Genomic DNA, 72,089 nt, shown 5'->3' with positions numbered 1-72,089 from the left:
TAGCAAAAAAAATTATTTTACCCACTTGTTGCTTTTGCATTTGGGGCAAAGGGGATGAAATTTTAGGGCTTTTTTGTTCCCAGCCTCCAATCATTGCAACTTTTTAAAAAGCATCATTATTTGAGCATCATTATTTTGCTCCATGTTAGCTATCTCAAACACCAAAAAATGCTGGATCCGTCACTGTCACAGATCTCTTATTTCTAAAGAAATTTACTTCAGAATTCAGCGTTTAAACGCTGCAAATGTGTAATAAATGTTTATATACATATAAATTTTCAGCTTAAGACAAATATCTCAAGAAAATATGTAAGAAAAATAATTTTTAAATGTACTTTTAATGATCAGTGTTTGCAGTTAGATATTGGATCAAAAAGCTAGCTCCTTGAATCCACTCTTCTTTTTTTTAATGGGATTTTACAAGAAATCTTTATTTGAAGTAGCTTCTGAAGCTTCTCCAAGCTCATCACACGCTCTACATTATCTCGAATAAATTTTACTGAAAGCACAGCAAAATTGAATTTTTTATTACGAAATATTTTTCTTAAAACAAGAAATCTATTTTTTATTTTGAGAAATAAATTTCTTAAACTAAGCTTAATAGGTTTACGATTTTGCTGTGAGTTCTGATGAGTTGTTAGCAACTTTGAAAGATTTTAAAAGTTTTGGAATTCATTGTATCCAAAAAGTCTGAAGGAGTCTCATCCGTAGGCTTTTTTTTCAAACTTAGACTTATAAATATCAAAAATTAAGCAGTAGTCTGGTGAAATATACAACTCAAGACCTGGTCTTTATCAACAAAAACTACTTTCAGAAGGGTTTCTGCTTTTATTCTATCCGTTTTTACGTATTTTTGGACCTTCCTTTGTTTTTAAATACAGAACATTTTACCATTTTTATATTGTGATCTCGGTCAGAAGATGCTAACGCTAGCACCAAACACCTCTAAGGTTTTATCATGATTTGCATTTCACCTCTGCAGCAGGCTCAGTATACATCTGCCAATAGTCTTGTTGATCTTAAAAGTGTAAACTAAAAATAATGCAATGTAGAGAAAATAAGGTTTAAGATGACATTGCTAAATACTTATTACATTAATTTTTGACAAGATTATATCAAAGTGATAACTCTATTAATTTCATTTTGATTATTTTCTATTGATTTTAAGAAAAGTCTGTAATTAGAAAAAAAAAATTGGTTTAGAGTTATTTTCCTTGTATATTGCATCTGATTTTAAACCAATTTGCAATCCATTGTTTTTAAACAATTTGTTACTTTATGACACATATTATTCATAAATGATAAGACTACAATATCAAAACTTATGAAGTTAAGTTTTACTTTAAGAATTGTAGAATCAGAAAAGTTGCAGGTCAAAAACCACAATTACCTGGAGAGAGGAATTTAGTCAGCCATTCTATTGATCTCTTTGAGCATTTTATTACTTAAAATAAAAACCTGCCTGATTTTAGAGAAATGCAACTTGAATTTCATGAAATTCAAGGCGTGTGAAACAGCTCCATATTTGTTAATTTTCACCTAATAGTATGATTTTTTTACGCAATATTTTCATTCATAACACGAGTAGATATTTTAAGAAGCTCTGCTTAAGTCTCTATTTTGTTTGCTGACGATACCAATTTATTTTATTCCCATAGTAATATAAAAACTCTATTTAAAACAGTCAACAAAGATCTGTTAAAAGTAACTGAATGGTTTTATACAAATAAGTTGTCATTAAACTTAACCAAAACTAAGTATATTTTTTTTCATCGCCTTTATCAAAAAGACGAAATTCCTCTAAAGGTCTCAAATGTTAGCATTGGGAATCAATTTAAAAAAAGTGAACACTCAATTAAGTTTCAAGGTGTTCTTCTTGACGAAAATATCACATGGATAAACCACTTAAAATTAATCGAAAATTTCGAAAAATTATGGCATACTTTATTAGGTACAACTTTATCTAAATCAAATTTGCTTAAAATATATCTACTTCTCTTTTAATCATTGTTATCTCAGTTATGCTAACATTGCTTGGTGCAGCACCAATAAAAAAAACCAAACAAACTATTTAATAAACAAAAACATGCCATAAAAGTAATATCCGACGCAGATCGTCTCTCGCATTCACAGTGGCTGTGAATGAGAGAGACTTATTAATCTAAAAATTTTAAATGTTTACCAAATAAATATTTAACATCATTTAATTTTTATGTATAAAATCAACAACGATACGATGCCAAATATTTTTAAAACGCTATTTAAAAAAATACAGCACAAATATCTTACTAGACATGCAAACAATAATTATATTCAAGCTAAAACTCACTTTGAAGCAACTAAGTTTTCTATCACAGCTAGAAGCCCCTAACTATGGAGTATAGTAATTAGAAATGACATCAAAACGCTTGCAAACATAAATACTTTTAAATCAAAACTAAAAGAAATAATTCTAATTAATCAAAACATGAAGGACTTCTTCTAGAGCTATATTTAATTGTTGGCCTTAAAAATATTGTATATTATATTTTCATTTTATTTGCAAAGTTCTAAAAATTTAGTTCTTTAAAAACTTATTTTTTATTTTTTATTTTCTTCTTATGAAAAACTAAAAATTTTTCCTTAAAATTTTAAATTCTTTTCATTATATTTTCTAATCAGGAATTCTTAATCGTAATAATTAAAAACTGTTATATATTTGACCAGAATGAAATAAACACAATTATGTCTAAAATTAATACAGAATGAATTGAATGTTGAAAAATGCATACAATAACAAGAGCAAAATTAATGGTATTTATTTTATCGTTGATATGACTGAAGCAGAAAGGTACCTTATGTATCAACTAAGAAATCAAACTAAAGAACTAAATACTTCAATTACTAATGCATCGTCGATATATTATGGTATCAGAGATTACAAAATAGTGAAATTAAAACGTACACAAAATTAGCAATCAATGAGTTTAAATATTAGTTCATTCAAACCAATTTTGTCTAATAATAAATTCAATAAAAAAAACATTGCAACTAACACATCGACTAAATATGTTAAAAAATCTCAGACTCGTGATGTAATTAATTCCGAAAAACATAGTATAGATATAAATAAAAATTGTCTAAGTTGTAGATACACAAATGCTACATTATTAAACAATAAATTTGACTTGTTTCTATTAGATATTGCATCCTTTAAACCTGATATCTATATGATCACAGAAACTTGGTTTAATGAAAACTCAGTTACACATGTAAATAGTTATCATATTATCCAAAAAATAGATCAAATAGTCGTTCATTTAAAACACATGGAGGTGGTGTTGCTATCTATGTAAAAGAAATTTTTTTAGTTTATTCACCCAATGATAGTTTCACTAAAAACAACGACATTTTAAGTATAAAAGATGAACAAATTTTACTTGGTTGTATTTATCGGCCACCTGATGCATCTGAAGAAATAGATAACTGTATCTGTAAAATAATAAAAGCAGCTAAGAATAAAATTGATCATAATAGGTACTCTGGTTTACTTATTTCAGGAGATTTTAATTATCCAAATATAATATGGAAAAAAAACAATGTTCAAAACATGAAAAAATATGATAAATACTCCACCAAATTTGTTGAATATATAAATAACAACTACTAACATCAAGCAGTTATATCACCTACATATAATGCAGATTTAATTAATGGTAATATCTTAGATTTAATTTTAACAGAAACACCTGAACGTATAAATAAAATCCATCATAACCCAACTTTAGGAAACACTAGAAATGGACACCAAATACTATGCTGGAAATATTTTGTCAAAAACACTACTAAAAATGAATTTTGGGAAATCTGGATTTAACTATAAACTTGGTAATTACACAGTCATAAATAAAGCTATTAATGAAAATGATTGGGAAAGTTTTTTTGGAAAAAATAGTATTAATGAGTGCTATGAAATATTCCGAAATATCTATAATGAATTATGCAACAAATACATTCCTAAAAAAATATATATACTTCAATAACAAATTACAGCCCAAACCTTGGATTGATAGAGAAGCAAAAAAAGCAATAAGAAACAAAACAAGTTTATGGCACAAACTATTATCTAATGGTTTTAAATGTGACAAGCTAAAAGTCCAATATTTTTTAATCAACAAAACAATAAAAAATCAAGTTAAATCAAAAAGAATAAATTATGAAAAAAAAAATAGCTGAGTCATCAAAAGAAAGTCTAAAACTATTTTATGCATATGTTAATTCAAACAGAAAAATAAAATTAGGCATTAATATAATAACAGATAAAAATGGTTCTTTACAAACAAATCGTGATAATATTGCTAAAATCCTCAATGAAAACTTTCATTCAGTATTTGTTATAGAAGATCCAACAAATTTTCCTAACATTACAGTAAAAACAAGCAAGATTTTAGAATTAGATATAGACTCAGTAATAACTCAAGACATTGTTAGAATTAAACTAAGTGAACTAAATGTCAATAAAGCATTAGGAGCAGATGGTGTAAGTTCATATGTGTTAAAAATATGTCAAAATAGTTTTTGCAAACCTCTAGAGTTACTTTTCAAAAGATCCTTAAAAGAAGAACAAATTCCACTCATATGGAAAATGGCAAACGTAACACCACTATACAAGAATGGAGATAAAAATGATCCTGCAAACTATAGACCAATTTCATTAACGTCAATACCAAGCAAAATTCTTGAATCAATCTTAGGTGACAAAATAATGGATTACATGTTAACAAACAATTTATTAAATAGTAACCAACATGGTTTTCGAAAGAACAAAAGCTGTACTACTAATCTACTAGAAACACAAGATATTTTATTTGATGCTATTGAGAATGGCTGGTGTGTTGATATGTTGTATACAGATTTCTCAAAAGCTTTTGATAAAGTACCTCATATTGGATTGATGTTAAAGTTAAAATTATATGGTATTTATTGAGTAATTATAAATTGGATAGAAGCCTATTTACATAATAGAAAGCAACGAGTAATTTTAGGGGATTGTGTATCAAAATGGCTAACAGTTGAGTGTGGAGTTCCATAAGGTTCTGTCCTTGGGCCTCTTCTATTTCTTATTTTTATAAACGATCTGCCAGACACATTAAAAAATAATATTAAATTATATGCAGATGATAACAAAATTATAAATATTTTAAAATCAGATATGGATATACGCATAAATAAATTACAACTAGAAATTGATAATATTATGAAATGGTCGTCATTATGGTTAATGAAATTTAAATATGAAAAGTGTAAAATTATGCACATTGGCTTTAAAAATCCATGTATAACTTATTCAATGTTCGACGCTGAAACTCAACAGAATAATATCTTAGCAATATCAAAATTAGAACGAGATTTAGGAGCAACGATGCAATCAAATTTAAAATGGACCAATCATATTGATAAAGCTGTCGGAAAATCAAATCAAATGCTTGCTCTTATTAAACGAACTTTTTAAATATTTTGACTCAAATATGGCAAAAAAATTATATACGACTTTTGTAAGACCCCATCTTGAGTTTGCAATCTTAGTATGGTGTCCTTATCTGAAGCAAGACATTTTAAAGTTAGAAAAAGTACAGAGAACAAAACTCGTACCAGCTTTTAAAAAAATGCCATATGAAAAAAGACTACAGTTATTGAAATTAACAACTCTAGAAGAGCGTCGTTTAAGAGGAGATCTTATTTTTCAAAATAAAATACAGAACGGTTATGAGGAAATAAATTGGATAAACGACTCAATATCTAAAGTTCAATTAAAAACTTACAATTTTCGTAGACTTAACCAAAAGTTAACAAAGGCATACTGTAAGAGTAATGCTAGATATAATTTCTTTTCGTGTAGAGTTGTAAATGCTTGGAATGGTTTACCACCACATATTGTGGAATCAATAACAATTGACCAATTCAAAAATAAACTTGATAAATCAGATTATTGCAAAAATTATTTATTAAATACTAAATAATATTTATATACATTGAAAAGTAAACAATGCTATTTTTAAAACATTTATAGCTGTTTTAGCACACCATCTCCTGTTATTGTGCTCCACAATTGATTTTATCAATTGTCACAGTGTACATTATTATTATTATTATATAGTTTTGAATTTTTTTTTTCGTTTGTTTATTTTTTATTTGTGCTCTGTGTTCAATTATATTTGAAAAATAAATTTTAGAATTTATTATTTTTATTTTCTATATTTTACAACATTTTTAATGACAAGATAGCTATATTATTTACGGATTATTGGGAGCTTGACGATAAGACTATTTTGTTTTCTTTGTCCCCGTCATGTATATATTTTACCAATACGAGAGCTCTAATTATTTTAAATGGCAAATTTATAGTAGGGGAGACCGGGGCTAGTTGGCTCGATTTTTACTCTATGAGCTCTGTAGCCCTAACAGTACATTTTTTTAAAAATGTTAAAGTGTAGTCTTAAAGAGTATGGATTAGGGTATCTTATAAAATTTGCATTCATTTACAAAAAAAAATTCTTGGGGCCTTTCCGGACCCTCAAAAAAAAAAAAAATTTGCGCTAACTTACCCTACCACGGGGTAAGTTGACGCAATTTATAAAAATGATTATTAATGCACTATTAAGTGCAAAATAATAGAAATTTTTTAAAAATTAAATTTTTTGCAACAATTTTATCCCAAAATTTAATATTACTTTTAGCTGGTACCAAATATTAGTCTGTATAAAAGCGAAACAGTAGCCCACCTTTTATCTGTGGAAAAAAAAACTAAAAAATTTTTTTTTAAATTTTTTTGCAAGAATAAATATTTTCAATATTGTTTAAAATTAAAAAAAAATAAATAATAATTATATAAAAATAAATATTTTTTTCCATAGTAAATGCTATGAGCCAACTTACCCCGTGAAAAGTTTGTCAACTTACCCCGAAAGCTTTTTTTTTAATAAACAGTTTATAGATCCTGAAAAACGGCAGCTTTGAAAAAAAAGTCTGACTGGATACAGTAAACCAATTGTGACTGGAACTTTTAAAATAATTTTTTTTTCATACGACTAAATATTTTCTTTGTAAAGTAAAAAGGAAGCGATGTTCTAAAAGTTACGTTTTTGTCCAAAAAACGCATAAATCTCGATATCTCCCATGCGCATGCGCGAATCCTGACAATACTACAGTGAATGATGAAATGGTCAATAAGAAAGTTTCTGAGTAATTTTTGTTACTTTCTGATGAAAGGCTCTAAAGATAAACGCAGTTCGTCAACTTACCCCTGGGGCCAACTAGCCCCATAATAAAAAAAAATTTATTTTTTTATTTTTTTGTTCTTTAATCTATGCAAATTTGTAATATATAATAGAATCGTTTACAGAGTATAAAAAAATAATAAAATACAAAGTGATATACAAAAAACATATGAAATAAAACGGTAGAGTATTAGAAATCACTTTAAAGAGCGCGGAATATCACTTTAAAGAGCGCGAAAATCACTTTAAAGAGTGCGAACTTTAAAGATACGCAAGTATTCTTTAGCCACACAAACATTAGCCTATTATTTAACACTGTTAATCAAGAACTTGAGAACCTGAACGAATGGTTTAAGGCTAACAAACTCTCTTTAAATGTCGAAAAAAGTAAATATATTCTTTTTACAAAATTATCAAAATCTGAAACCCTCCCCTTAAAACTACCTGATTTACTAATTGATAAAACAAAACTTAAACGAGAATAATCAATCAAGTTTTTAGGCGTAATTCTTAATGAACATATTAGCTGGAGTAATCATATCAAAGTAATAGAAAATAAAATATCTAAAATTATTGGTATTATGTATAAAACAAAACATCTCCTGAACGCAAATTGTTTAAAAAATATTTATTTTGCATTTATTCATAGCTACATCAGCTACTGCAACGTTATCTGGGCAAGTACTTATCCTTCAAAGTTAAATACAATCTACAAAATACAAAAACGAGCAAGTCGCTTGATATTAAATGCAAATAAATACGCTAGTGCCAGACCACTACTAAGAGAAATTGGAGTGCCTAATGTCTATGAAATAAATATTCTTAATATACTTATTTTTATGTTCAAGTTTAAAAATGGTATGCTACCAAGCATTTTCCAAACTTACTTTTTTTCTTTAAACCACAAATACGAAACTAAATACTCAATAAATACTAATATAATATAATAAATACTAATATAAAACTAAATACTCAATAAATACTAAATACTCAATTGCAATAATATCTTACGATAAACTAATCGTTCGAGAGTGGATTCGAAAGGAATAGTAATTATTATTTTTTTTATTTTTATTTATATTTGTTATCTTAAATTTATATTTTTAAAATGGAAACTAATCGATTATTTAGGAATAATTTTGATAATAGCGCTCTGATTAATATTGACATAAATAATCTTGAACCTTTCCTAATAAACAAATATATACCGTTAAAAAATCAATCAGATATTAAATTTTATAATGATGAGGAGGGATTATTAAATATAAGTCCTTATTACTATAGTTCAGATATCTCATGTATTACTGCTGACATAAATTCAACTGCATTATCTATCCTACACCTTAATATAAGGAGCCTCCAAAAAAATTTTGAGAAATTTAAGCAATTTTTATTCAGTGTCAAAATTAACTTTCAAATTATATGTCTAACCGAAACATGGTGCCGCGATAAGGAAATTGAAAACAATTCTAATTTTCAACTTAATAATTATAAAGTTTTGCATCAAATTAGAGACTCTGAAAAAACAGGTGGAGGATTATGCATTTTTATCCACAACTCCTTAGATTTCAAACTACGCAAAAATTATTTTGCTGTTACGCATGATTTTGAATTGTTATCAATAGAAGTTGTAAACAAAACTTGCAAGAACGCAGTTGTACATGTCATATACAGACCGCCTTCTGGTAATAAAAAAGCATTTAACAAACAAATTAAAAGCTTAATTATAAGCGAAGAATTATGTGGCAAATGCGTTTACTTCGTAGGCGATCTGAATTTAGATTTACTTGAATACAACAAAAACAAAGACGTCAGAACTTTTTTCAATATTATGTTTCAAAATGGATTTATTCCTACTATAAATAAACCTACTCGAATTACAAAAAATACTGCTACTTCAATTGATCAAATTATAATTAATAATTTCAAAAACGTAAAAATTAAAACTGGAATATTTATTACAGACATATCTGATCATTTTCCGGTTTTTATAACAGCACAAAAATCGTTAAATCAACCTTCTAAAAAAGTAAAAACTAAAAAACGAGTAATTAAGGACGCTTCTCTTGTGACATTTATTAGCCTTTTATCGACAACAAACTGGGAACCCGTTTTGAAAACAAAAAATGTTAATGAAGCTTATGATAAATTTTATCATATATTTGAATGTCACTACAATAAAGCATTCCCAATAACAACTAAATTTATTAAATCAAAAACTCTACAAAATCCCTGGATAACACCCGGAATCATAAAATCTTCGAAAAAAAAGCAACGATTGTATGAGAAGTTCATTAAAAAAAGGACTTTTAAAAATGAAACAAACTATAAAAACTATAATCGCCTTTTTGTGACGATTGTAAAGCGCTCAAAAAAATTTTACTATAGTAGCCAATTGCTAAAATACAAAAATGATATACAAAAAACTTGGAACATAATAAAAGAGGTTATAGGTAAAAAAGATATGAATAATAGTTGTTTACCAAAAAAACTAATTATAAATGACTGTGAAATTATTAACGACGCAATAATTGCTAATTCGTTTAACCATGCATTTGTTAGCACAGGTCCAAGTTTAGCATCAAAAATAAATAAAAGTCAAACTTGCTTCAAATCATACCTAAACTCTAATAATAATATAATGGACAATAATATGCTAACAGAAACAGAATTGCTAGATGCCATGTACTTACTTAAACCAAATAAAGGTAATGGAGTTGATGATGTAAGCAGTAATGTAGTAATTAAATCAATGCCTTATTTAAAAATTCCGCTTTTGCATATATTTACGCTCTCTTTAAACCAAGGAATCTTTCCCGATAAACTTAAAATTGCAAGGGTAATACCTATACTAAAATCAGGAGATGAGACTAGTGTCTCCAATTACAGGCCTATCTCCATACTATCATGCTTTTCAAAGTTATTAGAACACATTATGTATAAAAGATTGTATTACTTTTTAGATGTAAACAATATTCTCTATAGTAAGCAATTTGGGTTTAAAAAGAGCCACTCTACTGATCAGGCTATTGTTCATCTTGTTCATGATATTTTTAAATCATTTGATGAAAATAAATATACATTAGGTGTATTTATTGATCTCAGTAAGGCTTTTGACACTGTCGATCATTACATTTTACTAACAAAATTAGAAAACTATGGTATTAAACATACAAATATTGCGTGGTTTAAAAGCTATTTGTCAAATAGAAAACAATACATTTCTTATAATGAAGGTAAAACAACCAATATGAACATAACATGTGGGGTTCCTCAGGGATCTATATTAGGGCCACTCCTATTTCTCATTTTTATTAATGATTTAAGCAAAGCTTGTACCGAACTAGATACAATATTATTTGCAGATGACACAAATCTATTTTATGCACATAATGATATAAATATTCTGTTTAAGTCAGTAAACAAAGAGCTATTAAATCTTACTGAATGGTTTCATGCAAACAAATTATCGTTAAATGTAACCAAAACAAAATATACTTTTTTCCATCGTTTTCATGACCGAGATAAAATTCCATTGAAACTTCCAAAACTTTGTATTGCCAATCAGGACATAAAAAGAGAAACCACTTTAAAATTTCTCGGCGTGCTTCTTGATGAAAATGTGACGTGGAGAGATCACATACAATATCTCGAAAATACAATCTCAAGGAACATAGGCCTGCTATGCAGAGCTAAGCCTTTTTTAAATCCAACTTGCTTAAAGCTTTTATATTTCTCGTTCATTCATTGCCATCTTAATTATGCAAATATTGCTTGGTGCAGTACAAATAAAAATAAAATAAAAAAACTATTTAATAAACAAAAGCATGCAATCAGAATCATTTCCAATGTGGGCCGTTATACACACTCCCAAGCATTATTTGTTAATTTAAATATAATGAATGTTTATCAATTAAATGTCTATCAAGTTCTTATATTTATGTTCAAAATTAATAAAAATGTATCTCCTAAAATTTTTTACCCATTATTCAAAATAAATCAGAATAGATATCTCACCAGATTTTCAAATAACAGTTATATCCAACCCAAAAGTTATTTTGCGGCGACCGAATTTTCAATTTCTACTAGAGGGCCGAAATTATGGAATAAAATATTAACTAATGAACTTAAAACAATTTCTATGCTAAATGAGTTTAAGAATAAATTAAAGCAAAAACTACAGATGATCGACGTAGCGCTCAACTTTTTCTGAAGTTTTAATGAGGCTTGAAAAAAAATAAAAATATATATATATATATAAAATTATGGTTTATAAGAATTATTCACATATTTAAAGGTATATGCTGGTGTAAAAGGAAAGCTTCAGGATTATGCGTATTTGCTTGCTTGCTTATTAGTAATATAGTTTCTTTGTACAAATTCCTTTTTTTCTTTTTTTAAAATTTTTCTTGACCAACACAAAAACAAAAAGTTAAAGTAGGACTTTAGGACCGATGATTTTTATTCTATTAAGTCTTTATAAAAATGTTTTATATTATATAGTGTTACGTTTTTAAATTTTTGTTGTCTTATATTTACGGTATAGACTAAGGGGCTTGGTGATAAGACCAATTATGTCTTCTTCTTGCCCCTGCTATTTGTATTTATATTATGCTTTACGACTTTAATAAATTTATATAACAAAAAAAAAAAAAAAAAAAAAAAAAAAAAAAAAAAAAATAAATAACTTTTTTATATCTAAAACATTATTAAAACAAGCTGATTTTTCGATATCTTGCCGAGGGCCGCGGTTATGGAACTTGGTTTTAACGAGTAATATAAAAACTTTAACCTCAACTCAACAATTTAAACGTGCAACAAAACAACACTTATTTGATTTTGATACAAAGCAATTACTATCCTTTTATTAAAAATTTTGATAATGTTATTTAATTAATATCTAATAAATTGACGCAACATGTTAATTATATTGTATGGTACTTAAAACATGTTTGATATTATTCTATATTATAATAATAACGCAATTTGTAAATGCAATATTTTATATAACTTACGCCATTTGTAGATGGAATATAAAACAGAATTTATTTGGTTTTGTATGTATATATGAACGGACTTATATTTGCATGTATGTGTGTGTGTGTGTGTGTGCGTGTATAATAAAAATAAAAGTAATTAGAGAATAAAAATAATAATAAATAAAAATAGAGAATTAAAAATAGTAATAACTTTAAAAAATAATTAAATTTTTTTTTTTTTTTCTTCTTTTTTTTCTGCAAATAGTAAATTGGTTGTTAAATCAGTTTTCTCTTTAGTTTCTACTTTCCTTTTTCATTTTTATCGAATTTTTTAGTTATATTAACGGGGCTGGATGATAAGACCATGTCTTCTGTCGGCTCCGGTCGAAACTTTAATGTTATATTTTTATGTTGTAAAAACATTGTAAAAGCTTATTTCTTTTTAATGACGAAATAAATAAATAAATAAATGTTAAAGAGCGCGGAAAACTTGCAGGAGACCGATGGTCTTGTCATCAAGAATCCGCTATGCGTAACTAATATTTTTGGATACTTTAATTTAAAATAAGCTCATATTTAAAAAATGTTTATTCATATTTAAAAAATGTTATAGTTCATTAAAAAATGATATTTAAAAAATGTTCTTGTTTCGACAGAATAAAAATAAAAATGCAAAATGCAAAAAACAAAGAATCCAGACGAAAAGAAGTTTTTAATTTTTTTGTCCTCATCGAATACATCGAAGGCCACTTCGTCGCCCGCAAACTATTCATTACTCATTTTTACAAACTTTGTTACAATTAGCAACTTTTACCTATTTTTTTTTACCTGTTTTAAATTTCTAACAATAGTTAGGTCCTAATAAATAAAATAAAGCTTAATAAAATAAAGGTTATATTATTGAACCTAACAATAAAGTTTATTTTATTGAAAGCTATACCCTAACCAAAACCCTAAGCCAACTCTTAGCTTAACCCTACAGGTAAGAATAAGGGTTTGCTTAATTATGATTTTTACCAATATTTGTTTTCTATAAGACTTTTTTTACAGACTTACTAAAGGGGGAGTCTAAAATATACACCCACCTATTTGTTTGCTATGTTTTGAATCTATTTCGGTGATAAAAGAACCTAACATCAAGAGGCCTTATTAAACTAAGCATTTTACGCTTCACTTATTGACAAGTGAGTTATTAAGGAGTGTATGCTAGAATTTTGGAGTGTTTTGTATCCTGAAAAAAAAAATTAATTTGAAAAAATTAGTTTGTCAAGACAAAATGTTGTCCGATGTATAGAAATGAGGCTTATGATATAAAAACGAAATTGACTAATCGCATCTTTTAAGTCATTTTTCATAGCTCAACTGGCTATATTAATTCGAGGTGTTGATAAAGAGTTTACTGTTACTTACGAATTGTTTGCTTTACAGCAAAAGGAACCACTAGAGAAGAGGACATTTTTAATAAAGTTCAAAGTTTCACAAGTTTTGGCTAGCCATAGTCAAATTTAGTTGAAGTATGCACAGACAGTGCACCTTAGTCGGCTTACGTAAAGATTTCATTGGAATTTTGAATGAAAAAGCAACTGAATTAAATGAAAAAATATAATTTGATAGTCTTTCATTGCATTATCCATATGCAATCTAGCATTTCTGGTTGACCTTACAGGTTATTTGAATAATTTAAATTTGAAACTTAAAAAACAAGGACAGTTAATAAATGACTTGTACAGCTATTTAAAAGCGTTTCTGAACAAAACCCGTTTATGGGAGGCACATATCCTATCTGATAACACTTACCATTTTAATACGCTCTCTGTGTATGAGAATATTGGTTTTGCTCAACATGCTCGAAAATAACTCAAGTTATTATCAAAGTAATTGTCGAATTTAACAGCAATTTCAAAAACATGGAAGACAGTTTCCAATTATTTGCTACTCAACAAACTGTTTTTTTTTAAATTGACTAAGTTGATTAAGATTCAAGAAAATTCACACCTAAAGTTGAAAACGGGGGGTTTCTCGCAGCTTAGAAAATTCGCAAGAAGATTGATGTGTGCGTTTGGCAGTCCTGATAAAAACGAACAGTTCATTTCAATGCTTAAGGTTGATAAATTAATGCATCGTACGTTGACTGACTTCAAGCTCAAGTGTCTCATTTTGTAGTTTGTAATAATTCCAAATTTAACAACTTAATTATGTGGTACCTACTTTTTTCATTTAATTTTTAAGTCTTTAGCTGAAATTTCCCTATATTCCCAATTGAGCCGTGAACCTAGCTCACTCTAACTATTTATGAAACCTTTCCTTTTGAATGTCATAATTGACGAGAAAAGTGGAGATTTAACACTTTTGTACCAGAATGTTATTTCTCGTTAATTTGGAGCTGTGTTGTGTTACTAGGCTCCAGTTGTGTTACTTAGCTCCAGTTGTGTTAGGTGGTGGTGGTGGGGGTGGGGGATAAAAAGCCGTTCTAAAATTTATTATGCACTTAAAAGTATACTCTGGTCTTTGCTGCCACTGCCATTTATGGAGAAAAATTTGCGATGCGTTGAGCTGCTTCAATTAAGATTATATGTTTTTTGGTGGAGCCGGAGCTTCGAAAATCGAGCAGCTTGGCTTGCGTGTTTTTTAAAAGAATATAATGTATGATTTTTGTTTTTTTATTGTAGACAAATCTTATTCATTCATTGTTTAACTAATTTATTGAATGAGTTATTTATTGATTTTCTTTTTTTTTTTAATTTTTTTTTTAACAGTTACAGTCTTGCCAAAAAGTAATAAAAATGAATATTATGAATATTATTTTAACGAATATTATTTTAACGATTACTCAACAAAATCCTTTAATAGCATTTTATAATATGCTTTATTAAGAAGAAGAAAAAAAAGACGTTTAAAAGACGTCTTTTGTACGTCCCGTGCCGACCGGGTTGTATAATTTTTAGCCTTTGATCATTAGGTTGCGCATCAAATATTTAACAGCATAATATCAATATAAAACAGTACATGTAATACTGTAAGAATGTTTTCATATATAATTTACTTGCTTGTGGACATAGTTCACAAAGTGTGGGTTTCATTTTTTTTTCTATTATTTTTTTTTTGCAATAAAAATTTATTAAAGTCGTAAACCATAATATAAATACAAATAGCGGGAGGAAGAAGAAGATATAATTGGTTTTATCACCAAGTCCTTAGCCTATACCATAAACATAAAACAACAAAAATTAAAAAACGTAATACTTTATAATATAAAATGTTTTTCTAAGGACTTAATAAAATAAAAATCATCGGCCCTAAAGTCCTACTTTAACTTTTTGTTTTTGTATCAATTAAGAATTAAATGTAAAAATAAAAAAGCATGAAAGCAAATAAGCATAGTCCTGAAGCTTTCCTTTTACACCAGTATATACGTTGAAATATGTGAATAATTCTTATAAAGCATAATTTTTTATACATATTTAAAAAAAAAAAGAATTTAAGCAATAACAAGTGGCACAATCCTTTTCTGAGATCGTCAAGCCGATAATGACAAACCTCTAATTGTTGGGTAAGTTTAACAGTAGCAATCATTAAAACTTCAGAAAAAGCTAAACGCTACGTCGTTCATCAGTAGTTTTTGGTTCAATTTGTTCTTAAACTCATTAACCGTAGCAATTGTTTTTTAGTTTATTTGTTAATATTTTATTGAAAATTCAGTCGCCGAAAAATAATTTTAAGGTTGAATATAACTGTTATTTGAAAATCTGGTTAGATATCTATTCTGATTTATTTTGAATAATGGGTAAAATATTTTAGGAGATATGTTTTTATTAATTTTGAGCATATATATAAGAATTTGATAGACATTTAATTGATAAACATTTATTATATTTGAATTAACAAATAATGCTTGGGAGTGTGTATAACGGCCCACATTGGAAATGATTTTGATTGCATGCTTTTATTTATTAAATAGTTTTATTTTATTTGTACTGCACCAAGCAATGTTTGCATAATTAATAATTTGCATAATTAAGATGGCAATAAATGAACGAGAAATATGAAATAAGCAAGTTGTATTTAAAAAGTTCCTTGAGATTGTATTTTTGAGTTATTGTATCTGATCTCTCCTCGTCACATTTTCATCAAGAAGCACGCCAAGAATTTTTAAAGTGGTTTCTCTTTTAACGTCCTGATTGGCAATACAAAGTTTTGGAAGTTTCATAGAAATTTTATCACGGTCAGGAAAACAACGGAAAAAAGTATATTTTAATTTGATTATAGTTAGAGATAATTTATTTGCATTAAAGTTTAATGCAAATAAAATTAATAATAAAATTAAAGTTTAATGCAAATAAATTATCTCTAACTATATGCTTGAAAGTTTCAAGCATAAATTAACGTTTGAATCTTTTATTTTAGTACTTATTTTTTTATACCGTTAAAATCATAAGAAACTGTAGAAAGTAGTTAACTAATAACATTATTTAAATTGCGCTACTTAAAAAGCTGTATTTTGGCCGAATTTTAAGTGTTTCTAAATCACTGTGCATCGGTAAAAACTGTACATGCTTTTTCCTTTCCCGTTTTAATGACAAGTTGGCAACTAGTAATTCCTAAATTCTTTTTTAAGTTTATTTGATAGAAATTTTTCTTGATTGATTGCATCTTAATTGCGTTTATTGCTGACTCAATACCACTTAACTGATTCTCATTCTGCTTAGCACTCATTCATATCTTTTAGAACATTGAATCTTGATTAGATGATGGAATCTTGATTAGATGATTAATCATTTAAAAATGGACCCTATCAGGGATGTTGTGAAGATCAAACTCAATTCCGACCACGTTAATTAAAAAATTATTAAATAATTCAATAAAATTTCTTAATTTTTACAGTTGTATAAACTTGGGTTTTATTACAGAAAATAAAAAAACTATTAATACGTAAAAGCAGAACATATTATTGAAAAATTTACATTATGAAAAAGAACTATCATTGGAATTATAGGCAGAATATTTATTTATTAACGCTAAAAAAGTGAATTCAAATGACTTATTAAATTAAAAAAATTAAGTTTAATTTTACTAGCAATGAGGATCGTTAGCATAACTTTGTGTAAGGGACGAAAATAGGATAAGGGACGAAAAGGATAAATGAACTAAGCATATAAAAACTATATTTAAGCTAGCTTTCCGAGATTCGAGAAAGCATATTATAATTTTAATATACTAAATATTTTAACGAATCATCTGAAAAAAAATGAGATCGAGAAAATATATCTAGTATCCGGACTTTTTGGGAATTAATACTAGAAATAATCCAAAATTTTTGAGAGCACTAATACAAAATCATAAAACCCATGATTTGTTATTAAAACCTGAAACGTTTTACTAGCGAATCGCGTAAGAACTGGTATCGAGTTAAATGGTGATTGTTTTATTTGCAAACTCATCTAACGATTGTAAAAATTGTTAAACCAAAAAACGGAGGAAAAAAACAACACATTCACATTTTTTTCTTACACCATTTCATACTTTCTTTACTAAAAAATAAATATATGAAATGGAAAGTTAAGAACAAAATAGTGTTTTAAAATTACGTTCTAAAATCTTACGATAAACGTATGCTACCAAAAAATATATATCACTAAATAAATACATTACAGTTTAGGTTTCCATTGCAACTTGATAGAAATATCACAAAATATATATATATATATATATATATATATATATATATATATATATATATATATATATATATATATATATATATGATTTACATTTGCAAGAAAATCTTTTTACTCTCAATATAATTATTGCGTGTAGAACTATTACATCATTGCGCATAGCATTGCAATGATGTTTCGGACGTTAGCATTAGCAACAAGTGGTTGTTGACTAAAAATACAAAAACAACTATTGACATAAAATCCGAGAATATAAACATATTATTGCAACATTTGGGTATTAGACCTTTTCTTGAAACAAGTATAAATTATTTGTAGCTGCCAAAGCAATAATGTTATCGTTTGGATGCCAAGCCATATGCAAAATTTTCCGACTAAAGTCTAAACATTCTACGCTAATTTCTTCTTTTTTGCGCTTGCCTGTTGTCGTTATTTTTTTTGCTTTTAGAAGTTGCTTTGGCCTCATATTTTCTCTTGTAGCTTCGAGACAAACACCTGATTTTTGCTCTCGGTTAAAAATTCGAAAGAAGTTATTGTATGAGCCTGTCATGATGGATCTTAAATATAAAAATTACTTTAATCTTCATACAATATCTGTGATAAAATGAACTTTATTAACAGCTTTATATAAATATAGTGCAACAGTTACTCTTTTAAATATTTTTAAACTAATAACTTATTTTCAGAAACATAAAGTAAATTTTTCATGTAAACAATTCCAAACATTAACTAATAAAGATAACCAAAAACTTACGTATCATCTCCGCTCCAACAACATTCATACTTGTCAAAAATACAATCATTTTCGTACAGTGCACACAATTTGCTACGTAGGTACTCATGTACCTGGTAAGTTTCAACTGGTTTTCTTTCCATTTGCAAATCCCATACCTTTACGGTGAGATAATCTCTAGTCAACATATAACGACCGTTGTGACTAAACTTGACATCAGCAATAGAAGAAATGAGTTCAGAAAAAAACGAACGATTGCTTGGATCTTCTGGCTCTTCGAATACTAAACAATCAACATAATTTAAACATTAAAAAAAAAGTAAATTAAACATTAAAAAGGTAGATGTAAATAAATTTAAACGATTAGTTATTTATTCAGTTGTTCAATTGTTAATTAGTTTCACATGAAAGAGTTAATTAATAAAGATGTTACGTTTTGAATATTTATCACATAAAGCACTGTCTCTCATGTCGCACAATCGAGCTGTTCCTTTACTGCTGCTGTATACAAATATATTGCAAGAATCTGGATGAAACTCAGCTGATGTAATTACTTCTGTCAATTCTTCCATGTTTGCTGGTTTTATATCAACAATATCTCAAACAGTCAAGGTCAAATCTGAGAAATAAAACTAAAAGTGTAATTACTTTCCCACGCATACAAATAATTGACAACATATTTATAACTGGGTAGAGGTTGTAATATATTATGTCATGAAATGTGTGTGTGCTTGAAACATAATATTGTTTTTAAAACACCTTCTTAAAGCAAAAATAACTTTTAAAGTATTTTGTAATCTTGTTATTTAATTTGTTGAGACATGTATATGTTGGAGAAAAAAGAAGGATGGGGTAGTTAGGGGGAGAAAAATATTTTTCTCTTCCTAACAACCTAACTATAGGGTAGTTATGAAGAGAAAAACAATTTTCTCTTCCTAACTACTCTATTCTAATTTTAAAACAAAAAAACAAAAAAAAATTAACAACCCATTTTTGGTAGTGTAGTCATTTTGGTAGTGTTGTCATGACTGTAGTCATGACTGTCGTCATTTTTGGCCACAGTAAAATTTTATATACTATACTAACACACGTCAACAAGTTTAATTCGCTTTTAATGAATTGTCTACAGAGAATGAAAAAGGTCTCCCATTACGGGATAGAAAAAAGATACTAAAACCAATGAAAAATTTTCTAGCCTTATTGTCAAAACTTCCTTCTGATTTCTGTAGAAAAACCAGAAGCATTTCCTATAATTAAACTTTAATTTAAAATTCAAGCATAGAAAGCATACAATGAATATACACAAGAGACAAGGAAGAAAGTTTTTAAATAAATATAATAAGTTTAATTGAAACCGAGAACCTAAATCTAATCACCAGAAAAAAAAAGCATAGTACTATAGTCAAAAGAAAACCCTATCAAATAAACCTATTGCATCAAATAACAAGAGTTGGCCATAGATAAAAGTAAGTAGGATAAATAAGATACACAAAAAAAGAAAAAAGAAAAAGGAAAAAAAAAGTTATGTTGTATATGTATAAACAAAATGGCTAATTTAAATGCTTGGTTAACTCACCAGTGTGAAGTATTAGAAGCTCAAACTTTATCTTTATAACTTTTTGGTTTACAAAATAGTTTCAAAAAGAGCAACATACCAATAAGAATAAAAGTATGCAAGAAAAAAAAATCGCTAACTTTGCTAGCTCATTTCCCACTAGGTATCCAATATAGATATAATAAAAAAAGATGAATTTAGTGTAATGATTAGATCAGGGCCATCCTGAACAGGAGGAAACTATAGTTGGCAAATTGCAAATATTGAGGACCTTTTTTTTTTTGGTGTCTCTAGTTGGCTAAAAATACATACACCCCCCCCCCATAGAAGACCTCTTCGGGATGGCCCTGGATTAGACGCACATTTGAGTATATAATAAGAAAAAACCTATTAGAATCTCAGGGGTTTGAAGTTGAAAATGTTTTTGAATTTTTTGATTAAAAAAACTTACTGCAGGAATTGCAGTAAGACAATTGAAAAATGTCAAGGATACAACAAAGCAAATATACGAATAATAATGAGTAATATTTACTTTATTGGTCTGCAACAACAACAAAAAACAACAATCAACAAAATTAAGAGTACGTGTATTGGGCTAGCCATAATTTAAATCATTAAGCCATAATTTAAAACAAAATAACAAAAGAATAAGATAAGTAACAAGTTTGTCTGCAACAACTTTTCCAACCTGTGAAGTTTACTTTGTTTTGAAATAAAAGGACAAAAATCTGTAATAATATGACAGGAATATATACCAACATTTAGAAACCTAAATTGTGTGTTAGCTAATGCACTGCTACATCTTACTGTAAAAAGAAATATCCACATTACACAAAAATATTTTACTAACCAATAGACCTTTAACCAAAACCAGCCACAAATAAAGTGTGACAATGTACCATTTTTGATACTAAATTTAAGCATGCAAAATGTATCTTTTTATTCAAATTGTTACTATAACCAAAGAATCAATTATCTGCAAATCAGCAATACTAGATCACATTTTTTTAAAGAACTTTAACATTAAACATCAAACAATAAAACCTAGTAGAAAACCAGGTGATGCTAAAGTAATAAATATATGATCCAGAAGGTATTATTAAATATAAATCAAACTGCACTGACAATTTTAAAGATTTGCAGTAAAATAGCATGATCTTTTTCTAAATCCTATAATCCCTATTTTTGACTACAGTCAAAAACAGAGATTATGAGTTGCCTAAGAGAAATGCATAATCCTGAGATACAATTATTATTATTACAATCCTTTAATCTAATTATAGGATTGTAAAAATAATCGTATCTCAGGATTATGCATTTACTTAATTGTTTAAGAACCCACAAAAATTTCAAGATTTTAACAGCCATTGTATTTATTATAACAGGTAACCAGTCAAAAAAAAAAAAAAAAAAATCTTTGTATTTTATCAAAACAAAAAAAAAACGTGAAAAGATACTGAAACTTTGGTCTGTACGCTGTAAATTCCATAGATTAATTCTTAAGTCATCTGCAGATAAATAAGTTTCATCATCACTATTTATAGATATAGAATTAACGTGATAAGTATGTGCATTAGAATATATTTTACGAGGACTTGCTTCGACCATTAAAGGAGTAGGTTGAAGTTCTGGTATCCTTAACTTCTGAATTTCTCCAGCAGTAAGTTCTTGAGTTCCATCTAAAGTCTTGGTATTTAAAGGTCCATCAATTCTCATATTTCTCTCAGAAATTTTCCATAACTTAACAGTTTTGTCTATAAAAACAATTAAGAACTTAAAAGTTACATTAAAAACAACAAACCAGAAATCATGAACAAACATCATATTTCTATTATATTTTTTATCATTTTGTTATAAATACTATACTTCTGAGAAAAATTAAATAAAACTTTTTCATATATTAAATTACCATTGGTGGAAAGTAAAAAATGTGCCCGATTTCTTCGTTTTAACCATCTAATTCTATTAATTTTTTCGTCTATGTCTAAACTTTTTAAATAATCAAACTCAGGTTCGTGACTTTGAAATGTGCTATATACATTATATTCGCCATAACGAGGAGAACTTTTAGGCTGTAAGATAAATAAGTAACAATTATAATAAAATTAATTTATCAATTTAATCTGTTTCATATACATTCATACTTACCATAAATTATATTATATTTTATGGTGATATATTGTTGTATATTACCATAAATTATATGATTATATAAATTATGTTTGGCTGCAGGTACTGATTGATTAATGAAATTTTTAATATATAAAATTATGAAAAATAAATAAACAGAAAGTTTTGTTACTATAGTAATACTATTAACTTCTTAATATTTAAAATTCTTGTATTTCTTCTGTTCTTGTATTTAAAATAAAAAGCGTAAAACAACAGCTGCGTACAAACTAAATTTTTCTTCATAGAAAAATTTAGTTAGTATGCAGCTTTTATGCTTTATATTTTGAATATATATATATATATATATATAGATCTATAGTTTGTTAGCTTTGGGAAGAGCGGAAGGAAAAAAGTGATTCTTATGCCAACACATACGTCACTTTTAATTACTTTTGACCAACATTTTCGTGTTGGACGAAAGTCAAAACCATTAATTTAATTACAAATTAAATGTTATATAAAAAAACCACAAAAACGCAAATTTAATTGACCAGAATGTTTTTAACAATATAAACAATGTTTTTATTTTTATTTTTTTTAATAAAATGTTTTTGTTTTTATTATTTTTACTGTAAATCATGCGCGGAGTGCTGCTACATCGACTATCTTATAGCCTGACTCGCAAGGGAGTGCTGCTACATCGACTGACAAATAGCCTGACTCGCAAGGGAGTGCTGCTACATCGACTGACAAATAGCCTGACTCGCAAGGGAGTGCTGCTACATCGACTGACAAATAGCCTGACTCGCAAGGGAGTGCTGCTACATCGACTGACAAATAGCCTGACCCGCAAGGGAGTGCTGCTACATCGACTGAGGGTTTGGTTGGGGCAGGCAGTCTATCATTATTAAAAAAAAAAATTCCGGTCTTGCATTTTAATTTTTACTTTTTGTCAACAAAATATGGAAAAAACTTTCGGACAACATCTAAGGGTTCTATATATATATATATATATATATATATATATATATATATATATATATATATATATATATATATATATATATATATATATATATATAGATCTATAGTTTGTTGTCTTTGGGAAGAGCAGAAGGAAAAAAGTGATTCTTACGCCAACACATACGTCACTTTTAATTCGTCCAACATTTGCGTGTTGGACGAAAGTAAAAACCATTAATTTAATTACAAATAAATCGTTTTTTAAAAAAACCACAAAAACGCAAATTTAATTGACCAGAATGTTTTAAAAACATTCTGAATGTTTCTAACAATATAAACAATGTTTTTTTTATTTTTTATTTTTTTTAATAAAATGTTTTTATTTTTAATTTTTTTTACTGTAAATCATGCGCGGAGCGTTGCTACATCGACTATCTTATAGCCTGACTCGCATGGGAGTGCTGCTACATCGACTGACACATAGCCTGACCCGCAAGGGAGTGCTGCTACATCTACTATCTTTTAGCCTGACCCGCAAGGGAGTGTTGCTACATCGACTGAGGGTTTGGTTGGGGCAGGCAGTCTATCCATTAATAAAAAAAAATAATTCCGGTCTTGCATTTTAATTTTTACTTTTTGTCAACAAAATATGGAAAAAACTTTTGGACAACATCTACGGGTTATATATATATATATATATACATATATATATATATATATACACACACACATATATATATATATATATAAACATATATATATATATACATATATATATATATATATACATATATATATATATATATAGAGATATATATATATATATATATATACATATATATATATATATATACATATATATATATATATATATACATATAATAAATAAAATGTTGAAACCTGAGTTTCGATATCAAATAAACATTTATTTTTTGAATTGCGATAAGGATATAAAAATATTGCAAAAATGCGTGCAAAGATTGAAGAAAAAGACAGATACACGGCTCTTGTATCAAAAGAAGAAGGCTATAGCATCAGACAAATAGCAGAAAAGCTCGGAAGGTCTCACTCTTGCATTATTAACATAATTCAACGATACAAAGAGACCCGGTCAATTAATGATCGTCATAGGACTGGATACAATAAAATTTCAAATAACCGCGATGTTCGCTCGTTAGTGAGATTAATGAAAGAAAACAGACAAGCATCATCTACAGACTTGTCTACGAAATTGACACTGTCAAATGGTCTGAAAGCAAGCCCTAGAACTGTGCGAAGGGTCCTCCACAATTTAAATTATTTATGGCGTGCTTCTGCAAAAAAACCACGCTTAAATAAAAAACAAAAATTTGCCAGGAAAGAGTGGTGCAAACTACATAAAAATTGGTCAACAGATCATTGGAGCCATGTGGTCTTTAGTGATGAAATAAACGTTGAGGTAGACAACAGAAAAAGTCGCGTAATGTTGCGTAGACTTCCAAGCGAACGGTTCGATGAATCATGCATTTTAAAACGAACAAAACAAGGCAGTGGTTCAATAGGCATTTGGGCCTGTATGAGTGCCTGTGGAATTGGCGTTTTTTATTTATTCGATGGTATATCGAATCTTTGAAAAACATCGAAATTTTGGAAAACTCGCTTATTCCTAGCATTGATTTATGGCAGTTGCAAGATGGATTTATTTTCCAGCAAGATAATGCGTCGTGTCATAAAGCGCATGTTGTTAGCGATTGGTTCAATTTTTAATAAAATTCAAGTGCTTCCATGGCCTGCCAATAGTCCAGAATGGAATCCAATAGAGAATTTATGGTCGTGGCTTGATCACAAGCTTGGTAAAGAACAACTTTACAATTTGGAAGATTTGAAATCATTTTATCTCTCATCATTTGAAAAATGTGCCTGATGAAGTAATCAAAACTTTAATGAATTCAATGCCGGAACGAGTACAAGAGTGCTTGAAAACAAATGGAGGAACAACTTGTTTCTAAATTATTTTTTTATTGCTTTTTGAAATATTTTTGAAACTGGTCTTAAAATTTTGTCCAATTATTTTTCCCATTTATATTTTCTACTATTCAGTTTTTTAATTTTTTAACATTATTTTGTACAAAAATTATAAATTCTTTTATAATAAATATAAAATACAATAAAAATTCTTTCTAAAAATGTTTTTCTTTTTTTGATACCTTTTTCCAAAATAAAACTATACTCAGGTTAAAAATAAATTTTGAAAAAAAAAAAGAGTGGTCTTTAATTTTTGGCCACGGCTGTATATATCACATTGAAACTTTTTATTAATAATCCTGTATCTTTTGTTGAGAAAATATTTTTTAAAATACTTTTGTGATTTTTTTATTTTCAAAATTAGATAGAAATAAAAAACCTAACGAGAGTATGATATGCCTAAACTTATCTAGTAAAATAGTTCAGTAGATTCCAACCAAGAATACATTTGTTACAAAAATATGCTATATATATATATATATATATATATATCTGTGTTTTTTTTTTTATGTTTGCTATTCAGCCTAATAATTGTAACCGAGGTTTGGTGTCAGCCTAATAATTGTAACCGAGGTTTGGTGTCAAGTGTGACACTATTTTATTATTACTATTTTATAAATTTTTAAATGATTTTGATTCAGTTTTTTAAATAAATTTATTAAAATACTTAAATAACTTGTACAACTAAAACAATTAGATGATAAAAACTAAAAAATAAGAGTTTCAAAGTTAAATTAAAATGCAAATATGTTTTCAAAAATAATTTACGCATAAATGCAACATCAGTAAACTTATTTCCATTATTTATTTACTAAAAGATTTGCTGCCTGAAATGAATAGTTACACAATTTTTTTTTTGTATAAATCAATACAGTTAAATATTAGTTAAATTGAAGTAATCACAGAGTTGGATAATTAAAGACATTTTAATACTTATCAAGATTATCGTAACTATATTAATTACACAGTACATTAGTTAGTTAATTTCAAATTCTTTTTATATATGAAAAATATACCCCAAAACTCGACACAACTGAGAACCCTCAGTCAAAGCATGTGTGTACTACGAGTATCTTATTGCCAGACAGTTTATACTTTTTTTGTTTTATTAAAGTTGTTATGGAGACATAAAAATCAAAAAAAAAAAAAAATTTCTTCTGCAATAACCTTTAGTCAATGTATATATTGAAACCATACAGGTTTGCTACTATAATTTTGAAAGTTTTTCCCTGAGTAAAGAATATTTTTCCCTGAGTTGAACTTTTTGAGTTCCCTGAGTTTTCCCTGACTTTTCTATATTCTTTCCGGTTCATCAACAAGATTATTATTTTCTTTTTTTAAACACAATCTTTATATTTGACAATTTAAAACTTTGACAACAACACTCACATTTTGTAAACTTATTATTATATATTAGCAAAAAAAAAAAAAAAAATTTTTTTGTACAAAATTTCAAAAAAATAATTATTTTCCCTGAGTTTTCCAGGTTTTCCCTGGGATTCATGCTATTTCCAGGTATTCCAGGTTAAGTGGCAACCAGGCCTTATTGGGGGTTTCTGTATGCATGAAATTTATTTGGTGGCAAAAAAATATTTTTATGTTTAAAATGTTTTAAAAACCAATTCTATCCTACCCCTACGAGGAATTCTGGGGATCTGGGTGTTTTATTTTAACTTTGGTGTAGGCGTAGCTTGTTCAATGTAACACAAATCAATTTAATTAGTTAAAGTTATATAAGTAATTTTTTTTGGTAATAAAACCAATGCTTTAAAAATGAATAGTTCGATTAAAAATTGTGGATTTAATTTTCTTGTAAAAGTTTCCATTTGCACTTCTTAAAAAACTTTTTTTAATTTAGTTTAAAATCTTTAAAATATTTTCGCTGTGAAACCTTTAGATAAGTTCAATAAAACTAGTAAAAACACATAAAAATTGTATTAAATAGTATATTTACAGCATTATCTTTTTGAAATATGACAATTCTTCCCCCTTTATCTCCAGTTGCCAAAAGTTCACCATCATGGTTAAATTCTACTGTTGATATGATATCAGCTAAACAAACAATTATATTTAAACTAAAAGAAATTTAAAAATTACTTAAAACATATTTTTTATTATCTAGAGACAAATGATTTTACATATTTTGTTTGTTTTATTTCATGTAAACTTAATGATCATTTATGATCACAAATATTAAAATAGTTTCCTCTGATAAGAAAATTATTCTATTATATACAAAATATTTTTTTAAACAAGTCAATAATCTAATGGCTGAAAGTAAAATAAATCAAATGGATCAAGTCCCCATTACTAGCTGCTGGAATTGCACAACTTAGACTAGCTAGTAGACTTGAAAACTTTGCTAATTGTATTAGTTCACCAAAAATTTCTAGCTTGCAGAAATAGTTAATGCGTAGCAGGTGATCAGAGCGCATCTCCTCATTTCATCAGTATTAATAAAAATAGAATAACCCGTGTTAATATGAAAGACCTTAAAAACAAGCTATTGAAAACATTTTCTGTTTTTGCTTTGTTATTAAATGTTTAGACATGTTATTGCATTTTGTTTCTTTAATTATTTTTTGTTTATAAATTTTGTTTATTTTAGATCTACAATAACATGGATTATAATAGTAAAAGATTATAATAAGAATATTAAAAAAAATATTAAGAAATTTTTATAACACATAGACGTTACATAGTATAACAGGCCTCGGTGGGAAGCAAGAGCTTTAGCCCTCGCTCTCGCCCACACATCCCTAAAGTGGTTTAGAGGAGCAATTTACAACTCTCTAAATGTATATTTTTTTCATATATTTATTCCTTTTTTTTTCTATTAATAAAACTTATAACTCATGTGCAAACTACACTGTAAATTGATTTTTTTAAATTCTGCTTAAACTCATATATATATATATATATATATATATATATATATATATATATATATATATATATATATATATATATATATATATATATATATATATATATATATATATATATATATATATATATATATATATAAATTCACAATTAAATGCTAAAAAAATTGTAACTATATAAACTCTTTTATTGTGGAATTTTTAATTGTTGCATTCTTTGTTTTGTTGTCTTTAATTGTTGTAATTCTTTAATTTTCTGCATTTTATTACAGTATGAAAATATAAAATATATTTTATAAACAGTAAAAACTTATTTAGCTTTTTTGTTTATTAAATTTTCTATTAAACAAATAAATGGATAGCTAGAGAAAAAAAATGCTTGTCTAAAAAATTTTCATGGCGCAACAAACAAAACTTGTTATGTATATAGTCTTGTAATATCAACATTACAACAACAACTTTTTTTGCTTGTAACAAATAAAAAAAGCAATTTAAAAAAAGAATAGCTCACGCAAGCAGATAGCTCACACAACAACTAAAAGCTGTTTAGAGAAGCAGCTTGCATGGCTCTCCATGTTCATTTTAGAAGAGCTTTTCTCCACTCTTGCACTCATTTACTCCAGTTGAGGCCTGTATATATATAATTATATAGTGTTGTATAGGTGTGAAAAGTACTTTTTATCAGCAGTATAAAAAAAATCAAGTTATATAGATAAAATCAAAAAAAGTTTTTAATTTTTATAAAACTAATTTTTTAATCAAAATATTGAAACAATCAAAATATCAAGCTACAGAAGAAAAACTTGCCTATTGTTTTAATACAATGTAAATAAACAAAATGTAAAAAAATAAAATGTAATCTAAGCAAAATAATCTGGCAAGCATGTGAATATTTATTTAGACAATGTTAGTTTTATAAATTACATTAGTTCATGTATCGGAAATATAGCAATGTTACATTAAAAAAAACTTAGCTTGACAATTAAAAGTTTAGTTGTTAGATTTCTAAATTTTGATTCTGTTACTTCACAGATGCAGACGTTCATTAAAGCATGTATATAAAAAAATTTACTATCATTTACTAATAAATTTGCTCTTTTTTTTCTTAAGATGTTTTAAGTTTTTAGTTTATTACTTGCTGACTTTTTAAAAATAAAAAATTATTATTATTTGCAAAAATGTTTGCTGATTTTTACACCACTCAAAGATTTTAATAAATTATGAATATTCCTAAAACTTTATCATCTAATTTCAAATGGTTTCAAAAATATAACTATTCAAACTTTACCTTGAACCAGCAAAAATCTGCCTATCTAAAAAATGGTTTTGGTCATTTTTTCTGTTCTGTGTGCAATGGAAAGCTGAAAATCTGTACACTTAGATACTTTGAGGCAAGGAATCCAATAAGACAACTTAAAACATATAAAAATAAACTTAACACCCGTAATTTTGATCTTTGTCACAATTTTATGGGAGCGAGTTAAATTACAAAAATGCTGATGTAGCTTGATTTTTTTATTTTTTTTAGAGTTCATCCTGCATAGTTTAGTTAGAGTTATTACAAAGAATTGGAAGGTGGTCTTTTCTTAAACAGAAAAAGAAAAAAATTATGGTCAAATTGACTTAAATTTTTTACTAAAAAAACAGGAATAATGAAAAATCAAAGTAAAAAAAAGGTGGTACTTTTAAGTGCTTTAATAATTTTTTTAGATTTAAGAAATAATCTTTTTTATTCATAAAGCTATAGACAAAACATGATTGTATCAAATGACGAGAAAATAAACAAATATTTTTATATTTTAAAAAACAGGAATCTAAGAATATAAAAAACATTTGATAACATTACATAATAACATTTCTAAATTTTTCTAAACTTAATTATTCAAGTAGTTTTGTGGTAACTTAACTAGTGATGTGGTAATTTAAAAAACTGCAGTCAAAAAAGTTAATGTTGATAAATATGAAAATAAAAAGAAATTTTTGCAAATAAAAAGAAATTTTTGACGTCAAAAACTCCTTTAAGTGAATACATTAATCAATTTTTCTTTGCCACTAGACCTGCTACTGGTTAGTATAATAACTAGGGATTGCAATCCTGCAATCTCTAGTTATAATACTTCTCTGATATTTAAAACTTATTGTTTTGAATATCAATTCTCTCACATTTGATATTTAAAACAATTAGTTTCGTTTATGTTTTTGATTTTATATTTTGTTTATTAAAAGTTTCCAATTATATTCATTTACAAATGTATATAAATAAAATGTAGAAAAAAACACTGATTATTGTAATTGTAAACAAAAAATAAATAAATAAAACTTTTTAAAAATAGCTTTCTATTCAATCGACTAAAAAGTAGAAAATAACTTTTTTCTGTTTCTGGTACTCGTGGAAATCATGTACTTAGTAATAATCACTTTTGTAAAGCCAATACCGGAAGACATTGAAGGCAATTCATGTACGTATGTAAACAAACAAACTCATCGAAGTAAAGGAATAGAAAGTTTGGCGCCTTTAGCTTTATGTACATTTAAAACGAATTTGATTTTGAAAGCATCTGACTTAAAAGGCGCCAAACTTTCTATTCCTTTACTTCGATGAGTTTGTTTGTTTACATATGTACATGAATTGCCTTCAATGTCTTCCAGTATTGGCTTTACAAAAGTGATTATTACTAAGTACATGATTTCCACAAGTACCAGAAACAGAAAAAAGTTATTTTCTACTTTTTAGTCGATTGAATAGAAAGCTATTTTTAAAAAGTTTTTTTAATTTTATTTTCTACTTTTTAGTCTTGATAAAATTGAATTATTACACTTATTGATTATGATTAATATTCAATAAAAATTTATTTTGAATTCTGTATATAAAAATTAACAAAAAATTTGGAGCATATTTTTTTAAATTAATTTAAATGTTGGTTGGGTCTTCTTCTCGGTTGATGCATTTGTTCTTTTTTGGACGCATTTTTATTTGTCTGAAATTAACAAGTGGAATATTTGTAAAATTTTTAATTAAATTTATATTGATACTTTTTGATGCCCTCTCGGTTTCCGATATTTTTTTCGGAGTTCTAGATCTAACCAACGGGGAGGTGGGGCATCCTAAATCTAAAATACTTATTGAATCAAATGTAACAAATATAGCTATTGTTAGTCGGCAAAAGATTATTTGTAAAATTTCAGGGATGTACGATCAAAAGAATTGCTTTAAAAAGCGCTGTAAAGTTTTGGCCTCCACAAAAAAAAAATCAAAAAATCAAAAAATTCGGACTCGTCAGTGAGTGAATAGAAAGCTATAAAAAATTATTAATAGTGCGATAAAATTCTTCTGCACTTGCAGCTCATTGAGCATTTGAAACTTGCAATCGAGCTAAGCGTTCCAGACGTTCTTGCTCAGTTTAATTGCGTTTGGCAAGAGCGCGTCTTTGTGCACCTTGTTCTCAGCGGCAAATCTGTTTATTTTTGGTTTCAGCCGCACGACGTTTTTTATTTCGAATATTTTGTTTTGCGAGGCGACGAATCCACTGTTCTTTGGTTTCAGCCGCACAAGTTTTTTTTGTTCGAACATTTTGCTCTGCGAGGCGACGAATCCTTTGAGCATTGGTTTCAGCCACATGAGTCTTTTTTGTTCGAATATTTTGCTCTTTAAGGTGACGAATCCTTTGAGCTTTGGTTTCAGCCTCACGAGAATCACGCTGCGACTTGGCTTTTCGACTAAGTCGAGAAGATCGAGCTTCTTCGCCCTCATTTTTGTTTAAAACTCTTTGCTTTGCACGCCTCGCTTCTTTATCTCCCTCAGTTTCATTTTTGCGCTTCAAATGATATTTTTGACTAGCCTTTACAAGACGTCGTTCTCAATGAAGCGCCGTTTCTTTCATTTTAATAAAAATTTAATTAAATCAAAATTAAACTCACCAAATCGTTGATGTCTGTTCTTACGTTTTTCTGTTTAATTCAACTTCTTCTGTTCCTACCTTTTATTCACTATTTATCACTATTTATTCACTGTTTTCTAATTTATATTTTTTCTTTCTTTGATTTCTTCCTTAATATTCCACTTAATTCACTTAATTCCACTTCATTCACACTTTTTAAACACCTCCTTTAAATGTATGACTTTATTTTCTTCTTTTCTTTCAATACTTAATGTTTATTGCACTAATCCTTTGTTAACTAACTTTAAATCACTAAATTTTCATGATTTTCATTTCTTTCAATGTATATAACCAAATGTAAACATAAAGGAGCATTTACATTTATTTTCAAAATGTAAACACACCTGGACTTTTATTTGTTTGAATTTCTGAAGACCGTTACGCTAACTTGCCATTACAAATTTATCGCTCTCTTAAAAAACAAATTAATTCATTTTACTAAATCTAAAAGACTTATTGAATCAAATGTAACAAATATAGCTATTGTTAGTCGGCTGATTACAGCCCTGAAATTTTACAAAGATTATTTGTAAAATTTCAGGGCTGTACGATCAAAAGAATTGCTTCAAAAAGCGCTGTGAAGTTTTGGCCTCCACAAAAAAAAATGTGGACTCGTCAGTGAGTGAATAGAAAGCTATAAAAAATAGATTGCCCTCTAAATGGAAAATGCCTTTGGAAAAATGTAATTTACAAGTGAAATAATTTTGAAATAATTTCTCATTTAAATCAGAAAAATTTATTAAATAAAAAATCTGAATTAATTTCTAAATGTAGGCATGAAAATAAATACCTCTTAAAAAATTTTAAAAACAAATGACCAAATTAAATTATCCCCATTCCAAAGAAATTTATTCAATAATTACTTTCTGTAACTTCCCATTAACCAAAAAAATAGTAGTTAAAAAAATTTTTTATTTTTATTTTTAGTTATAATAATTTATAACTTCCTGTAAAATATTTTTTTTTAGATTTAGTAACTCTTCCTGATGATCCAGCAATGGTGAAACTTAAAGTTGAAGAAAAAAGTTAGATAAGTGTTTTTTACTAATTTATATATATATATATATATATATATATATATATATATATATATATATATATATATATATATATATATATATATATATATATATATATATATATATATATATATATATATATGTGTGTGTGTGTGTATACACACATATATTAGGGTGGTTCTAAAAACAACATTTTTTGAAAATGTCAGATTGCACCCCCTAAATGTGTTCTATGTAATAAATTAATACTACATTTAAAAAATTTAAATAAAAAAAAATTTTTAGGGGCCATTCAAGACCCTTAAACATCAGACAGGTCCTTAATATTTTGAAAAAAAAAGTTCTTTAAAAACATATTATGTTGGGTCTCAAAAGAAGTGAAATTTTATACAACATCCAAAAACAATAATCATTTTATATAATAATTACTAGTTTAAATTTTGTGGCTTAAAAACAATCACTTTTTAACAAAAAATAAAAAAGTACATATTTTCATGGTTTTTTTAAATAAACTTTTTTAATTTGTGTTTTCATAAATTTTTTTAAACATATTTGAAATTTTTATAAAATTTCAAACCTTCTTTTTTTTAATTCTGGCCTGAAATAATATTCTGAACCGGAATGATCTGAAAGTTGCAAATTCCGTTCAGAATTCCAGTAAATCCCTTATATATACAAGGCTCGAATTAAGTATATTGCAATTCCATTTGCCATACTTATTGTTGTTATTTTATTTAGATTTTAAATAATTTTTTTTTGTTGCTGTTTTTTTTAAATTACTTTAATCTAGAACTTAAACAAAACATTTATTTTTCCTGGTTTTTTAAAAATATTTAAAATTTAAATAAAACATTTGTCTTTTTTGTTTTTATTTTGATTATCTTGTTTAATATTTTGTTTTATATTTAATGTTTTTATTATTATTTATTTTTTTTGCAGTTTTTTTTAAAATTATTTAAATAAAACCATCGTATTGCCAGAATTTTTTTAATAATTTTATCTGGTATTTATTTAAAGCATTCATTTCGCTATTTTTATTTTAATTTAAATAGACAAAAAATATGAACTTTCAAAACACGCTCACTAATTAAAAAATGACCATTCCCCCAGCGCTTTTTCATGGCATTTAATTTTAAACAGAGATATATACATATGCTCTTTTGCTACAATGTTGAAGTTGACTTTTTGCCATGCACTCCAGTCATGGATAGGAAAGGCGTGTGATCGCACTTTAGGCAATGCATTTATTATTTTTTTGCAACAACTTGACCACAACTTTTAAGATTTTTGAAAACATTTCAAAAACGCGTTAAATAAAGTATAAGGTATTAAAGCGAGAAATTCCTTTTAAAGATTGTACGTAATTAAAGATTGTATGTATGTAGAAATTCCTTTTAAAGATTGTATGTATGTAAAGATTGTATTGTATAATAAAAGACATTTTATTGAAACTATTGAAAGATATTATATTGTATTTTTTACGATGAATGTAAATGTTAAAACAATTTGTACAATTAATTTTATAAACACCAACAAAAATAATAGTTTTATTAAACTTTTTGATGAATCATAAATTTAATATTCGAAAACACAACAAAGTTATCTTTTTTTGTTATTCTATGTAAACTTTCTAATAAAATTTGTTTACGTTAAGCTAAACGCTTTTAAATAAATCATCATAGAATATCAAATGAAACTTTTATTTATTTCAAAAGTATTTTTTTTTAATGATAAATGTAACTTTTTTAAAAAAAATTGTATTTTTAATTTCATAAAAAAGAACGAAAATGAATGTGTTCAAAAACTTTTTTTAGAATACTTTTTGATAATTTAAATAGTTTTTTATTAAATGTTAATTAGATGTAATTTTTTTATTATTATTTAAAAGAGTTTGCCTAATATTAAAAAACATTAGAAAAGATAAAAGTTTTATAGTTCGTCGCATTATTTGAAAAGGTTATAAACTGAAATTTTTGATATTAGGGGAATTTCAAAAAAATCTTTTAATTTTTTTTTTATAAAAATTATTTATTCTTTTATTTGCTTATTGTTTTCTTTATTTGTTTATTATTTTCTTTTTATTATTGATATATAGAATTATATAAATAAATAAAAAATAATCATGTAAATATTTTTATTTAGACATTAATAATAAAAATAAAAAAGATTTATTTGCTATTCTCCTAATATAAAAAAAAATCAGTTAGAACCTCATCAAACCAATGCAACCAATTATTAAACCTTAACGTAATTAAAAAACATAATTAAAGATACTTTTCAATTAGAGTATTAGTTTTTCAGATTTATAATAGTTGTTTTTTTTTTAGAGCTGTAGGTTTTTAATTTTTTTAAATTACTATTTCTTTAAGATTTCTTAATTTTTTTTTATAGTTTAGCCCTTTTTGAACTTTTTTTTGGTCAAGATTGGAGTGCAATCGCATGCCTTTCTTGTCCATGATAGCATGCACTCCAAAATCCAAATTGACTAAATTGGCTATAACTTCTGAACTGTTTATAGATATAGAATTATAACCTCATTTTTTGAAGTTTGTTATAATAATTCGCTCTTAGCATGATTGCATCACTGCTAACTTACATTTTGAGGAACACTTCATATATACCACTAAAACCACATCATATGCACCCCAAAAGATTTTAAATAGCTGAATAAAATATTTATATATTAAGATTTTTATTTGTTATCTAAAAAAATGTTTAATTTTGTATGTTAATTTATTGCAGAAATGTTGCTATTTATTCAATAAATTATTATTTAACTAGTATTTATTTTGTTGGGAAAAAATATATAATTACATAAATAAATAAAATTTTATAAAACACTCTTTGATAATTAAAATGTGTTTATTATAAAACAATTATTTGAAGAAATTTGTTATAAAAAGCATTTTGCATAATATTTAAAAACATTAAAATAAAAGTCATTTTAAAATAGCAAAGATATTTATTATTAATATCGTATATATAATATTCTCTGATAATTTAAATAAACATTTTGATAAAAAATAAACTTTTAAAAGTAATTCGTTAATTTATTTAAAAGAGTTTAGCGTAATATAAAAATGTTAAAAAAATCAAAGTTTCAAAGTTATTTATTCCAACTTAAACTTTGTTTAAAATAATTTCCTAAGTTTTATCATAAGTTTTATTTCTATTGTCTATAGAAATTCTATAGAATTCTTTTTATTTTTTCTTTAATTAATTGTTCTGCTTTTTATTTAATGTTTAGTTTGGCTTAATTTTGTTCTGCAAATTTTAGAAATGCCTAATATTTCGAAATATGAAAAAGCCATGGTCAAATTATCTTTAGAAAAGTTTTTCATGCGTGGGTAAACAAGGCATTCAACCATATGCAATTCCTATAACAGCCTGATATATATGTTGCATCAAATTCACGTAATTGCTGAATTCGCATAATCTGCAGCTTTTTTGTTTTGATGTACATACTTTGACTGACCATCAGGGAGAACAACAGCGGATTGTACATTTATTGACTGACTGCAAAGAAGAACCAGCAAAAAAGCTACAGATTTTACAAATTTGGCAATTACGCAAATTTGGCAATTACGCAAATTTGGCAAACACACATATATTTTTGTTGCTCTTAAAAATTTACCTTAGTTTGAAAGTTAAAATGTCAAGGTTAACAGGAAATATTAATAGTTTTAAATACTCTTGCAGTTTACATGCAAACATTTTAACGTATACAAATATTTATAAAAACATACACAAAAAATTTGCTTATAAACAAACCTTCTGTTATTTCTTCCTCACTTGTTCCCTTGACTTGAGAGAAAGACCATTTTACAGGACCATCATCTGATCCTAAATAATTGTTAAGAATCACAAATAAGTTGCTAATAAGAATAAGAAAAATAAAGTTAAGTAAATTATTAACTTAATTTGAAGCATTGAGAATTCAGAGGGTATGAAAAGCTTTAAAAAAGTATTTATTAATATACTCGAGACTTATTATTAAAAAAAAAAGTAAGAAAAATATATAAAGAAAATTCTGACTTTCATTTGAAAGTCAGAATTTTCTTACAAGGAATATTTAACATTTAAATTCTTATAAGGAATATTTAACATTTAAATATTCCTTTTAAGATCTATATTTTAAAATGCTAAAATTAACAAAAAGTAAACCAAGTCAAAGTAGCAAACATACTTAGGCTAGCATTACAACTATTAGAAATATTCATATTTATTCACATATATTTCACACATACACCCGCATGATTTTCAAACATTTTGCATGTTATCTTCAAGAAATTAGTTATGTTAATTGCATTTGTGCATGTTATAGCATGTTACAAAGAAATGAATAAGCATAACTACAATGATATATGACAATCAATCATAACCAACCCAAAATAAATCTGTTATAGAAAAGTATTATTTAAAGCAAGATTTAGTTTAAGTCACAGTAATTAGTTTTTTGTACTTGTAGTCTAGAAGTACTGCATAAGTCGTTTTTAATCCATTTGCTTGAGGTAACTCATTATCATTTTCAAGCTTTCTTGAACTAAAGTTTCATAAAACTTTGATAAAGATTTTGTCTCTTTGTAAACTAAGTAAGATTGGTTGAAAAAATAACTGATTTTCATTCAACTGATGATTTGTTTATCAATCTTAAAAAAAACTTTATATAGTGCGCGCAAAATTAATAATAGACTTTAGTTTCATGAACAATTTAGGAGTACTTTAAGTAACTTAAAACCCTAATCAATTAAGTTCTTTTATTGCTGTTTTTACAGCCTGTATTCTGGAGCTGTACTGTTTGATTTCAGATAAAATTCAAATCGGGTTCTTTACATTTGTATGCTTATTATTTTTGATTTTAATGGTTTTAATAACATTATTTTTAATGGATACTAAACACTACACTAGAAAGTCCTCAATCTTATTATACCAACTTATACTTACCTAATGTACTTACTACTTTTTTATATTGTTAAGTAATTTTGTTTACATATATTTGTGCAATCTATATATGCATTCCAATTGATATATGCAAATCACTAAAAATTGTGCAAACTATCTATTACTAATAAAAACCAGCAGTATTAATATTTTTCTACCAATAATAGCTATACTGGGATAATACACAAATATTAGTCTAGATTCTGTATGCAAAATATAACATTAGCAATTGATGCAATTTACTTCAGCACAAGAAAACTATTTTCACGACATTTGGAAAAAAAAATCACTCCAGGTTAAAGTCTTTTAAAAGTTGTTGTATTGTAAACAGTTAAAACTGTTTAGTTTAACATGTTCGTTGAACAAATTAATCATACTAAGGATTCCCTTCTTAATTTCAAATGATTGAAAACATTCTAACCTTTCTTACAAACATCCCTTTTAGATAGATTTACATCTCAAAGATATCGTTGGCCAAAGAATCTTAGAAATCAAAGAGTAAAAATTAGAACTAGTATTTCAACATATACCGGTAGTCCGTACTCTGAAAGGTTTTCCTTTGATTAATGAGAAGCTCTTACCCGAAGACATATTAACAAAGACCACCATAGACAGCTATAAAACTTTTTATTTTCACCATAAACATAAATTTAATCTGGGAAAGATATTTGATTATAGAAATATTATTGGATTTAGATCCGCAATTTTTCGTGGATCTAGCTACGCCATATTGAATTATAACTTTTGGGAGTAATAGGAGTAGAGGCCGCTGACCCGCGTAATATCAGAAAATTTTTAATCTTTTTAGTTACCAAACTTCACTTTTATTAAAATAAAAAAATATAATGCAATAATTAGTAATATAAATATATGAAAATAAATATTATATAATATATGGTAAGCTAAAAGCATAAATAAAGTCAAAATTTGCATATCAAAAATTTTTTGTTTTTGCATTTAAAGTACTCAAAGGACAAGTCTTTCAGATCCAATACATATGAAAAGCGATTTAATGACCAATCCAAGCGCAAAAATTAGGATTTTTAATTGAACTAAACCATCATTAACCAGAACATCTGAAAAATTGATTTCTATATTAGGACAGTTATTGACCTTGAAAACTTTGTTTTATAATTATACACAAACTGACTTTAGTATACGTATAAAAAAGAAGCACAATTAATAAACACTTGAATAATGGGATTAATTGAAGTTTATAACGCAGTAACTATTAAACAACTTGCTTTACTTATAGCAAAATTTGTAATGACTTTTTTGTAACAGAGTTTTTGGGAGATCATAGTCAATAAAAGTAGCTTGAGGATTGGTGAGTCGATCGAGATTTGTCGTAGATCTAAGCGCTTTCTTGATTAGACCACTCATCTTTAGCAATCGAATCAGGAATTGCGTTAAAAATGCGTAGCAAAAACCATACTGATTCTAAGAAAGACTGTCTTATAAATTCCATTCAATAGCTTTATGAGAGATTCTTTTTGAACACAAAAATTAGCGCGCTTCAGAGTACCTCTACGGTAGCGCTAAAATCTACGAAGTATTTCTCCGCTAGGGAGAAATGTGTTGTAGATTTGTAAAATGAAGACGTATAATGAAGAAATAATTAAATCTATTTTAGATCTAATTTTTCCTTCATTCGGTTTACTATAAGATTCTGAGAATTATAAAAATAAGAAAATATTTCTCGACTTTTCTTCAGCTTGAAATGTTTCTCTTAACTATTAAATATTATCAAAAGTGGTGTTGAACAACTTAACTACTTTACAGCTTCAAACTCGCCTTAATTGGAGCCGAACCAAACAGTGTTTTAGTAAACCAGTTTCCAGTAAACGTGTGATTATTTTATAGTTGTGTCTGGCAGATTTGACCTAGCGTTTTTGCGTGCAGTGCTCTTCGTATACAAAGAGCAACTCGGTATATATTCTAAACATCTAAATTCGCATATGCGAAGCAAACAGAGCGTCAACAACACCATTACATTGCTAGAAACATTCAATAGCAATGTTGTTAGTTAATCAACTGTGCGTTGCTAAGGGCCTAATCATTCAAAAATAGTATTGTTTTGTTCATTACAAAAGCTGCGTATAAACCTGCTAGAAGCTCGGGACATCCTGACAGAACCAATATAGATTGTCAAGTTTCTTTTCTATAGTTAATGAACTTAAAAATGATAAATCATTTTTATTGTAGTGTCTGACGTGAAAGTGGGTGTTTTTTATCATTCATTTCAATGAAAGGTCATCGGGCAGCAAACATGCTTTATCTTGTCAAAAAGACGAGATAAAGCATATTTACTGCCCGATGACCTCTTAGAGATGCACGACATTAACATCACTGGTTGCCGTGGGCAGTTGATAATGCCTCCAATATGTCTTAGGTCTACACTGGTTTGCAAACCCGTATCAAGGAGTTAAATCCACTAGCTGAATATGTTTCATGCGCCGGCCATTCTTTGAATCTGGTTGGTTTTGCAGCAACTAAGACACAGATAGAGACTGAATTATTATATGTTCAGCAGGTTATTTATGCTTACTGATTGCCTTATGAACAACTTTCCATTTGAAAATCCATCTTCACTCGCTAAAGAACTCTTAGTTTTCCTGAAAAAAAAGTAAGATTTCCAGTAAACAATACCACTTTTAGAAAAATATACCAGCCAATAGCGTTCTTTCTATTTTACATTTACAAGTTTTCCAAAAAATAACTCTTTTAAGACGCGTTGCAAAGTTCCAGCATAGTCACAGGTTTTAGGCCTTGAAAAATCAGTGGCGTTGACGTCTCTATTTGGCTGATTTGTCGCAATAAACTCAATCAGACCATTATTTTTTTGTGTCTAGTCAGCAGGGTCAGTAGAAAGTACTTCAATATTTTGAGCTAATATTTCACTACGCATACTAATGGAGTCCAAGATTGCAGGCTCTTTATTGAGATCTTTATTACCAATCAATAAATCCGGAAGATAGCATGTGCGAGAATTCACCGCTTCTTGTGATAAGTCGCCAGATTGATTTTTTTTTTTTTTTTTGCGAAAAATGTTGTGACAACATTTTTGTTACAGCATTGTCATATGTTGTAACAAAAATATCTTTTTTGTTGGCATGGATGCAACAACATTAAGGCTTGCAATTTCTTTTTAAATTTGACTCTTTTTTTATTGACATCAGACCTTCTCTTGCCAGGCTCACCCATATTATTAACTGATCACTTCTGACTTATTTTTTTATTCTAAAAGTTCGAATGATTTTTCACTTATATTTTTACATATTTGATTAAATAGTTATTGAATCACTTTACTTTAAAAAAATAATTTTAAAGAAAAGAATTGTTTTCTTATTTTGTATTCCGCAGTCTGGTTTTTCCTTTTGCTTTTTTTTTACTGTTTTTTTATTGTTAATAGTAATTTTAGTCCTATATTTATTTTATAAACGCAAACTTCTTAAAAGGCATAGTAACAAAATTTACACGCTTATTGCAAAAGTTTACCTTGGTATAAAACAATGCAGCAAACAAGATTTCTTCCTTCATCGTGTGTGCGAGAAAATTACTTTTTTTTTTTTAGTTTTTATTTTATTTATTCAAGATTTAAAAATAGAATTATAAAAGGTAAATTTTGACTTTTTTTTTTAACTTTCATAACTTATTGGAAAAAAGTTTTTTTATAATTAATCAAAAAATTTGATTTCTTACTGGCTGGCCTCTTCAAACGCCTTGGCACTGCAGTGGCTTCCTAGGCTGGATAATAGGTAAAGACGGGGCTGGAAATATAATAAAGTTATACTTAAATAAAAATTAGCACCTAGCGGTTTTGCATATAACTTCTTTATTAATAATTGTATTCGAGAGGTAAAACTAAATGTCTATGACTCTCAAAAAAATGATTTTTTTGGTTTTATTATCTCTTTTGTAATAGATCTCGGCTTTTTTGGAATGGGCCTATGTTCCCCCAAAATATAGCATACAATGTTGGCCATTAATTTAAGTCAAAGCTAGCCAAGTCAAAGCCTAATTTGGTAAAAAAAAAAAAAGTTTTGTGGTTAGGTAAAAAAATTTTATGGTTAATACGATGGTTAGAAATATAATAATTCAAAAATCCAAGGTATACCAACAATAAATTAATTAAAAACAAAAAAAAAAAAAAAAACCCGAAAAAAAACGAAAAAAAACATTTGATTACAAATTACAAAGTAAAAGTACTATGAATATAATTAAACATATGAATAAAAATAGACAAAACTTTACAACGTAAAAACATTTTTCTCTACTAAATCAGTCTGGGTAGTTGGGTACTTTCCGAATTGGAATGGATAAACAAACAAACAGTTCAGTATGACTTGATTTGGAAGCATGATTGTCATTAAAGACATTGCTGCTAATTATACTTTAAGTTGATCTGGCTATACAAAAGAGTTGAGAGTGTGAAAAGTTACTCTACCAGACCCATATGAATCATTGAACGCCTTCCACGCTACTTATACTTTATACTTTTTGTCCTGGGTGTTTTGGGTGGGTGATATTATTTATATAACATATAAATAATATCACCTAAATTATATCAACAATATAATTTTTTGGTGGTAAACCAGGCTGCTACTAATAGCCCAGTTAAGTTGCAATCACATTTTATTTATATTATAGCAAATACTAAAATTAGGTTCTTAAATTTCGAGTGGAAGATATATATATTTACTTAATAAGCTTTTTTGGAAACATAGGTCATAAATAAGTTAGAAGAAAAAAAAAACACATTATTATATATAAACTTGTCTAGTCATAATATTATATTAAAACACCAAAAAAATAATTGATGATAAATATTGTATACTTCTAATAACAACATTAATCATAATAGCAATGTTAATAACAGTAAAAGTAACAATAATACTGGTATTAAACTAAAACAATGATATCATTGTTATTATTCTAATAACAATAACAACTGAAAATATCAACAATAACAACAATAATAACAGTACTAATATAAGAAAAGCAATATATATATATTTACAAGCACATGATGGGATCAAGATTTCCCATAGCAGATAAAGATAAAGAGAATAAAAACAATATATATATATATATATATATATATATATATATATATATATATATATATATATATATATATATATATATATATATATATATATATATATATATATATATAATTAGTACGATCTTAGGTTCTAAAAAGGATAACTCAACAGAGCATGCAATTATCCAATATGTAAATGCAATTTCAAAATCTTTTGAACAATCAAATTTTAGGTATTCTTAGTTATTGACCTATCAAATCAATCAAATCAATCAATCAATTCATATATTCTGAAATATTTGTTACATTCACAAAAGTCTACAAATAGTACATGTACTAATCTTAAGCAAAAACCTTTCAAATAAAAGCTAATAAATAAATTGTTAATGCTTATAGTAATATTAATTGTTCACAGCTAATAGTAATATTAATTGTTAATGCTAATAATAGTATTAATTGCAGCAAAACGAACATTAAAAGTTGAAAATATCAAAAAAACATTAAAAGCCTTCGATACGATTGACCATCACATGTTACTCGAAAAACTGAAGTACTAAGGAGTAAATAACCAAGTGTTAAGGTGGTTCAGAAGTTACTTAACAAATCGAAAATAATTTGTTGCTGGTAATGAAAATTATCACAATAATTGTTTAAATATAACCTGTGGAGCTCCACAAGGTTCAATCCTCGGAATCCTCCTTTTTTTAATCTATATAAACGATCTAAATAAAGCGACTAATCTGATGAGCATCATGTTTGCTGATGATACTAACTTATTAACCTCTAAGAGTGATTTTAGCAAACTTTTTGCCACCGCAAATAAAGAACTTAAACATTTATTCTACTGGTTTAAATACAGTAAATATTAATTACTAATAAAACTGAATGGACCCTTTTTCATTTGCTTAGGAAAAACAACTTTTTACCCTCAAACTTGCATAAAATCTTTATTGATGAAATTGAGATAAAAAGAGACTCCGTTATTAAATTCTTAGGTTATTTATCTTTATTTTTTATTAATTCATGAGGAATTAAATTATTATGATAGATTACTTGGAATTACAGTAACTTACTTGGAATTAGCATATTAACTATGTATGCACTAAAGTTTCTAAAAACATGGAAGTTTTATACAAAGCTTGAACTTATCTCAATAAGAAAAACTTAAGACAACTTTATTTCTCATACATTCAATGCTACATAAACTTTGGTAATATTGCATGAGGAATTACTGAAAAAAAAATTTACATCGTCTTTATCGCTGTCAGAAACGAGCAATTCGCATAATTAACTTTGCTGATCGTTTTCTCATTGTAAACCTTATTTTAATGAAATAAAAATTTTAAATATATTTGAACTCAAAGTTTTGAAAATTGTATCCTTGTCTTTAAAGATCATTTTAGTTCAAAACCCAGATCATTCTTAATAAAAACTTTTAACGTGCCTTTTTATCAAACAAATTTTATTCAATTTTAATAATATATGTATATATAATAATAGTTTATATATATATAACATAGTTACATAATAGTTTATATATATATAACATAGTTACATATATATAACATATATATATATAATATAGTTTATATATATATATATATATATATATATACATATATATATATATATATATTATATGTTATATGCGGTAGTGGTGTTGTGGTAAAGCACTCGCTTCATAAGCGAGAGGTTCCGAGTTCGATCCCCACCACGTCCCTGGTAGTACCGCGCTCAACTTGTTTCTCCGCGCAGCGGCCTTGTTCGTCGAGGTTCGTGTTTCGGAGTTATAGAGTTGAGAGAGGGTTATAACCACTATTAAGTAGCCTCCTCATCTGTAGTGGCCTTCTTGGCCTTGAGGAGGTGAATAGCAAAAAAAAAAAAAAAAAAAAAAAAAAAAAAAAAAAAAAAAAAATATATACTATATTATATATATATATATATATATATATATATATATATATATATATAAGTAATAGTTTAATAATATATGTATAAAAACATTTATACATTTATTATTATTTGCACATTCTAACACCTCGTGCAATATCTGTCCCGCTTACTCTATGCTATCTTTCTAACTCTACTTCTTCTGACTTTCACTCTAACATACTTCGTTCTTCTTAAATTCACTTACTCTTGGTCAGTGATGCTAGTAATGACGCTCATTGGTGAGCTGAACTTGTCTTCGCTGGCCCGGGTATGTGGCCTCTATATGGCAATTAGCCGGAGGAGGATAAACCGCAATACCCAAATTTTATTCAATTTTGTCTAGCCTGTCATGCTCCGTACCTATGGAATAAACAAGTTTATTCCATAGGTGCCAAATTTTGATTTTGATCGATTAGATTCTTTTTGTCTTTTTAAAAACAAAAACAAAAATTTTCCCGCGATAACATTCTATAGTACCACTCATTATTTTATCTACTATTTAATTTTATTAGTTTTATTATTATCTTTCTCTGAAGTTTTGTAGTTATGTCGTTTACAACCTCCTTACTAGTTTATATTGTTTACAGTTTTGCTTATGTAGAAAATTTAATATATATACAGTGCTGGCAAAAAGTCTTGCAACAAGGCACAATTTTACACTAATCAATGTTTGCAATGTGTACACAAATGCAAAAAGTCTTGCAACATCATAATTACTTTTCATAATTACTTCCAAAAACAATAATGCTTCCAAAAATATTATATTTTCACTAAAAACAAGTTAAATTATTTTTATTACATTGTATAATCATTTTAAACAGATGTACTATTAATATTTAGTAGGATATCCTTTGTTTTTTAACACAGCACTAATTGTTTAGGCATGGATTTGGCAAGATTTTCACATAGTCGTGATGTAATTTCTGTACACCATACATGACGAATAGCATTTTCTAAACCATCTAATGAATTGCAGTTCTTAGCAGACACAAGCTTCTTGATTAACATCCGAAGATTTTCAATTGGGTTGAGATCTGGAGAATTTCCAGGCCAATCAAGCAACTGTATGTTTTTTGATCCAAGCCACTGCTTCACAGACTTGGCAGTGTGGCATGGTGCTGAATCATGTTGAAAAATTGTGCACTGATGAATAATCATGAAATTGATTAGATTCATCCAAAACGTTGAGGTACTTTTTTGCATTCATAGTTTCTCCTTTGGGCAAAAAGTATAAATCTCCGAGGCCATGAGCAGAAAAACAACCCCACACCATTACAGAAGGTGAATGCTTCACAGTTTTGCATGTGTATTTAGGATTGGTAGGATTAGAACTAGTAGGTCGACGAACAAAAAGCTTAACATCAGAGAACTGACGAAACATGGACTCATCACTGAACATCACCTGTGTCCACTGCTATTCTGTCCAATCTTGATGCTTCTTGCAGAACTCAATGCGCTTTTTTCTCATCTTTTCAGTTACTAATGGCCTTCGTGCAGGTAAGTTTAATTCCTTCTTAAATGGCCTTTGTGCAGGTAAGTTTAATTCCGCAGAAAGTCTGTGACGGATTGTGCGCTTTGAGACATTAGAAAGTGTTGGTATGGTGTTCTGTAGGTCACCAGAGGTTATTGAAGGATTCATCTTGACCATTGTTACCATCCTGAGGTCAGTACGCTGTGAAGTGACTCTAGGACGTCCAGACCTCTTTTTAGGAGACAGGGATATAACCTGCTTTACAACACGCCAAATTTTAGTGCGTTCAACCATGTAAATTGTTGCAATGTCTGCATGAGACATACCACTTTTAGCAAGACGTTGAATGCATGCTTTTTCTTCTTTACTAAGCTGCCGAATCTTAGCCATGATTTTCACTTAATTAACTGTTTAAGCTACAAAATTGTCATATAATTATATTTATACCTAAAGATAAAAATATAAGATAATAACACTGAGTCTACTGGCGTGGAAACATTGATTTGTGTAAAATTGTGCCTTGTTGCAAGACTTTTTGCCAGCACAGTATATATATATATAGATATATATACAGTGTATATATTCTATACAATAAAGTAGAATATATACAGTGTATATATTCGACTTTATTGTAACTTATACTTTACAAGGTATTCGTAAATTTGTTTGTTTATTTTTTTAAGGTTCCGATGCTAAAATCTTTGTGATCTTCTTTCGGAAATCTAGTTTACACTGTTCGCGCTTTGTATATAAATATTTGTAAAGGACTTTTAATAAATTATTTTATTGTATCACGACAAACATTGTAAACAGAAATTGAATAGAATTTTTGTAAGTCAGTTTTATCGTTGATTCATGCAGTATTTTTTAATGACGCAATAGTTTGATAACGCTGTATACATTTTTTGATTCATGTAGTCATCACCACAAAATAAAACAATATCTTACAGAGAGCACATAAAGTTATAATTTATAGTAATGTGTTACAAAATTATACCCACTTCATAAGTTAACATCCTCTACATAAAATAATTTTTAGATAACAAAATCAGTCGTTCATATAATCAAACATACTAAACCATATTTCTATATTTTTCAAATAGTGTAAATAGTGATATTTTTTATGAGGTTTGATATTTTCAACAGTTTATGATTAATAATTTATAAATGCAATAGATTTTTTTTAAATATAAGATATATTTTATCAATAGTTGCCATTTCTCTGCCTACCACTGTGACCTCCTTGGTGACCATGATTATATCCTCCAAAATGACTTGCTAGCAATCCTGAATGTCGATTGCCTTCGCCTCTCAAATAAGGATCGTCTTTACGTCCATACGCTGAAATTCCTCCATAAAGGAAGTTCTTTTTTTTTATACTAGATTTTCCTGATCGAAGTTCTCGATTACCCAATACAGTTGTCACCATGAAAACATAACATACAAACTTTAATATAAGTGTCAACAGCTGCATTATTTATTATTATTTCTTTTTTTGTTCTTTATTACAACCTTTATACAAATATATTAAATAACAAAATTAAAAATAAAGGTTTCAATAATTAAAAAAAATCAAGAAAAAAATTACAAAGTATTATTTATTTAAATATAATAAACAAAGAACTCGGATATTCGAAGCAGAATGAGAGGTCTTCTTCGAGTTAAAACTAGAAGCATTATATTTTGCTCGTTAGTAAAAGAATTTTAGTTAAAATTTAAGTTTTATTTTAGTTAAAAATTTCAGACTCAAAATTTTAAACAATTAAGTTTTGATTAAATAACACGCTGCTTTGATATATGAACTGAAACTTAAATCTCCCAACATAAATGCACAATATCTCCCAACATAAATACAATGTTAAAAACAAACGCATAACTTCGATTTAATATTGCGTTAAAGCCGGCTGTACATTAAAGTTAGCATCTTTATAAAAATCCTTCATTATTTAAATTAAAATTATAATTGACTTATCTTTGGTTGGGGTTATTTTTGATGTTTGGGGTGCTTGTTGTAACCAACTGTTTTTCAAGAGTTTAGATTCTAATGAATATTGCGCATTGTTTTTTAAATAAATCTCGTCTCATTTCTCTCTCTCGCCTCATTTCTCTTGTTCTCATTTCTCTACTGTTTTGACAATAGTATGTAGAATAACTGAATCTTGTTTTTCCGAAATGATGTTTAAATTAGCTATAATCAATGGGTGTTATTATTTTTTAAATATTGCGATCTGGTGTAGTTTACTTTTTTATAAACTATACTTTTTTATAATATTGTTATTAGACAAAAAGTTATTTTAATAAAAATTTATGTTTATGAGTTTTAAAAAAGTTTACCAAAGTTTTGAGCATACCTTACGGAAGAATGAACTTTGTTAATAAGAAGCTAATAACATAAATTTCAAAAAAGCGTACTAAATGAAAACCATGACCGTGACTTGATTTATACGATTTGAACGTTTAATTAATTTTATGATTGCGATTTTACGAAAAATAAAAACGATAAACCAATGTAAAAAAATATTTATTTATCATCTTTGGCTGAGGTGACTGCGGGGGAAAAAAAATAGATAAAGAAAGAAAATAAATAAAAACATCTTTTAACGGAAAATTTACTTAACGTATTTTTATAGATCTTCCTAGACAAAACTAAAAGTCTGTGGTCAACTGGTTTTGAAATAGCCTTTACTATTTATTCAAAATTGAGGTGAGATTTTGAGGTGAAAAATTGAGGTGAAATTTTACCTGATCCTAATTATTATCTTATGCTTTTGTTTTATAAAAAGCATTTGACACATTGTATTTGTGCAAGCATAAGTCAAAATTAACCTTGAAAAACAGTAACTAAACTACATTGTTTAAAAGCAAATCAACTTTTTTTGAATATCATTTAAGTTTAATATATTTTGCTTTCTAAACAATCACTAATAGCATAACTCTTTACATTCCTTAACTAACGATTAACGTTTAGAAAGTTGCTTTTAATGAAACACTGGAAAAATCATACTATGCTCATCAGGGGTATGACTAAAAAGCACATTTCATTTTGTTGAAAATGGCATAGCTGCAAACGATAAATATTTTCTTTTATTAACATAAAATATTATTGCTTTCTTCCAAATTGAAAAAAACTCCCCCACCAGTACAGATGAAAATTTGGTCAGCAGTCAAAAAATACAAAAAATTCAAATTTTTCCATGTATAATTGGCGCTGAGTCATCTACAAATATTTCAAAAATACCACGATAATTAGTTTAGTAGCTTCATCTAATCTTTGGTAAAGATGATGGGAATGGTAGGCCTGCCTATTTAAAACCATGTGTATATTTGGAATGTTAGGGAGGGGGGGAGGAGATACCTTGTTAGTATTTTTTACTATGTACTTTAAATAGAGATATTTTTTAAATTGTAAAGGTTTTTATTCAAGATTTATTATCTGTTGTTTTAAATTTTAAACAATGAAAAGCAACAACCATTAAACTTACTTTACCGTCTTCTTTTGTTTTTAAAAATCTTAATAATAAAGTCTTGACAAAATTTAATAGCACGTTTTGCCCCGTAATTTAAAACAAGAAGACTAGTGACAGACTTTTTCAATTCTTTTATAATCTGGAAGTAAGTACTAATTTGATAATCTGGTTTTCAGTCATTTTATCTCATGTAATTTCATTTCAACCAAAACATTGAAAAACCAGCTTTTTTACAAGTTGGATGATAATGAAAACTTTTGTACTTCGGTACAAAAAAACTTTCATTATCATCCATCTAGCTGGATGATAAAGAAAGTTTTTTTTCTTTTTTTCACTTTTCCTTTACTGTTAGTGCTAATTTAAGAGTTAATTTATGTAATTGATTTACATGTAAACATTTATTAGCTAGGCACTCAGCCACAAATCTTTTATTTAAATCCTAAATGTGTTTTTTGTGTTTTTATAGTCACTTGATCAGAGCTTCTGTTGGGTAAAGACTACATTTGGAATACTGTATCATTTAATTAACAGCCTTTAAATCCAAAGAATGTGCTACTGCATAGATTGGAGCTTTAATAAACCACTAAACATAAAATAGTGCTGTAAATGAAGCTATTTCATGAATCAGCTTACCTTAATGCAATGATATTATATTTAGACACAAACTGCTGAGTTGTGACTGAAGAAGATCATATGTTAAATATATCTCTGTGGCATAAATCTGGCATGGCGTGTAGCCATCGGAAATCTTAACTATTCTTAATTGTTTCTGCCTTAAAATACTTCACTTAGAAGGTGAATAATCTTCAATGCTTCCCGAATTGTTATTTATACAAGAAGCAAGTTTTGCACTCAGTGCAGCTAAACTTATTCCAAATCATGATTCAGTTAAATCTTCTTCAATACTTTTTTGAATAAGAATAGGAACAACATTAGAATTTTTAAATTTTCGAAAAGACTTGAGATACTGTTCATCCTCTTAATTATCGTAAGTGTCTAAACCTTTTATTATCTCTTCGAGTTTTTCACAAACCTATTTTTTTTACTTCATAATCGACCCTTTCAATCTATAATTTTTTTTCTTAATTCTCTTTTTGTTTTACAAAATTTTTTATTTGCGCGACATTTTTTGAACATTCAAATCTCTTCCGATCATCAAGAAAATTCCTCTTGACTACTTTTTAAAACTGTTGTTTCATCTTTATAGATAATATCTTTTTTAATAAGTTTTTTTGATTTTCATCAAATGTATCCTCCTCCTTCTTCCTTCTTTTACAAAAATAACATTTTTGCCTAAATGTTTTTTGCGTTTTTTTAATTCTTTCTTACCTTTATCAGTCAATTTTTTTCTAAATGGCAAACCAAAAGTAGAAGAGTTCATTAAAGATAAAACTAAAAACATTAAACTCATTATAAATTTGGACTAAATTATAAATTTATAAGCATTTTTCTATAATATAGAAGACATCTTATATGCTGGTCAGTATTTTCTTCATCAGATAAAAGACGTATGGTAATTTATTTTACCACGAGACAACCTATTTTAATAAATTAAGCAGTCAAATAATCACAAATTAGACATGAAGCTATACTAATTGAAGAAATGTTTGGTATTGTGGTTTATCCTTTTCTTCCTAACTGCCATAGAGATGCCACATACCAAGGCCTGCGAAGTCGAGTTCAGCTCACTAAAGAGCATCATAACCCGCTTTGCAGACCAAAAAGAAGTGATTTTAAGAAGAAGGAAGGATAATGGAGTGAAAGTCAGAATAAGTCGAGTTCGAAAGATAGCATATAGTAAGCGGGCAGATAATACACTAGATGTTATAATGTGCAATTTAGGATCATATCAAGTTAACTTGATATGAACTCTTGTTACATACGAAGTTTTAATAATTACTAACTAAAGAAATGTTTGGAAAATCAACTTACAGCATATTCCCTGTAATAGTCATATTGCAATAAAGTTTTCTTAATAATCAATTGTGCTATGGGTTATTTTGCTATGTGTTATAATATTTCAATTCTTTTTCCAATATGAAAAATTGAACAATGAGATATATTTTTGCAACAATTACTTGTTGACATTATTTTTATTTACAAAAAAATAAACAAAAATTTGAAATTTCACAAAATATCTCCCCCCGCCCTAACCTCCTAAAAATATTCAACATGACTTTAAATTGGTTGGTATTCCTACCATTCCTATCATTTCATATCACCATAAATGCAAATTTTGAATTTTTTGTAATTGGAGAAAATTTTAATCTGCACCGGTAGGGGAGATTTTGTTTTTATTTGGAAAAAGGTATTAATGTTTTATGTTAATACAATAAAAGTTCATCTTTTGCTGCTATAACGTTTCCGAGAAAATAAAATGTACCTTTTAATCATACCCTTAATACTCATTTAAAAAAATTTCTAAAACAATAGAGATTTTGCCAAAACAATAGCCATTGAAGTCAAAAAAATAGGCAATGTTGTCAAAACGTCTACTGAAATTAAAAATAATTAAAACATACTACTTGTTTATCCATATAAACAAAGATAAACAAGCAATGAAGATTTTTTAAAGAACTCTTTATTCAATAGACATTTTGACATCTACTATTTCAATATTGCTTAAACATTTGTTTTACAAAATTAAACTAGATATCTGAAAAAATTTACATAATATAGAGATATTATTTAAACTTAGCAAATCAAATTTTAAGTAAATTTTAATAAAGTTCATTTATGTGGAACCGTTGCCATGGAACTTAAAGCTCTTTAAACTACCATGAATTCTCTTTCAAAACTTGCTTATTCTTGTGCTTAAATATCAAAACTTCCGAAACTTTATAATAATAGATTTAAAAAAATTACTAAGTATTATTAACCGAATGAGGTCTATTTGGTTATTAACAATAACTAATTTTTGTAAAAACTCGAATAACTACATTCACATTTTTTAATGAGGTGGCGGAGACCGGGGTTGGTTGCCTCCGTTTTTATTCCTTGAGCTCTGTAGCCCTAACGGCAAAACTTTTTGTAAGTATTATCGCGCAGTTTTAAAAAGTATAAATTTAGGTAACATTTTTAATTTGCATTCATTATAAAAAAATTTTCTTGGGGCCCTTCTGGGGCCTCAAATAAAAAAAAAGTTAACCAACTTACCACAACACGGGGTAAGTTGGAGCAAACTATAAAATGATTATTAATATACTATTTAGTGCAAAATTTATAGAAATTTTTTTCCTATTTATTTTGGAAACAATTTTAAACCAAAAATTCTATATTATTTTTTGCTGGTACCAAATATCAGTACGGATAACAGTCAAAACAGCATGATGTTAAAAATTAAAAAAAAAAAATTAATTTTATGAAAATATTTATTTTTTTCTATAGTAAATGCTATGAGCTAACTTTACTTTTTTTTGTACGACTTTTTTCCTTGTAAAGTAAAAAAAGGAAAAAAAAAGGAATCGATGTTCAAAAGTTACGCTTTTGTCCGAAAAGCACAAAAATCCTAATATCTCCCATGCGCATGCACATTGGAGATATAACGTTGCGTTTTAAACTATTTTAAACTAAATTTACTTTTTTTAAAGTTTTTTAAAAATATTATTCATTAAATAATACTATAGTGTTTAAAAGTTATGTATAGTTAAAACTCCCCATTTTGAAGAGGGGTTTCCAAAAGAGCTTAACAAAGTTGTAACTTTCGAATACAAAAATATGATTAGCTGTAATTAAAACATGTCGAAGAATATAAATTTAGATCAGCAATAGAGCTCAGCAGCTTATTCCCCTCACATTTTGAAGGGGGAGGGGGTTAATTACGTAACTTATTCCCCTCGCATTAGAGAAGAGGGGGAAAAAACGAGTTTAATGATTAGTTTATTTTAGACTTGAGTCATTTTGCAAAGCATCTTTATTTAAAATAAGCATAAACGTACTCAAGTTTGATTTATGTCTAAAAGATATCTTAATTACCTATTACCAATTAGATTCGTAATCCCTGTTGATAATTCTCAAACAATACAGATGTACAAATGAAAAAAGAAAAAGAAAAAGGAAACAAAGAAGTTTTTATTGCTTTTGCATTACCAGTGAGCACTAGATGTGTTTTAGTATTCTTAAACACGTCTTATAATCACAGGACTTCTTATTCGTTAACTACACCTTTTCAAAATGTAATTAAGAACTTGAAAGCTGTAATTAAGAACTTGAAAGCTGTAATTGAGAAGCGTAAGATGTAATTTAGAACATGAATGTTGTAATTGAGAAATCGTAAGGTGTAATTGAGAAACGTTAGATGTAATTAAGAACATGAAAGTTGTAATCGAGAAACGTAATCAAGAAATCGTAAAGGCGGATTTCCACGTGACGAAAATATTTGCGCGAAACCAATTTTTTCGTCGATAAGCATGCGCAGTTAAAACATTTCGACGATAAGCATGCGCAGATAAAAAAATTCTGTCAAAATTAACAGAAATGATTTATCTGCGCATGCTTATCGACGGAAAAATTCGCTTCGCACGTATATTTTCGTCTCGTGGAAATCCGCCTTAAGATGTAATCAAGAAACGTAAGATGTAATTAAAAGTTTTTGATATAGATTCGCAGAACAAAGTTCTTTATGTTTTTAATTTTGTTGCTTTAATTTTTAATTAAAGGTTGCTTTTAATTTGGCCAAGGTGACTATATGGGTTGGTTTTCAATAAATACTGTTATATTAATAAAATAAAAAAAAGATGAAAAAGGCAATTGCAGTTTTGGCGGTAACTGAAAAAATCCTAACGGGTGTAAGTTAGAGCTTTCTTTTTTTTTTGTTTGTAAAAAATTTATTTGAGAAATCAGATAAATAATAAATAAAACACAAATATTTTATTACGAAAAAAATATAAAGATTTAAATTGAATTGAAAGAATGCTATTAAAATTATTGTAATATTCAGTTAAACACCAACTTGGTCATCTTCCATATTTGAAATTGTTGCGTAATGCTTCATAGTATGTTGAGCATCACTTCCACAATTACCTCCTATTATTGTATTTTTTGCCGCAGTACCAATTCTTTCCCAATACTGCGTTTATTATTCCATAATCCCAGCACTGCATACAGATGAAATGCGAATCACATTTTTAACGTTACTTTTAATTTTTGACGAGACTGTTTCCACCGGGATTAACATTGGGCTGAAGAGTCCTAAACGTTACAACTAAACTGGAGAATTTTTAAACCCCCTTTTGAAATAAGCGTGACATAGAACGTTGGGTGTTACGATGACCAAATCCTCTAAAGGATTCCCGGATGTAACTCACTGGTGAAACATAACCAACATCTACTTGTTACAATAATCTGCATTAAATGATCCTCTGCAAGTTTTTATTATGCCAATATTTATTGTTGAAATAGCTGCGATCAAACGTATATTTGCACCTTTTGAAGCAGCCATTTACATTATTGCTCTTCTTTCCTGCTTGGCTAGTCCTTGCGTTTTTCAACAAAAAAGGTAAAAGTTTGTTTTATCAAACCAAACTATCTGATGACCATTTGTGATTTGTTTGTTGATGTTCCTAACACATTCAGTTCTTTTTTGTTTGTTTTCATTACTGTTTCTTAAAGAAAGTATCTTTTGTACTTTTTTAATGGAAACAATCTGCCTTTGAGGTAATTGGAGGTTGTTGTTGTGCAGACGCTGTTATTGTCTTATTATTTTTGTTTTGATAAATTGTCATAATTTTTTTTTTCAATTATTTTTTTTGGTTTGAAACCACCTCTTCCAATAAAACTTGAACTTCCACCGCAAACCCAATTAAAAGCTAGCTTTTATTTGACCCCTAAATTTTGCTCTAGAGTCACCCAATCGTCATTTCACTCAACACATTCAGCAACTCTTTTTCTGTCATTCGGTGAAGATAAAACAAAATGTTTTCTTTCAACTTGTTTAGTTATGTGTATTTCATGCCAACAAATTGAACAAGTTTGTTCTGGTTGTTTCAGAAGCGGATGTAAGCTAATTTGGTGAAATAAATGCTGACGAGATTCAATTTAATTGCAGACTTTCGGGTCGCAGTGTATTGACAAATAACACACGATCTTTCACTTCCATTAGTGTTGATGTTGCATACAAATGCTTTGATATATTTAGCTTATTCAAATTCATGTTCCAGAAAACTTTGTATAAAGGCTAACAAGCTTACATAGTGAATTCGCAATTACAAATTATGTATTCTTATTTACATATTACGATTTCTTAATTACAATTTACATATTCTTAATTACATATTACGATTTCTTATTTACATGTTGCGTTTTTCGATTACATTTTCCGTTTTCTTAATTACATGTTGTGTTTTTTAATTTCATATTACAATATCTGAATTACATGTTGTGTTTCTCATTTACAAATTGTGATTTCTTAAAAGCCAGGTCATGGTTATGTAATATAATATAATAGTTATGGTTTTTTTTTTTGTTGTTTTTTTGTTTTTTTGTTTTTAGTTAGCCAAGTATTATCAAAAAAATGTCCGAGTTTCTAAAATGTTTTCTCAGTTTGTTTACTTTTATTTTTATGATATGGTTTTTCAACTTGCTAAAGATAACAAAAACATTTTACATATGAGTTATAACTAGGGTTGCCAGTCGTCCGGCTTTTACGGAAGAAAATAAAGCGCCAAAACTGTGAAAATAATTTTTTTAATTGTGTTCTCCTTCGTAAAAGTCGGACATCTGGCAACCCGAGTTATAACCAGCCAGCGAAGGAACTTTTCATTCAAATTGCTTTGGCATGACTTACTGTGATGTCATAATGATTTCATAAGGTATAAAAAAACAGTTGGCTAAACAAATTTAAAAGTTTGTATGAAAGAAAAAATAATTATTTAAAAAGGTGTTTATATATTAAAAGAAAAAGCAAAATTAAAAAGTAAGTGATAGGATACCTTTTCGAATATACAACCATGCAGCAAGTGTTTAAATATATTTTGATTGCGTTTCTGTTACCTGTATTATATGGGTCAGTCATTTTTTTTTTTTTCTTGTATAACTTTTTAAATTGTAGTAGTTACAAAAAAAAACTTTTTTTTTTTAATTTTAAATTTACGATCAGTTTGATGTTGTCTTTTATCGTGTCTTATTTTTGTTTTAAAAACAAATCATAAAAGAAAAAAAAGAAATAAAAAATTGAAAAAAATTAGATAAAAAACAAAACAAAAAAAAGCTTAAAACTTATATTAAAAAAGAAACAATATTAGAAAATTATTTTTTCAACTTTTTATTTTTATTTTTTTAAAGTTTTATAAAAATTTGTCTTAAATACGCCTTGTTTGACAATATATTAACGAAAGCACAACATTTTCTTTTTAATTTTTTTTTTTATAATTAGAAGATACATCAAACTAATTTTTTAGGAATTAGACTATACATCAAACTAATTTTTAAGAAAAATTTTTATATAGATGTATTGCAGATTAAGCTGTGGGACTAAGATGATGCCAAATTACTTGTTGGCAGATGTTGTTTGTATTGTTTATGCAAAAGTAACTATTTGGACCCCTCCAAAAAATATTTATAGTTTTACATTTATTAAGGCTTACTATCAAACTATTTGAATTGTTATTAGGGCAAACATTGGGTGAATAATTAAAAAATAAACAGCTGTAGTTTTATCCGGTGTTTAGTTTTACTATTCTAGTTGCTTAGCAATATCGCTTGTTTATTTGCATTTTTATAGAAAAAACTGAAAAATTATCTGAAGTTGTAAGAGGTCAACTTATAATACTAGATCAACAAAATAAATCATCTTATTTCAAGTATTTTAAAAGTATCGCAATCGTGTATAATTAAGACACTTAGTAGATGTATAGCTTCAGGAACATTTTCCTCACAGAGACGAAGTAGTAAGTTTCCTCACAGAGTACGAAGCAGTAAACACAAATATTGGAAAAAGAAAGACTAGGAGTTATTAACATTTTCAAATGAAAGTACGTTTCACCAGTAAAGCGCATTGTGCAACTATGTGAAAAGACAAAAAAAAAATTTGTTTTGTTTTGTTTTGTCATTTAGGTGCCCCAAGAAGACCTAACGGTCTTGTCACAGAGCACTGCGGAAGTGCATTTAACCAGGAAGTTCACGCCTCCTTTCTTACCGTGATGCGAAAATACGTCCAAAGCTCGTTTCAAGCCTGGATCTTCTGCTTATAAAGAAAGCGCTCTAACCACTTCGCTACGCAAAACTACTGCAAAAATGGCAAAGGTATGTCCACAAATACACGATGTCCACTGTAAAATATCCACCATCTACAATAGTTTCGGGTTGTTTAGATGAACAATTCCAAGGTCAGCTACATTTTAGGTCGAAGGACAAAACCATTAATTCTCAAGTATATGTGGAAATTCACAAAACAACAGTTTACTAACAGCACAATGCACCCTGTCACACTTTTAGGTTAATGCAAAACCTTTTCAGGAAGAACGAAATTCATCTACTTGACGGGCCATGAAACAGCCCTGATCTCAATCCAATTGAAAACTTTAGTAAGAAATAAAGTTTGAATGTTTCTTAAAAATACTTGGTGATTTTAAGAAACATTGTAGTGTAAAACACTTATTGCACAAAACTTTTAGGCACAATTATATAATCTAATGTTTTAGGCACAATGTCATTGTCATTGGTATTCATTAGAACATTATGTAAATCAAAAATTCCATATTATCTAGATTAGACTTTGGTGGTAACTCACAATAAATGGACTGTTATCCTGGTAAAATTCAATTTTATTTCCTATGACCTTTTGATGTAGGCTATGGCGCTGTTTTAAACAAAATAATTGAAATCATCAGTTTATCACTTATTTTGTCACAATAGTTTTTTATTACCAACATTTTTTTAGGGTTTTAATAATAGTTTTAACTTTATATTTTTTAAATTAAATAAATTTATATTTTTTAAAGAAATCGGTTTGTTATATATATTTTTTGTTTTTTTTTTGCGATAAAAGCTATGCTTTTAAACGTGCCTAAAAAATAAAATCATTTTACCAAATTTTTATCGATACTAATAAACCAATAATTTATCATTTAAAGATTATTCTGTTTAAAAAAATACTCTATTGTCTCTATTAACCTGGATACTTTTAATAATGGCTTATTTTATAATACGTACGTTGAAGTTATTTAGAATCTATCTATCCATATATGTATATATATATATATATATATATATATATATATATATATATATATATATATATATATATATATATATATATACACACACACACACACACACACACACACACACCACACACACACACACATATATATATATATATATATATATATATATATATATATATATATATATATATATATATATATATATATATATGTATATATTTAACTTTAGAACTAAGGTTTATCGTATTCACCCAATAAATGGTTTACAAGTTAGATATCTCAGAAGCTGGATTGAAAACACTGAATTAGAGGTATGTATATTTTCAAATGCTAAAAACTGCTGTTATGTATTGAGACCTTAAAGTTTAAAACGCAATATTTGTGAAAAGGTATACGTGTAAAAGGAATACGATTTTATTTTCAATCTCATAAATATGGTTATCAACATATACATAAGTTGCTTTCCTAACTTTTGTTATTGAATAATTCCTCCTGTTGGAAAAGATTTTTGAGTACCTTCTCTAAATGTAATGCATTTTCGAGTAACTCCTCTAACTTGAAAGCATTTTCAAGTAACTAAGGATGATTTTTTTTAACTCAGTTAAACATTTTTTCTCCTTCACTTTATCGCACTTTAAAAAAAAAATGTTGTTTTTATTTTATGCTTTGTTTAAGCATGGAAAACTATTTTTTTATACATCAATGCCAAAAATGAAATTTGTTAAAACGCCACAATTTTTTTCAGTTGAATGAAGTACATATAGGCTCAATCTCGCTCCCAAATTGTCCGTATAAAAAAAATTCAGTGTGAATGAAGTCCTCGAGCGCAACTTCTGGGAAGGTTACTCATTTTTAGCCTTTTAAAAAGTTTTGAGTTCTTGATTACCTTTTTGAACATTTAAATTATTAAACAATATAATTTTTAAGAAATCAAATTAATTTTTTATGTTTGTCCAAGTATACTGTTTGAATGTAGTGCGGGATTAAAAAAAAATGGCCTCCAAAAAAAATAGCCTTGGGCCCCGAAAAGTTTTAATCCGCCACTGTTTAAATGTCATCTGTAACTCTGTCAAATATTCAGTCTAAGCAGCCGTATAAACAGCAACTCTGTTAACTATTTAACTAAAAAGTTGTGGCGCAGTGGTTAGAGTCCTGGCTCAAAATCAAGAGGTCCGAAGTTTGATGTCGACTTTGGTCACTTAAGCGACATTGGTAAGGAAAGAGGCGTGAACTTCTTGTTTAAATGCTCTCTCGTTTAACTCTGTTATAAGACAGTAAGATAAAGACTTGAAGCACCTTAACAACCACAAAAAAAAATCATTTATAAAAACTTTTTTTTTTGGAGAGTTGTCTAAATTGAAACACCTTTAGAACTTTTTTTTTCCTTATAACATAATCTAATTATTCGATTAAAGATTGGAATTAAACTTGGATTTATCAACGCACCATCGTGTAAACTATTATCACATTAAATATTATTTAATGAGATGATGATTCACATTAAATTTTATTTATTATTTATGTTCTGATATCAAGTTCTGCCATTTATGTTTCTGTTTGACATGTTTGAGTACTGGGATTATCTAATAAAACGTTGATTCTTATGAATTGTTTTTCATTCGTTTAAATAGGTCACAAGCAGAAAAGGTTTTTCTACCTTCATTAAATTTAAATATTTATTGTTTTATGCAAAAGACTGTTGTGACTTTCTTTTCTTTATTAATTATTGCTAACGCTGTTAATACCATATCAATGAAAACATAGGTAATATGACTTGAATCAATGAAAGCATAGATTATATAATTTGAATTTAAACTTGCTAAACTCTCAGATTACATTCTTGTCATGAAGGTTTCTCTTGACAAAATATTTTAACTGTTTCAATTTGCGTTTGGTTTTCTGGACAGTTGGGTAAATTTTCGCTTTTTTGGCAGCCTATTGTCAATGAATCTACACCAGCATTATTTTTCTTTCAAATAATCATCGTAAAAATATTCTTTTTGGTAATTCCTTTATAAGTTTGGTGTAGAGTGATTTATGTCCTGTAGAGTGATTTAATTCCTTTATAAGTTTGGTGTAGAGTGATATATAACTTATCGTGTTATCCTGATATTTTAAGATTATTAAACACTACATTGTGTTTTTATTTTTGACTTCATATAATTGCGAAATAATGAAGCATGGTGCGCCATCTTCTTGCAAATATTGATAGTTGGATGTTATTTTATCTAGATGATACTGTATAAGTGGTTGCCTATTGCTTTTGTTAGAGCCAATTGTGCTTTGTCAATTTTTTCTATCATTCATGACATCCGTTTTGGCCCAGAATATTGTTATAAGTTAATTCCAATAGCGTTAGTCTTGTTCTTGTAAACATACTTTTAAGTCCCTGCTTTTTCTATTTTTAGTTATTTAATTTTGTTGTTCAATTAAGTAGTTTAAAAATTCGTAAAGCAGTTTATACCAGGCTTGTAAAACCGAAAGTTTTTTTTACTGCTCGACTCCGGCTCCTAAAAAATATCCGGATCTGGCTCGGCTCCAGCTTCCGTACTTTATGAACAAAAATCGCAAGTTTTCGAGTATTTTTTTTGATCACATTTGCCATTCTAAATCCAAACCAATTAATTAAATTACTAATTTAAACCAATGTAGTAAGCATTTAATTTTTAACCAACTTTCATGATTACATAATTAATGTATTACTATCACTACTCTACTACCACATATACAGTTAAAAAGAAAAATGTTTTGGGTAAATATACATCTTTTTTTCTATATAATATTTACCCAAAATTAGAGTTTTTAGTTCTAATTCCACCCATTGGGTAAAATGACTTCTTTTGAACGTTACAAAGACGTCCAAAAGGTTCAAAAGACGTCTTCCTTACGTCCCGTGCCGTTAAATTGATCGTTAAATTGTGCATCAATTATTTAACAACATAATATTAATATAAAAATATAATATAAAACAATATATGTAATACTGTAAAAATAATTCCATATACAATTTACTTGTTTTTTTTTTTTCTTAATAAAGCATATTAAGAAATACTATTAAAGGATAGTATTTTGTTGAGTACAAAATCGTTTAAAATATTCATTTTTATTACGTTTTGGCAAAACTGTAACTTTTACATAAATATAGAAAAAATAAATAAAAAAAGAAATTCAATAAATAATTCATTAAACAAATTAGATAAACAATGAATGAATAAAGTTTGTCTACATTTAAAAAAAAACATACATTATTATATTCCTTTAAAAAAATATGAGAGCCGAGAACCGCTAGATTTTTGGCTCTGGCTCTACCAAAAAACAGCGGCTTCCCGACTCCTGCTCGGCTCCACAAGCCTGGTTGATACTATAAAAGATATTATCTATTTATATATACTATATTGCACAATAAATAATTGTTTTCAATTTAGTGATTGTAAAAGAGCTCCATTTTTTTATAAAATAGCACATCAAACAAACAATTCACAATTCCTTTAAAAAATAAAATGTATCTATTAAACAGACAAGAACTCAAAGAAAATAAAGATAACAATACGTCATAGTAACCATAATCTATAATCTATAAATCAATCTATAAATCAATCTATAAATCAATCTATAAATCAATCTATAAATCAATCTATAAATCAATCTATAAATCAATCTATAAATCAATCTATAAATCAATCTATAAATCAATCTATAAACCATCTATAAACTATCTACAAACCAAAATACAACAATAGAAATAATAACCCATAAACTTTCTTGGTTGATAAAAAACAAAAATGCATTAAATAAAGTTAAATAATCTCTGATTTTACCCCAAAATACCCTATGTTTTCACCAGATGTTTGAAGTTGGTGCTTAATCTCAGATGTTTGAAATGATGGTGATGTTGATGGCGTCTTTATTATAAATCTTTATTATTAAGTCTTAATTAAATTGCAAAACGATAACATACGAGTTAACGATAACATTCAAGTTAACCATAACATTCGAGATTGAGAATTTTTTTTTTAATACTTAAAACGTAGTTAAAAACTTATCAAAAAAAAAAAGTTAAACTAAATGTTAAAAATACCTTTTAGTTATATAAATTGGCAACAGTTATGTTATAGATAGGTTAGGAAAATATTTTGAATTGCTATTTAAATGATATATTAATTTAATAATATCATATTTATGCTACTCTAGATAAATGTATGGATGGAGCCAAGCATGCCAAATAATCCAGTTGATATCCAAGTTAAAGATGAGTTTCAAAACAGATTCATCAACTTTTTAGATAAAAATAACTTTTTATATTCTATTATGGTTGATGATCTGGAGAAACTTCTTCAACAAGAAAACATAGAAAGCAAAAGTTTTGGGTATTCTGGAAAGTTTGACTACTATAAATACAACCAGTATTCTAATGTATGAGTATATTGCTATCATAGGTGATGATGATGATGATGATGATGATGATGATGATGATGATGATGATGATGATGATGATGATGATGATGATGATGATGATGATGATGATGATGATGATAAAAATTTTTAGATCCGTTTTGAACTTTCAAATCTTGAAAGAAAATACAAAAATGCAAAGGTTTTTCACGTTGGAAACTCGTTTGAAAATCAAACTATAAATGGTTTGAAGGTAAACAAAAACTAAAACAATTTATAGTAGTCATAATAGTAATAGTAAACAATTGTAATTGTAACTTTTGCCAACTATCCAATAGTATTATTTATAACTATAATATTTATATATAATAATACTTCAGTACTAAGAGTTAATGGTAACCAATACCTGATTTTAGCTAGGAAAATCTTACAATTACAGTTCAAGGTTCTTTGTAATGATTTTATCAAATTTTTGATAATAGACATCTTTGATAATAGAAATCTTTGATAGTAGAAATCATTGATAGTAGAAAGCTTTGTAAAATTACCTTCAATTGTAATTGATGCGTTTGTGTAATATATTTAATATTTATTTTGCCGAGTTACTACAAAATTAATGCAATCAAATAAATAACTGTTGCAACGAATTACATAAAAATTTATAAAAGTGCCCCAGTAGACACGGTACGTTTTTTAAACGTTTTTATTAGGTTTGAACTTGATAAAAACGTTTTTTGTAAAATGTGTTTACAAATTGATGATGAAATAAGCACCTACCAAATTCAATATTACCTTCAATATACCTCCGTATTTTCCCTTTCTTAATTCAATTGAATACGAATATTTTCTATTTGAAAAAATACTATAATTTGTGGTGATACTTGCAGCCAAATTCAGTTAATAAATATTACAGATATCTTTCAAGAGATAACAGTCAAACATTGCAGAGCATCTTATCAAAAAAATGCTGTCGTAAATATAAACAGTGGAACCAAGACAATTTGTTCTTGAATAAAAATGAGTTCGCGTTAAATGTTTAGTTGTAAATTTCAAACTTTTTCTTGATTTTTTTGTATAATAATGTGTTTGGTTGCAACAATTATATAACTGATTGCAACAATCATGTCAACAGTAATTTTGTGATAATTAACAGCAATTATGTAATCAGTAGACCCTATACGTAGTTTATATTATAAATTCAAAATTATAATTTTAAATCCTAAAAAACAGAATGCAAGATATATGCTATGCAAATATGTATACTAATTTATTTATAAAGAAAGTAAAAGTTTTACGTTTGAAAAATATTTTCCGACTTTGAATTGTAAATTTTATAAATTTTTAGTATTAAAAAAACCACTTATATTTTTGACCTTTGTTGTATATAATAAAACTATAACAATAATAAAAAAATAGTAAACAGTTTTTTTTTAAATATCTTATTTTCTTATTTTTTGATGAATTTTTGATACCATCTTGTAAGTTTGGTCACTTAAACTGTAAAATACGTTTTCCTATTGTTTAAGAACTATATATATATATATATATATATATATATATATATATATATATATATATATATATATATATATATATATATATATATATATATATATATATATATATATATATATATATATATATATATATATATATATATATGTATATATATAAATATTATATATATTTATATATTATTCTTAAACAATAGCTATTTTTGTAAACATAGATAATGTATTCGTAAATTTTGTTTATAAAGAACTAAAGAATTGATTGTAGTTTTATAAGTTTTTTTTAAGATAACTAATGGAGACGCAATTTCTAAGCCTGCTGTGTGGATAGATGGAGGAATTCACGCCAGAGAGTGGATATCAACAGCTACTGTAATGTTTTTCATAAACAGAGTATGATGTTTTTACTTATTCCTTAATCGGTGCTTATTGTATTTTTGTAAACTTTTGAAACAATTTAATAACTAAAATTATTATGGAAAAATAATCATTCATTACCCTAGCAGCACACTAAACCACTCATAGCCCAAAAAGTATTTTAATTGAAAAAAGGTTTAAATTGTGAATGATAGGAAATTTAGTTACTATCTAACTTTTAACAATGAGATTGTCAAGATTGTCTTACAAAAAAATACGCTTTTTACACGCGACTCGGCATTACCAAAATTTATTCATCTAGCTAGTTAATACAAATTTTCAAAGTGCTATGCGCCAACTAGCACAGAAATTAATTTGGCCTTATTGTACAGGAAGCTTGGGTAGTTAAGTCTAGTTGTTTTGACGATTGATTGTTATTGTTGCTAAAAAGTTCTTTTTGATTTAAGCTTCTGACTGATTCCGGACCTGATGTCCAGTTAGCTTTATCAAAATACGACTTTTATCTTTTACCTGTTTTCAATCCTGACGGATATCGCTACACGTTTGGTGGCTCTCAACAAAGACTTTGGAGAAATACACTTAGTGTAAACCCATTTGCAAGTTGCAAAGGTGCCGACCCAAATCGAAACTTTGCGTATAAGTGGGGAGGTATTTTTTTTTAACATGATTTTCTATGTTCTATTATTACTACTTTTATTATTTAAAAAAAATATATATATATATAAATATATATATATATATATATATATATATATATATATATATATATATATATATATATATATATATATATATATATATATATATATATGCATATATATTCATAATTAGAAAAAGGTGCTAGTAACGAGCCATGCAAAGAGTCATACCGTGGCTTGAGTGCGTTTTCAGAAATTGAAGTTAAAAACGTTGCTGGTTTCCTCGAGAAATTAGCAAAATCAGTCACTTTAAAATCGTATTGGAACTTGCATGCATACAGCCAGTTATTTCTAACACCGTGGTCATACACTACAACTGATGCTTCTGATCAAGATGAGTTTGTATGTTTTAACATTGTAACTTATGCTTTTATACGACTGTAGGGATAACCTGCTTGCTGTGATAACACGTGGTAAATATTTAGTATTTTTGGATGTGATTTTTATAGGTGCGAATTAGCAAAATATTTACAGATGTAGTTAGCAGACGCTACGGGACCAAATACCGTGCTGGATCACCTGCAAACATTTTATGTAAGTTAAAAATGCATATAAATAAAACTTTATTTATAGTTTTAAAAAAGATACAAATAAAAAAGTTGAAGTTGTTGTTAAGTTTGAAACAATATTAGGCTTTTTAAAAATATCTGTTTAATTTTTTTATTGGGTTGTTTTGAAATCAGCTTTTCACCAGCCGCACTTGCTAGCTAGAACCCTAACTTTTCAAACTAGATAACCGTAAATTAAAAATCAGCGAGTTTGATTACAAATTCAATAAATTTTATCTTTTGTTTTCTATTTTTCAAAATATTGATTTATTTAATTAATTTATTTATTTACATGGTTTATTTAATTATGTTAATTAATTTCTTCCTAAAAACGCTTTTTTAAACCTCGTTAAATTTAACATCAAGTTAGCGAAGCATTTTGATAGAAAACACAAGGAGGTTTAATAAAAAAAAACACAAGGAAATTAAAAAAAAAACACAAAAATATCTTAGCAAATAGAAAACATGTTGTGATAATAATATGATATAAACTAATATATATAAATAAATATAATTTAAACAAGTATAATACGAGCACATTGTTACAAAACAGTAAATAACGTACTGAGTTATTTAATGCTCAAAAAACTAATTTTTAATAAAGAGATTATTTAAAAACTATATACGCATTTGATAATTGACATTTATTTGAAGTTTCAAATTTTTATTATTATGAGAGAGTTCCAAAGGGTCGAAGTGCGTGGAAGAAAGCTAGACGACAAAAAATTTTTTAAATATGCAGAGACAGATACAGTAATAGAATTTGATTTTACTAAATGAGGAGTCAAGCGAGAATGAGTATTGATTGACGAAAGTAGATATGATAGCTCTTTTGAGCAACAACCATGTATTTGGAGAAAAGAGAAAGAGATGCAAATTTACAACAATGGCAGAAAGACTCAAGCTTGGCAGATAAAGCAGATCCAACTACGTTTGCAATGTGTTTTTGGACCCTATCTAAAAAAGAAAGAGCACCATTAAAACAACCAGCACAAATATGACAACAGAATTCCATAAAGGAAAGAATAAGAGATTTGCAAAAGTAGAGAATGGAATTAGGAGTAAAATAATGGCCAGCACGATAAAATGTAATAAAAAGCAAATATTAAAATTACTGTAAGTAATTTTAATATTTGCCTTATATTACATTATTACTTATATTAAATTACTGTAAGTAATTTTAATATTTGTCTTATATTACATTTTTGCATGATCTGTTTAAATTTAGTTTCGTATTAAAATGTGTTTCGTAAACAAAATATGTTTAATATATGTCTATGCATATATCTTTTGATAATATAGTTATATAAAATATAATTTTAGTGCAATCAATGCTAGAAATTTTTAAAATTTTGTTTTGTAGTTTATAAATTTTAATACTTAAAACACAAGTTTTGATGATAACTTTCGGTATCGCAATATAATGATTTAAATCTCCATTGAGAGATAATAAAGTTTCATTTCTCTGTAGTAAATCGCTTATTACAATTAAAAGAACAGGCCTGTATAAAAATATAGCCATCGAATACAGTTTATATAGTTTAACAGCTAAAAGAATAAAAGGATATTAATTGATTATTAGATTAACTATTTGATATAATCCATTAGCTAATTAGTTTATATTAAGTGGTTCATATAAAACCACCTTAACAACTTAACAACATAAATAAAGTATATTTTATTATAAACCACCTACTTAAAAACATACACCAAATACACGATTAATTGTTAGCTCAAGTAAAGCATTTCGGAGACAAGAAGGTGAAAACTGAGATCTACTTTTAAAAAGTCAACTGGGACCTACTTTTGACGGCACTATATTTTGCACAAAAATTAACGACAGAAAAAAAAAACGATCTGATATCTTCACGATGTCAAAAGTCATCATTTTAAAGAACAAGATGCGGCGTTGTTTATTAAAAATATTTGGAAGAACAAAACAACAAAGTTAAGCTTGAAAGGTATAAACTATCTTGGAATTGATGATAGAGGATTGTTTTTAAAAGTGAATTTTGATAAAAGTTGCAAGAATTGCAAGTTATTACTAAAATGGCATAAACCTAATGCTCACATCGTTTAAAACCTTAATTGTTGTCCAAAGTTTTCAAATAACCGAATCTACTTTAACAATGGCTAGACACTTTCAACTTGTACTAAATTTGCTAATTGAGTTTTGTATTCTTTTTTGATTTTTATCTACTTTATTGGCCAGAAGCAAGAGACTGACCAGAAAAACTAATCATTTAGATGCATACCATTAAAGGTCTAAGTTTTTATGGAACTAATTCAGTAAACTGTTCAAGAGCTTTGACATTCATAAAGTTGCTGAAACTTATAGCGCTATCCAAACTGTAAACTTTACCTTTAGATAAATTGTAAGTTTATTGTTTGGAAGAACACTAAATAACAGATTTCTAAAAAAATTTACCTGTTTAAGAAATCCTATAATTTCTTCCTAGTCAATGTGACTTATATAACAAATGCTAATTTTTTACCAATTTCCATAGTCTATTCAACACGATGGCATTACACATAAGATACCAGCAATATATTGTTTCAAGCTAGAGTAGATATATGCATTAAAAAATATATATATGTATTATATATATATATATATGTATTATATATATATATATATATATATATATATATATATATATATACATATATATATATATATATATACATATATATATATATATATATATATATATATATATATATATATATATATATATATCATATGTAAAAAGTTAAAATTGAAAAAAGAATCCGGAAGTCTTGCAACTTTCTTATTTTGCACATTATAGTTTTGGTCTAATTAAGGTACTCCTGTCATCTAAAAACTCTAACACATGTTGTTTCACTAACACGTGAACAAGTGTTTCTAGAAAAGCATTTGTTTATTAAATACAACAAACAAATGCTGTTTTAGAAACACGTTTTGTTTTACAAAAAAGTAGTATTTTGGTGAAAAACTTTTTAAACTTTTTTTGATAGTATTATTTATATGTTTATATAACTAGCCAGTTTAAACAAAAATTATTGCTAATAAATTTGCAATCATTATTTTTTTAAATAACTTTTAAACAATGATGAAAATACGATAACAGAGATAACTGCTGGATAAGATATAACTTAACAAAGATAACTACTGGATAAGATACATCTTAACAAAGATAACTGCTGGATAAGATACATCTTAACAGAGCACAAAAACAAAGCAAGTTTTATGATACTTTCAACAGCTTTTTTGGAAACACTTCAGATTTTACTATGTATTACAGCTACACTAGTGTGTCCCAAAAAACAACATTTTTGAAAAATATATGCAGAGACCCCCTTAATGTGTTAAAAATATGTCAACCTGGTACTCAAATGAAGAAAAATTGTATAAAAATTTCAAAAATAATATTTAAAACTTATTTGTCAAAATTGTCATAAAAATACATAAAAAAATGCATTTTTTTGTTTTTTGGTAAAAAACGTAATTTTTCATGTAATAAAACCAAAAATAACAATTCTATATTTGAAATCTATATTATTTTTGAAATTTTTATATAATTTCGCTTCACTTGAGTACCAGGTTGACATATTTTTGCAAAATTTTTTTTTTGAAAATATTAGGGACCCATTAAATATTTGAGGGTTTTGAGGGACCGCTTAAAATATTTTTTATCCAAAAAAATTTTAAATCTAGTGATTTTGTATTAGATAGAACACATTAAGGGGGTCTCTGCATATATTTTTCAAAAATGTTGTTTTTTGGGACACCCTAAGCTACACTGTAAATCGACATTATTTTGTATGTGTTTTAAATCAATTATTTTTTGATTAAGTGTTTTATATAACTTTTCATTGGTTTAGTTATCTGTGATAAATTTATCTCTAGGAATATATGCTCTCTTTAATTTCGTTAATACCTTTTTAATGTTCGTAACTTTAAAAAACAAAGCTTTTTCACATTTGTGTTTATAGTAAAATATCTTAAAAACTCCATTCATTAAGAACAATTAAAAATTTATATATAAATATTTTTAGTTTTATACCTTATTGATATAAAGAGGAAAAAGTGATGGTTAGGAGACTGCCCAATCATTTAATTCCTAGTAATAAAAAAAATTAAAATATAGTTTAAAAATCTAAAATTGTTGGAATGAATATGCCAAAAAATGAAACAGGTAAAATTTAGATTTTTTAATGTGAGTTCATTGCCCCAATAAAATACGACGTTGGAACAATGGTCAGCCAGTATCTGACAACGCGGGAACAATGATCGGCCAGTACCTGGTGAAGCGCAGTAGAGAGTTACGCCATTTTAAAGGTGATTTCTTTGATATAAGTTATGTTTTATACAAATATCATTTAAAAATTTTTCTTTAGATCCAGCATCAGGTGGAAGTATTGATTGGACCTACGGCTATTTGGGCGTAATCTATTCGTTTGCATTAGAATTACGGGACAACGGAAGTTATGGATTTGTGTTACCAGCCGATCAAATTAAACCAACCGGCGAAGAAACTACAGACGCTATATTAGCTGCAATAAATGCAATGAAATAAAGTATTAAAAAAAATATTAACATTTTACACCACATGATGAATAATATTTTAAAAAACGTGAATTTGCAAAAAACATTTTCATATAAAACTCATGTTTAACTTTACTTTAAATGAAAGTCGTAATGTGGAACAAAATAAAATAGGGGAGACCTCGGCTAAATGTCTAAGTTACACCAGAGTCATTTTTAATTTTTTTAGATATTTATACATTATGCAACACTATGGATAACACATTATATGTATTTGAAAGATGACATCTTGTATGAGAGTATATTATATATTATTTAAAACATCAAGAAATACAGTTTCTCTCAATACAAATAATATTATTATATAAGAAATTTTCGCTGGGTTATGGATATTATTATGATAATATTTTACAAGCTGATGATGCTGCTATCCATAACCCAGCGAAAATTTCTTATATAATAATATTATTTGTATTGAGAGAAACTGTATTTCTTGATGTTTTAAAATAATACATTATATATATATATATATATATATATATATATATATATATATATATATATATATATATATATATATATATATATATATATATATATATATATATATATATATATATATATATATATATATAGGGCCGTCCCGAACGGGGGGTGTAGGGGGTATTGCACCCCCACCCTGCAAAGCTGTCATATAAGCATTTGAGTTGGCACATTGAGCAAGTTTTGAACTATAGTCTCAAATTGCAAATATTGAGGACCTTTTTTTTCTATTTTGATGTTTCTAGTTGTCAAATAATTCATACAACACCACCACAACCCCACCCCCCACCCCCACCCATGGAAGATCTCTTTGGGACGGCCCTATAAATATATATATATATATATAT

General features: G+C 27.2%; 3 protein-coding genes across 4 annotated transcripts; 2 read left to right on the top strand and 1 right to left on the bottom strand.

Annotated features, from left to right (window-relative positions):
- Positions 1 to 3,779: 3,779 nt before the first annotated feature.
- LOC136080171 (uncharacterized) lies at positions 3,780 to 5,491 on the top strand. The gene is made up of 3 exons (XM_065796783.1): positions 3,780 to 3,915; positions 4,281 to 4,955; positions 5,190 to 5,491. Exons 1-3 carry the CDS (start codon positions 3,780 to 3,782, stop codon positions 5,489 to 5,491), a joined length of 1,113 nt encoding a protein of 370 aa, XP_065652855.1.
- A 12,657-nt stretch (positions 5,492 to 18,148) lies between these two features.
- On the bottom strand, positions 18,149 to 38,817 carry LOC136071847 (serine/threonine-protein phosphatase 2A 55 kDa regulatory subunit B alpha isoform-like). 2 transcript variants are annotated; one of them, XM_065797329.1, is made up of 8 exons: positions 38,591 to 38,817; positions 36,891 to 36,962; positions 27,232 to 27,329; positions 22,108 to 22,270; positions 21,656 to 21,952; positions 19,077 to 19,241; positions 18,665 to 18,926; positions 18,149 to 18,467 (listed from the first exon to the last, which is right to left on the bottom strand). In XM_065797329.1, exons 1-8 carry the CDS (start codon positions 38,667 to 38,669, stop codon positions 18,191 to 18,193), a joined length of 1,413 nt encoding a protein of 470 aa, XP_065653401.1. In that variant the 5' UTR covers positions 38,670 to 38,817; the 3' UTR covers positions 18,149 to 18,190. The 2 variants fall into 2 exon arrangements, with proteins under 2 accessions (XP_065653401.1, XP_065653402.1); XM_065797330.1 differs by having other exon boundaries at positions 38,642 to 38,817.
- Positions 38,818 to 56,787: 17,970 nt separating this feature from the next.
- LOC136071846 (carboxypeptidase B-like) lies at positions 56,788 to 71,493 on the top strand. Its single transcript, XM_065797328.1, has 9 exons — positions 56,788 to 56,980; positions 59,371 to 59,452; positions 63,333 to 63,554; positions 63,688 to 63,786; positions 65,333 to 65,437; positions 65,869 to 66,070; positions 66,254 to 66,462; positions 66,570 to 66,654; positions 71,052 to 71,493. Exons 1-9 carry the CDS (start codon positions 56,925 to 56,927, stop codon positions 71,228 to 71,230), a joined length of 1,239 nt encoding a protein of 412 aa, XP_065653400.1. The 5' UTR covers positions 56,788 to 56,924; the 3' UTR covers positions 71,231 to 71,493.
- The last annotated feature ends 596 nt before the right edge of the window (positions 71,494 to 72,089 follow it).

This window comes from Hydra vulgaris, chromosome 05 (genome assembly GCF_038396675.1).
Source record: "Hydra vulgaris chromosome 05, alternate assembly HydraT2T_AEP".
Taxonomy (NCBI): Eukaryota; Metazoa; Cnidaria; class Hydrozoa; order Anthoathecata; family Hydridae; genus Hydra; species Hydra vulgaris.
The sequence above is the reverse complement of the archived record's forward strand: the minus strand, read 5'-3'. Positions and strand labels throughout refer to the sequence as shown.

Coding starts and splice junctions, on each gene's coding strand:
- LOC136080171 (XM_065796783.1), top strand. CDS start 3,780: ATGGACACCAAATACTATGCTGGAAATATTTTGTCAAAAACACTACTA. Junction 3,916..4,280: donor TAATGAAAATGATTGGGAAA/GTTTTTTTGGAA, acceptor AAATAAAATTAG/GCATTAATATAATAACAGAT. Junction 4,956..5,189: donor GTTAAAGTTAAAATTATATG/GTATTTATTGAG, acceptor TTTTAAAATCAG/ATATGGATATACGCATAAAT.
- LOC136071847 (XM_065797329.1), bottom strand. CDS start 38,669: ATGGTGGTCTTTGTTAATATGTCTTCGGGTAAGAGCTTCTCATTAATC. Junction 27,330..36,890: donor TGAGGAAGAAATAACAGAAG/GTTTGTTTATAA, acceptor TTGTTTGTTTAG/CTGATATCATATCAACAGTA. Junction 18,468..18,664: donor TGTTGGAGCGGAGATGATAC/GTAAGTTTTTGG, acceptor TTTATATTTAAG/ATCCATCATGACAGGCTCAT.
- LOC136071846 (XM_065797328.1), top strand. CDS start 56,925: ATGCAGCAAGTGTTTAAATATATTTTGATTGCGTTTCTGTTACCTGTA. Junction 63,787..65,332: donor AAACTATAAATGGTTTGAAG/GTAAACAAAAAC, acceptor GTTTTTTTTAAG/ATAACTAATGGAGACGCAAT. Junction 65,438..65,868: donor TAATGTTTTTCATAAACAGA/GTATGATGTTTT, acceptor TTTTGATTTAAG/CTTCTGACTGATTCCGGACC.